General features: G+C 49.6%; 5 protein-coding genes across 6 annotated transcripts; all 5 read left to right on the top strand.

The window, feature by feature from the left end:
* The first annotated feature begins 22,790 nt into the window (after positions 1-22,790).
* Positions 22,791-28,735, top strand: LOC109765262 (O-fucosyltransferase 15). 2 transcript variants are annotated; one of them, XM_020324048.4, is made up of 10 exons: positions 22,791-23,277; positions 24,133-24,222; positions 24,329-24,443; positions 24,588-24,649; positions 25,415-25,503; positions 25,622-25,742; positions 25,833-25,976; positions 26,335-26,663; positions 26,858-27,098; positions 27,655-28,735. In XM_020324048.4, the coding sequence occupies exons 1-10, from the start codon at positions 23,017-23,019 to the stop codon at positions 27,964-27,966; spliced, it is 1,764 nt and encodes a 587-aa protein (XP_020179637.1). In that variant the 5' UTR covers positions 22,791-23,016; the 3' UTR covers positions 27,967-28,735. The 2 variants fall into 2 exon arrangements, with proteins under 2 accessions (XP_020179637.1, XP_020179638.1); XM_020324049.4 differs by having other exon boundaries at positions 22,936-23,277; positions 24,137-24,222.
* Positions 28,736-31,635: 2,900 nt separating this feature from the next.
* Positions 31,636-36,459, top strand: LOC109765261 (glutathione gamma-glutamylcysteinyltransferase 1). Its single transcript, XM_020324046.4, has 6 exons — positions 31,636-32,280; positions 32,388-32,551; positions 33,987-34,038; positions 34,122-34,349; positions 34,436-34,942; positions 36,034-36,459. The coding sequence occupies exons 1-6, from the start codon at positions 31,810-31,812 to the stop codon at positions 36,112-36,114; spliced, it is 1,503 nt and encodes a 500-aa protein (XP_020179635.1). The 5' UTR covers positions 31,636-31,809; the 3' UTR covers positions 36,115-36,459.
* Positions 36,460-38,747: 2,288 nt separating this feature from the next.
* Positions 38,748-42,849, top strand: LOC109765260 (uncharacterized). The gene is made up of 5 exons (XM_020324045.3): positions 38,748-39,215; positions 41,170-41,294; positions 41,371-41,462; positions 42,266-42,352; positions 42,538-42,849. Exons 1-5 carry the CDS (start codon positions 38,881-38,883, stop codon positions 42,652-42,654), a joined length of 756 nt encoding a protein of 251 aa, XP_020179634.1. The 5' UTR covers positions 38,748-38,880; the 3' UTR covers positions 42,655-42,849.
* Positions 42,815-59,286, top strand: LOC109765259 (probable L-type lectin-domain containing receptor kinase S.5). The gene is made up of 4 exons (XM_020324044.4): positions 42,815-43,170; positions 48,690-56,792; positions 56,893-57,752; positions 57,855-59,286. Exons 2-4 carry the CDS (start codon positions 55,646-55,648, stop codon positions 57,897-57,899), a joined length of 2,052 nt encoding a protein of 683 aa, XP_020179633.1. The 5' UTR covers positions 42,815-43,170; positions 48,690-55,645; the 3' UTR covers positions 57,900-59,286.
* A 4,723-nt stretch (positions 59,287-64,009) lies between these two features.
* On the top strand, positions 64,010-64,642 carry LOC141026965 (uncharacterized). The gene is made up of 2 exons (XM_073503874.1): positions 64,010-64,219; positions 64,310-64,642. Exons 1-2 carry the CDS (start codon positions 64,010-64,012, stop codon positions 64,640-64,642), a joined length of 543 nt encoding a protein of 180 aa, XP_073359975.1.
* The last annotated feature ends 5,667 nt before the right edge of the window (positions 64,643-70,309 follow it).

Consider the following 70,309-nt stretch of genomic DNA (forward strand, 5'->3'; position numbering starts at 1 on the left):
AAAAGATAAACATCACATGCAATCAAAATATGTGACATGATATGGCCATCATAATCTTGTGCCTTTGATCTCCATCTCCATAGTACCGTCATGATCTCCATCGTCACCGGCATGACACCATGATCTCCATCATCTTGATCTCTATCAACGTGTCGTCACATGGTCGTCTCGCCAACTATTGCCTTTTGCAACTATTGCTATCGCATAGCGATAAAGTAAAGCAATTACATGGCGCTTGCATCTTTATGCAAATAAAGAGACAACCATAAGGCTCCTGCCAGTTGCCGATAACTTTAACAAAACATGATCATATCATACAACAATTTATATATCATCACGTCTTGACCATATCACATCACAGCAAGCCCTGCAAAAACAAGTTAGACGTCCTCTACTTTGTTGTTGCAAGTTTTACGTGGATGCTACGGGCTTAGCAAGAACCGTTCTTACCTACACATCAAAACCACAACGATTTTTCGTCAAGTGTGATGTTTTAACCTTCAACAAGGACCGGGCATAGTCACACTCGATTCAACTAAAGTTGGAGAAACAAACCCCCACTAGCCACCTGTGTGCGAAGCACGACGGTAGAACCAGTCTCATGAACGCGGTCATGTAATGTCGGTCTGGGCTGCTTCATCCAACAATCACCGAATCAAAGTATGACATGCTGGTAAGCAGTATGACTATTATCACCCAGAACTCTTTGTGTTCTACTCGTGCATATAACATCTACGCATAGACCTGGCTCTGATACCACTACTGCAGGATGCTGCTAACGCTACACTACGATCAGAGACCCTTCGAGAAACTGTGTGCGATGCAATAATCGCAAATGATGTTGTATGAAAACCGTCAGAAATGTATAAAACGTTTGCGATGACGGATGCATCAAACACGGTTTAGGTTTTATTTGCGTGTGCGATGAAGGGCATACGTTTCAGTTCAATGAACTGTTTGCGATGAGGAGGAACAAAATAAACGGGCAGCCAGATGAAGGCGTGTGCGATACACATCATACGGTTCACTCGGATGAACTGTTTGTGATTAGGCAACAAAAAAAAGGTGAGCCAGATCAAAGGTGTGTGCGATATACGGCATGCGGTTCACTCGGATGAACTGTTTGCGTTGAGACATGAGAACAGAAACGGTTCAAATGAACAAGATATGTGTGATACGAGGCAAACAGGTTTGTAATCGGAGACGTGTGCGAAGACCGATAACAACACAGACGATTACTGCTAACAAGCCGTGTGTGTTGTGAGCAAACGATTGCTGGTATACAATTGTGAGTGATTGATGAAGACATCACCGACGGGTTCCATTGTTTAGTCCGTGTGCGATGTGATTTTCTTTGTCCGCACAACATCTACGCTCTGTCTACAGCATCAACATATATACTTAAAAAGACAGGATTACATAACCAAATTAAGCATACAATTACACAAGTGACTACACACATAACATTTCCACACACCAAAGAAAGCAATAATAAGCATACTAAAGTAGGAGAAACGAGGATCTAATCATCTACTTATTGTTGCGATGACGCTTGCCATTGCTCTGCTTTCGGCTGGATCCCTGGCCGTTTTGGGGAAGGAGGAACTTCCTCATGTCAACGATCCGCCTGTACATGTCGTAGCTCGTGTACGCCTCCTTGGCCGCGTACACGACGTGAGCTTTGTCGAGTTTCTCCATCCAGGCCGAGTGCCAGGCACGCTTGTCCTTGTTGCACGAATCCTTCATGTCTCTGTAGTAGGGGTCGATGATGGCCTCGGCGAGGTGAACCAGTGAGTCCTTCTCATGCTCCTTGCTGCCCCTGATCTTGTATTGGCCCTGGATGTTGACAAGATTCTGGCAGGCGATGCCCGAATTCTTGAGAGCCTTTACATTGTTGGTGATGTCCACCGTAGCGAACATGTAGTGGGGGCTGTTGACAAACCTGGCGAAACACTCGCAAGGCCTTGTGGCCAGGCAGTAGTGGTAGACGAGGACGTGGTGGCACATGCACATCTGGGCGACGGCGACCTTGGGACGAGACCCGGCACGAGCGCGGGTGTACTCGAGGTTGAACCCGACCACCTTGTACTTCTCCTCGGCAAGCAACAGCTCCATGATGTGGATGGAGTGCTCCACCCAGACCGGGTCGTTGGTGTACACCACCGAGAGGTCCATGAACCTTCTGTGGGTGTCCACCACGGCACGCATGGTGAACTGCTGCTCATCGTCGGCAGCCGCTCGGAGTGCCATTGGAGCCGCGCAGGATACCCTCTAAGAATTTCTCGTGGTGGGTGTGCTTCTTGCAATGGTGGGGCGCGATCGAAAGGTTGAAGAGACACAAGGGTAGGTTAAATGGCCGCTGTAATAAATGGGGGTCGGCCGGCCTGTAATCGTCACGTCTTGTCACGGTGTTCATAGCGGAGGATTCCAGAATCCAGTGCACGCTTGACAACACCGCACCCCAGGCGTGGGCTCGAAGAGCATGTTCCCGTGCTACCGCGCTGTTTACCGCGCAAGCTTCCCGCCCGGCTAGTTTGGCCACGCGTCGGCTAGAAGAGGGACAAATCGTGGGCGTTTATTGGCAAAAAGCTTTGTAAAAACGAAGTGTGTGGAATGACTTTGGTCATAAGTTTACCCTTGGGTGATGAGGTCAAAGTTACACAGAAGGGTGATGATGGACACTCGAGTGCAATAATTAATTATGTGCTCTACAGTGCACACGGTGGAAGAAACCAACTGTGTGCAATATTGTCGAAGATCGCAGTCGAGTTAGCTATACAGATCGTGTGCTGCGAGATCGACAAGGTAAATTGATTCGAGAATGGTTAATAAAATCTAAGACCATTGCATATTAAGGTCAAAATAGTGCTAGCAATATACGAGTCTCATACGATGCCATTTCAACGATTGTACCACAAAAGCTCGAAATGTTACAAGGTTCAAATTCCAGAGTTATATGGCTCAAATTCAAAGATTACAAGGTTCAAACTGATATTAGAAATGAAATTCAGCTCATCAGCTGCAAACGCTCGCGCTGATGCACTGAACATGGATATCAGAGAGGTTCAACAAATATCACCGCTTCTAAGTCTAGCTTCGAAACCTCACAATTTTTGCAAAGGGCTCAGCCACTGAGAAGTCATGTATGGGGTTGACCCGATGACTTCCGATTACTCTGTCATCTGAAGTTCCAAAATGAAATTCAGCATTTTTGGAGTCTACTCCATTCTGCCGCAGGCGCCGGCGCTGATCAACAGACCATTCATTTTTGCGAAATAAATGTAGGGCAAACCTCATTTCCTTCAGCACCCTTGCTCTAAGAACAAAGAACCTGGCGAATATAATCTCCGGTAAGGTCCCTCGGTAGGAGTTCAAAGTAATTTCTGAGAGATGCAGATCTAGGCATTCGATGTGATTGTTATATTGTATCACATTATCCACCACTGGGCCTAATCTTATCTGCAAAAGAAGAAAACGTGTTAGTGCCTACATGCAGTTTTGAACATTACTACAGGCCTAGCTATTTGGTTTGCAGGATTTGTAAAATGCACTAACATGCCATCTTCGATCTGACATGATTAACATGGGCATTTGATTACATTCTAGAAAAATGTAGCCTTCTTCACAAGAGGTTGGAGTGGATGAAAAGTTCCCTAAGAAAACTAGTACAGATGAATCCAAAGGAGAAATACTTATTGAATGTAACCATATGGATCAAGCAACCAATATGGGGGGCATGTATGTACTGAAATCCTCCAAAAGAACCTTCAGAAATCGTAGTACATTGTCATTGTAAACTTGGGAAAAGGTGTCACAAATTGAACTCCCTTATGGTTAACATTTAACAGGAAAGGAACATCACCTCGATATATAGCTTCTCCAGGCACGGAAAGCATCTCAGGAAACTGACAACTTGCTCCAAGTCGGGCCCGATAGATTCTAGTGCCAAGACCTTCACTGTGCGCAGTTTCGGGTCAAGCTTGTTGGAATCAATTTCTGAATGACAGGCGAACAAACATCTTCAAAAATAGAAATAATGTTAATTTGTAGAAGGAGAGGTAGAAGGCGGCTGTTGTACCTGAACGGGTGTGGATCCAATAACAAGTTTGGAGTATTTGTCAGATGAGTAGCCCACTAGTGTCAATTTCGGCGCAGAAATGACATTGATTCTTGTTGGACCTTCTTGATCAACTATAAGTAATCTCTCAAGTGCAGGTGTGTCCTGGATGACCATACCGTGGTCCACCTTTTGTGATGTCTTCCTGCCGCACCAGCAACACACATAAATAGTTCGGAGAGTCATGGAGGTGATGTGGAAGGTACTCAACCCATTGATCGCCTGAAGATGAAGGTACTCGAGTGCAGTACAGCCACGGAGCAGGTGCTCCATGTCACCCTTTGAGAGGCAGACGGCGACGAGCTCGAGGTGCTTCAGTCGTGGTAGAATAAGAGCGGGTGCGTCATTAAGGGGCGGGAAATGGCAGTTCCTGAACTTGGCGACGCGCAGCGTGGGCGCGAGGCGGAGTGCGGACGTTGGCAGCGACCGCATATGCCCATCATCAAAAGTGAGCTCCTCGAGCTGATCTAGGGCGGGGGATCGGAACCAGTCGTCAAGCTTGGCTCGGTCCTTGCCGTTGGAACGGAACTTGCCCATTCTAAGGCCTTTGGTTGGGCCAAGGTGACTGCCAAGGATCTTGGAGAATGCATCCAAGCTTTTGCGATAGCCATGGCAGAGCTCGTGGGTGTCGATGAGGTCGAGAGGGCTGGAGTTCCATAGGGGGCTCCACTGCCGGGAAAGGAGGGTTGTCCGCGCCCCATATTTGATTAGGAGGAGGGAGATGATGACTCTCAACATATTATCGGGGAGGCTGCTGATTAACTCTAGGCCTGCTGGAGTCGCTTGCGGTTCTAGCTCGCCCCGCCTCCGCTTGTTGGCAGCCCTGTTCTCCACCTCCGGAGTCTCCTTGTCAGCGGCGCTTTCTGATAGAAATGGGAGTACAAGGAATATTTAGTTAAAATAGGGCAATAGAAAAGTGTATTGGTAACTAGAAGTTATTAGATAAGGATATAGTAAGAAAAGGGAATAACAATTGGTTGCTTAAACACTACACAATTCATTTGACATTGCTGGGTAAGTCAACATATGCAGATAGTTGAAAAGAAAACTTACTTCGAACAAAGTCTAGACGGATGATTTTGTCGGGGAAGTTAGCATATATCTCATGACCAGGCCCTTCTATGTGCAGTGCAATTTTAGTGCCAGCTTTCAGTACATAAAACTTTGCAATTTCATTCCAAAAGCCAGTGCCAAAATAGGAGTCACCATGTTCATCAAGTCTTACAATAGCAATGATTGTAAATCCATGGTTTGTGTGCAGTATGACATTCGTGGAGCCTTGATGTATGTAAAGGGAAAAATTGTGCACTACATAATCTGTTGCATAGCGAGGGATGTCCTGCAAAAAATGGTAGGATTGTTAAAGAAAATATGGTAACATGCAAATATGGGCCCAAATTGAAAGAACTGTACAGCAGTTGAAATCGAAGGACAAAGGTCTATAATTAAACAGATAGGGTAAACATGATGTCATGGAAATATGAGAGTAACCGAAAGAACAATACATCATTAATTTGCCTAATATAGAAAGAAGAGGGGAAAATCCCCTTTGACGTATATGGTGCATGTGACACCTTTTATCCAAATGTTGCAATATTTAGAATATGTTCAGGAAAGTAGGCCATGCCAACCGATTTAGGGTGAGATTGAACATACCGCGCGCGTCCTCAAGTTATCTGGTACGATGAGATGGAATCTCTAGCGGCGGTCGCCAAGTCCTGAAGTGTCGGCGCACTGTACATTCTATGAATGAAAGAAAACCCTCGAATCAGCTCGAATAAAAATGAATTCACGGTGATTTCCGCCAGGTGATTAAAGGAGGCAGATGAACTGGGATAAGAGATGAGATAATATCTCGTTAAATTAGTTACCTTGTCGTCCATGAGAAAGAACCCTCAGTACGGCAGATTCCCCAACCGAGCGGAGCTGGGTCGACTGCGAGCAGCGTCGAGAAAGTTGATGGCGATAGGTGGCGGCAAGCGGAAGTGGCGAAATGCGGTGGGCTTTGCCAGCAGCCTGGCGGCGGCAGGCATCGAGCTAAGTGTTTACCGCCGCGATAGGCGGTGCCATGGCATAGACATGGAGGAGCTTATGCAGGTGTGAATGGGGAACGTACCGGAGGGGCCGAGAGGGTGGCGGGCGGGGTGAGGGTTGTTGTGACGTGGGGATGGTGAGGGTTTTCTTTTTTCTTTTTTGAACTGGGTGGTGAGGGTTTTCTGTCCCACAGAGAATTTTGGGGGCGACGGTTTGCTAGAGCGAACCGTGTGTGATTGACGTAGCAGGCAAAATAAAAGTCATTGCACACGGTTCCAATTTTGGGAACCGTGTGTGATTGACGTACTACCTCCGTCCTGGTTTATTGGTCCCCCGTTGTAATTTTTACCAAAATTTGGCGAAATATTTAACATACTGAGACATAGATAATAAGCGTACACGTACATAAGCATAGTTCAACCATAAGTACATAGTTCAACCGTCATGAAGCATAGTCAAGCGTACATAGTTCGATCCATCCCACATCTCATCTCACATGCGGCCGGCACGATCCTGAAGCTTCTCCAGGTACTCGGTGTACGCTCGTGCACCACCCTGCGAGAATACTTCTGCTTGAAGGAGCCAACGACCCGTCCTCTTGCATGCGCCAGAACACTTAGATACGCGTCATGAATATTGTGGTTGCAAAATGGGCATCCATAGCCGTCGTTCCAGGTCCTAATACGCCTGTTATGCATTCCCGCATAAAGCTCCCTCAGGATTCACCTCTTGTACCTCCTCTGGGCATCTTCATCCTCGCTGTCCACATCGTCAGACAGCACCTATACAAATAGTAAAACAAATTTGGCATCAAATCACTGATTACATGCCGTGAAGTAGGATTAGGAATTTATGGCTATTTATTTATACATATCTAGAGATTATGGTTCGATTTTTAAGCACAGTCGTCTATGTACAAACCAATCTTGAAGAAAATAATGGCACAAACATAGGTAGGTCATTCAAAATCAATTGTCAAGTCCTGGCTAGGAATTATTAGCACGAACACTAACCCTAGTCGGATTACTAGCAGAAATCATTTGCACAGATGAAACAACTAACCACTTATCACCTGTACCATTCAAACAATCAATACACTACACGGATCTAACGAAACTTACTCAGATTTCATGGATTGGGAGAGCATAACCACAGGATTTCTATTCCAAAAAGGGGGAGGCAGGAGTAACCAGAGAAACCCTATGATCTATTTGACACATAAATGGGTATAGATGACTAACCAGCTATCCGTCGTCGTCGGAGTGGTCGTCGGAGTCATCGTCGGAGTGGTCATCGGAGTTGTCGCCGGAGTGGTCGTCGGAGTCGGTGTGGAACTCTGCCTCCGGCTGTGGAAACTCGACGCCGTCGACGACGTCAGGGTGCAGCGATAACTCGCCGGCGGTGACGGCAACCTCTGTCTCCATCTCCACGCCGTGCTCCGGTGCTTTAGCAGCCCCGACGTCGCCACTCCCTCTGATGGGGCGCTTTGGCAGCATCCTCATACACTGACGGCTTTGAGGACTGAGAGCGGCGTCGAGGATGCAAGAGGAGAGAGAGGATTGTGTGTGCGTAGCGAGGATGGGGGTGCGGCCGCTCGGGCGCACCATTAATATGGAGTAGTGGGAGTTGTGGGAGAGAGACGGGCGGCGGTCAACCGATGGCTCGCCTCCCGGTGAGCCTGCGCACCGGACTGCTGGCATGCCTACCAAAGTTTCACACAGCTACTCGCACGCCTCCCGATGACACTAAGCAGCGAGCACGCCTCCGTCAATTCACACACCTGCACGCCTCCCCGTCTGCCTACGCGGCGGACTGCTCGCATGCGTCCCATCAACTCACGCCTGCTCGCACGCCACACGGGTCGCGCGGCGGGACGTATATTTTTTCTATTTTGATGATTAATGTTGCCGCTGTATTGCTTAACCGAAGCATGGAACGTACCCATTGTTGGTCTAACGCTCACGGTTCGAATAAATAATCCGTTTGGGATATTGGTTCCCAATTATTAATAATCTCCTGTCTATAATTAGATAAATATTACATCAAAACTGGTCTCAAATTTGACAAAAAAAGTACAATGCCACTTTGTATTGGTGTCCATATGACAACACGGTAAGTTCCATGAACTTCAAATAAGTTTTGGATGTACTAGAATTTAAAAATCAAGATTCTCAATGTTTGAAATTTGTTGCACACGGAGTAAACATGCACCCAGTGAGACACATGTGTTTTTGCAATCCATTTAGGTGCACTGTCACGTGTGCATGTAGCTCAAATTTGATTTTTGCACATTATACCCATAGAAAATCAATCAATCAATGTACTAAAACGTCTTAATGATCTCTGTGGTTTTTTTGAAATTAAAACGTTCCTCCTTTGGTAACATGTATGTTCACCGCGGGATAATTAATTTAACATGCATCGTAGTTGCAATGGATTCGCGGTGTGTGTGTGGGTGTGGGCGTCTGGGGGTGGCGGGTGGCTCGCAGTACACTACAAGTTGTGAGCCACCGTGTGGGTTGGCCATTTTGTTAGGCAGGCTGGTGCCACATCAGAGTCGTGAAATCGTTATTTAAAACATTACACAACCCTTTCATACATAAATGTTTTGGCCACATGCAGTCGATGGTTGTCCTACACGACACTCGATACTCGCGTGTGACGCTTTCTGTGGGCCCGCGAGGTCGTCGTCCATCACTTTGACGAACAGCCGGCAGTGAGGTTAATTTGACCAGCAAGGTATAATCTTTTTTGTTTGTGTTATGGTGGTATATAGTACGCGTCGAAGAGGTGGGAGGGGACTAGCATATATACTATACGTATGCGTCCGTGAACAAGTACACCTCACTCAGTGTCGGGACTTTTTGGTTACCGAGGCACGTGCCACATCAAAATTGTGAAATTGGTTATTCAAACATCACACAACACCTTTTTGGGCCACATGCATATATATCCTAGCTAGGACACTCACGTGTGACGCTTCCATCTGTGGGCCCACGAGGCCATTGTCGATGCATGCATGCATGCATCACTTTGACCTACATCGGGAGAGGTTAATTAATTTCACCTTCGTGAGGATTCTTTTGGGTTGTACATATATTACGGTAGGAGCATATAGTATGCGGTGAAGAGGGGGGAAGGGGACCATCATATGTAGTATGCTTGATATGAACCTCGCTCTGTGTGGGTGCATGGTTTACGGTTTTTGAGGCATGTGGCACATCAAAGTTGTGCATTTTGGGTATTCAACATATATATGTTTGGCCCACATGCAAAGCGGTGGTGGTTGTCCTCTCGCACCCACTTAAGCGGTTATCAGCGATATCGATGCTTTCCATCTGTGGGCCCGCTTGGTCCATCGCTTCTTTTTGCCTGACAACAAGAAAGGTTAATTTGACTTAGGAGGGGATTATTATTTTTGCTCTGGGATGACATGCATGATACACTTTGAGCACACATACATGCATGTGTACGCATGAATCCCTCCCATCGAGTCAAAGTGGCTAGTACAACGACATCATCATGAACCGATCTCGCTCTGTGTGGGGAGCTAGTGTACGATTTTTGACACATGTCCCAGATCAATGTTGTGTATTCAAACATGCATGCACGCATCACCTCCATACATATGCATGTAGTGGTTGCCTTCGAACGATACACTCCCTCGCGTGGTTATCGGCGACAAGCCTATATATTCGTGGTCCCGCGTGTGGAGATCCATGATCACCTTGACCAACAACAAGATAGGTTACCATGGCGGATTCTTCATTTGGTTCGTGTTATCGTAGTATAGGTCATGGTGAGATTCAGACCTAATTAAGTTTGAGCCATATACTATGCACGCATGCATGCATATATGAATCCCCGTCGTTGGCTTGAAGTGTGGTGTAACATATATATGCATCGTCAACCTAACCCTCACTCAGTGTGGGGATTTCTAGTTCGAAATCACGGTGCCACATCAAAGTTGTTCCATTGTTACTCAAAAACACACCTCTCCATACATATGTTTGGGCCACACGTATGCAGTGGTTGTCTTCGGGGACTAGCTACTTGCGTCATTATTGGCGAGCTAGCCCATCTCCAGGGTCGCATGGACGGCCATCACTTTGACCAACAACAAGAGAGAGGTTGTACGACCTAGGTGGATTATTCTTGGTCCGTTTTACGATCCATCTTGGTGAGATATATGCCTCTCTGGCCCGCCGACTGAAAGTGTGTGTGTGGGGGGGGTTGCTACATCGCACTTTGCTAGGTGAACCTCGGTTGGAGGGGGGCATGCATTCATAGTTTAATTAGGATTCCCTTCGTGGCGACACGAGGGGGTGGGGGCTGCTAGCTACTTCGCACTTTGCTAGGTGAACCTCGGTCGGGGGGAGGGGGGCATGCTCATAGCTTAGGATTCCATTCGTGCCGACACGAGGGAGGCTGCTAGCTACTTCGCACTTTGCTAGGTGAACCTCGGTTGGGGGGGCATGTGCATTCATAGCTTAGGACTCCCTTCGTGCCGACACGAGGGAGGGGTGGCTGCTAGCTACTTTGCACTTTGCTAGGGTGAACCTCGGTTGGGGGGAGGGCATGCATTCATAGCTTAGGATTCCCTTCGTGCCGACATGAGGGAGGGGGTCTGCTAGCTACTTCGCACTTTGCTAGGTGAACCTCGGTTGGGGGGCATGTGCATTCATAGCTTAGGATTCCCTTCGCGCCGACACGACGGAGGGGTGGCTGCTAGCTACTTCGCACTTTGCTAGGGTGAACCTCGGTTGGGGGGGAGGGCATGCATTCATAGCTTAGCTAGGATTCCCTTCGTGTCGACACGAGGGAGGGGCTGCTAGCTACTTCGCACTTTGCTAGGTGAACCTCGGTTGGGGGGGCATGCATTGATAGCTTAGGAATCCCTTCGTGCCGACAAGAGGGAGGGGGGCTGCTAGCTCTACTTCACACTTTGCTAGGTGAACCTCGGTTGGGGGGCATGCATTCATAGCTTAGGATTCCCTTCGTGCCGACACGAGGGAGGGGGCTGCTAGCTACTTCGCACTTTGCTACGGTGAACCTCGGTTGGGGGGGCATGCATTGATAGCTTAGGATTCCCTTCGTGCCGACACGAGGGAGGAGGGGGGCTGCTAGCTACTTCGCACTTTGATAGGTGAACCTCGGTTGAGGGGGAGGGGGCATGCATTCATAGCTTAGGATTCCCTTCGTGCCGACACGAGGGGGGGTGGGGGCAAGCAATACCGTGCGCTTTGCGAGAGAGGTGCCACATCGAAGTTGCATTTGGTATTTGAAAATCAAACCACCCTTTTGATACATAAATTTGGTCCACATGCAAGTGTGTTCGTGTTCTGACCCTCTCCCGCGTCATTTTTCGCCAAATTTATGAATATTAGACAAGTCGGATGACGCAACAGACACGGTTCACTCAAACTAACCGTGTGCCACGCCGGTGCACCTGTCACGCACACATCCGCACAGTACATTGGGCTCCATGAGGCTCCCCCTCTCAAAAATATCTGCCCGCCTCGAGGGTTTTTCTGTTTCATAACACACGGTTGTTATCTCCGGACCATGTGCGATGTTTCTTGTTCCCAATCCCGCCTGCATCCCTAGAAAATATATGCCCGCCTCGAGGGTTTTTCTGTTTCATAACACACGGTTGTTATCTCCGGACTGTGTGCGATGCACTATCATCAAAATTTGCAATAGCCCGGCATTTCACTCCCGCCTTTGACTCCGCGTAGTAAAATTTTCAGTACCCGCGTAATTTCCTCAAACACCCCGCGCCCCCCAACCACACACACATACACACACCAAAACCTCCTCGGGCGTGCGCGCGCGCACACACACACACACTCCCTCGCTCGAAACCCTAGCAAAGTCCCCGCCGCCACCGCCGCAAGGCCTCCATTGTCAACATCTGCCGGTTTGCCCGTGCAGCTTACCCACCGATCTCCATACCCAGGCCGCCCTGAGTTTCTTAGATGACGCCTGCCAAACACCCCTTTCCCACATATCCCCACCCCCACTCCAGAGCATCGCAGCCTAAGCCCGGCTACGCTTCCCGTGGAGCTCGAGGAGCGACTGGCCCAAAAGAGGTGTATAGCCGTCTCTTCGCCCGACGTCGCCGAGGAAGCTGACGACCATTACTGGCGGCAGGCACTCAAGCAGTGGGCTAGAGTATGCGGGCATGTCTCGTCTGCCGGCTACGACATCAAGGTCATCGACAGCGACGCCCTGAGGCAGGCTGTGTCACAGGTTAAGTGGCCCACCCCCAACCCCTCGGGTTCAACCGCCGTCGATCTCATCCATGGCCCCGCCGCTGATCTCCTCTGGCTCGCTGTCAACAATTTGCCATTCTACATCGCCATCGAGCCCCTTTTGTCATTTTTGAGGGACACGTTCTGCGACGCTGGCTTGGGATCCACAGCTTCCAAGTCAGACCTCATCGACGACGACCACGAGGAGGGCACCCTCTCCGGCTCTTCCAAGGGGAAAGAGCCCATCTGCTCTTCCAAGGGGAAAGCGCCCGTCTGCGACATCAGGGAGGGCACCCTACAGCCGTGCTCTTCCAAGGGGAAGGAGCCCATCTGCGACAACATGGAGCGCATCCAGGGTCCGTGCTCTTCCCACGGGAACGAGCCCATCCGTGACAAGTGAGGAAACCCATGATTTGTTTTGCCATGCCTCTTCATAGGGGGAAACCCATGATTTGTTTTGTCGAGTCCCTTTTGTAGTGTAGTGAGAATATGTCCAGTTTTAATTGCTATATTCGGTTGTTTGCAGTATGCCTTGTTTATTTCAGTTGTTCACAATATGATGCTCTATATGTGCAATTATTTACTATGCAGTACATTTCATCAATCCAGTTTTAAACATACCGATAGGAATGCATATATTTGCTTGCTGTTAAGCCTGTTATAGCTAGCATATGCCTCTTTTAAATTTTTTGATTGTTCAGTTGTTTGTAGTTAGCATATGTTCAGTTTCAAATGATATCTTTGGTTGTTCGTAGTATGCCTTGTTTATTCCAGTTATTCACAGTGTGATGTTCTATATGTGCAAGTATGAACTGTGCAGTTCAATTTCATCAGTACCAGTTTCAACAATACCACTATGAATGACTACATTTGGTTGCTGCATCTTGTAGTTAACACGCCTTTCCATTTTTATTTAACCATAACCAGTGTACTTAGACCGGCACAATACTAGTTTGAATGATCATGTTTGCTTGTTGTTAAATGTTTGGCCTGTTGCAGTTAGCACACCTTTCCACTTGTTTTGCTTCACTAGCGTGCTTAAACCTGCACACTGAAGCTATCTTTTGGAGATTATTTTGTCTGCCATGTGTAATTTTGGTTGATGTTTAGCCTGTTGTGCTTAACATGCTTCTTGATGTACCTACACAGGACAATTTTGGGAACGACTGTTGTTTTCCATCGAGGTTAGTTTCATCCGATGGCTTATATCTGCTCACTGTTCAGGATATCGGTAGCTGGTACCATATAGGCCGGCGGCTGATAAGGGACTAATCGGTGAATCGGACTTTTAACTGAATATATCTGCAACCCATTTTTCCTTAGGTTAACTAGGGCCATATGTAATATATCTAAGGCTACATAGCAACATGCACTCTACTTAATGTCTAAATATGCAATCCTAGGCTACATAGCAACAAGGAAGAGTGTTACATTAATGTTCTAATGATGTCTAGATATACGTAGAAGAGCAGCACCAGCAACAGCAACAACAGAGCCCTGTTTGGATACTCAACTTACCTAGAGGTTAGAGTTAGTTTCTAGATCATTACTAACCCTGAACTAACTCCATCAAAGAGTTGTTTGGATGGCAGGGTTAGATTGACAATAAATGCACTAGGAGAACTAGCTCCAATTAGCACCTCTTGGGTTGGATACTAGTTTTTTGGGGTGGGTTGTAGATGCAACTAGCTCAAACTAGCCCTCATGTTTAGATATACTTTAGGGCTATTTGAGCCCAAACTAGCTCAAACTAACTGTAACCCATGGATACAGCAGCGGATAATTTGTAAGAATGAACTAAACTCCTTCCGGCCCATAATATAAGATGTTAATTCATCTAATATGTGAGTATATTGGATGTTATAAGATACTCCCTCTGTTCCTAAATATTTGTCTTTTTAGAGATTTCAAATGGACTACCACATACAGATGTATATAGACATATTATAAAAGAGTGTTGTACTACATCATTGTGCAATTGTTGTTTAGCTTCTAATATTAACTTGGTGCTTTTAGGTACATATGTCATTGGCAAAGATCCGTGTTTCGACCCTTTCTGCGTATGGGGCAATGAGATATCGATGAACCAGCATCAAGTGAGGAAGCTGATAAAGATTGTTAGTAAAATGGGTCCAAAGATGGCAATTAAACTATTTGTTCACACTTTATCCAAGACAATAGCGAACTGCAGGATGGTAAGTAAGACTCTGCAGCCTTCTTTTTACTGCCCATAATGAGTTGTGTTAGATGACAATGTCTGAATCTTTTTCCTTTGCAGTGGTTGCCAAAGCAGTTTACTCAAGATTACCTCTCAAAATACATGATTGGTGGGCATGCAAAGGTTAAAGTATTTCTACCAGAACACGATGATTATCTAGATGTTTTCATGAAGACCGTGAAGGATGGGCGGTCGGCCATCACAAGGGGTTGGACTAGAGTCGTGCGTGCCTTCTGCATGGAGGAGGGCACAATATGGGCATTCCGCCTCACCTTGCTCAACAACCAGAATATATTTCGCCTCTTTCTTTACCGTCTTTAATAGTACAAGTACACAACTGTGGTTCATCATTCCTTATTTGGTTCTTATGTAATTCTTGAACATATGTACCTATGAATCGAATAATGCATTGGTTTTTTGAACCTGATGGATATGAATGAAGCTGTAGCATACATTCAAATTCAAATCCAAATCCGGTACAATTTGGAAAAGCAGCAATTAAATTACGGTGAAATTACGCTCTTCATGTTGTTACGGCATACACGGTTGGTAAAACACAAACGTTTGCGATATGCACCATAATCGGAGACGGTTCACAGAGAGGAAACGTGTGCAAGCATGCACACGGTTGCCGTTTGCAAAGCGTGTGTGATGTCAGACAATATCACAAACGGTGCGGGCAAACTAAACGTTTGTGTTAGTTGCCTTATCATACACGATTCACAACCATGAATTGTTTCTGATGAAGTATGCATCGTAAACGTTGCACCATAGAATAGCGTGTGTGATAGTTGTCGTGTACGACGATGTTACGACGGTCCGACGTTTCGTAATCCTGTCCGACACTCGTACGACGATTAGCTAATCTTCTTAACGGTAAACCGTTTGTGATGGGCCGCGCATCATACACGTTCTATAATAGTGAACCGTTTGTGATGGGCCGCTCATCGTAAACGTAGCACCACAGAATACCGACTGCGATGGCAATGCGAGCAGAAACGAGTAGGACTATTGTAGGGTCCCTATCCCCGACGGTTTCTGGGTCGTGTGGGAAGGACCCCCCCTATCGCCCACACTAACTTGGTGACGGTTCCAAATGTCGTCGCGGAAAGGGGCTTTAAACCGTTTGTTTAGGACAGACGCGCACCAGTGTACCACTGTTGGGGAACGCAGTAATTTCAAAAAAATTCCTACGATCACGCAAGATCTATCTACGAGATACATAGCAACGAGAGGGGAGAGTGTGTCCACATACCCTCATAGACCGAAAGCGGAAGCGTTTTATCAACGCGGTTGATGTAGTCGTACGTCTTCACGATCTGACCGATCCTAGCACCGAACGTACGACACCTCCGTGTTCAGCACACGTTCAGCTCGATGACGTCCCTCGTACTCTTGATCCAGTTGAGACCGAGGGAGAGTTTCGTCAGCACGAAGGCGTGGTGAGGGTGATGATGATGTTACCGGCACAGGGCTTCACCTAAGCACTACGACGATATGATCGAGGTGTGTAACTGTGGAGGGCGCCACCGCACACGGCTAAAAGATCAACTTGTGTGTCTTTGGGGTGCCCCCTCCCACGTATATAAAGGAGGGGGGAAGAGGAGGCCAACCCTAGAGGGGGCGCTCCAAAAGGGGGAGTCCTACTTGGACTCCCGGTCCAGGTAGCATTCGCCCCCCCCCCCTTTCCTATTCCAACTAGGAGAAGGGAAGGGAAGGAGGAAGAGGGGAGAAGGAAGGAGGGGGGCGCCGCCCCCTCCTAGTCCAATTCAGACTAGCCCATGGGGGGCGCGCGGCCACCCCTTGAGGCCCTTCTCTCCTTTCCCGTATGGCCCATTAAGGCCCACTACTTCCCCCGGCGAATTCCCGTAACTCTCCGGTACTCCGAAAAATACCCGAATCACTCGGAACCTTTCCGATGTCCGAATATAGCTTTCCAATATATCGATCTTTACCTCTCGACCATTTCGAGACCGCTCGTCATGTCCGTGATCTCATCCGGGACTCCGAACAAACTTCGGTCATCAAATCACATAACTCATAATACAAATCGTCATCGAACGTTAAGCATGCGGACCCTACGGGTTCGAGAACTATGTAGACATGACCGAGACACATCTCCGGTCAATAACCAATAGCGGAACCTGGATGCTCATATTGGCTCCTACATATTCTATGAAGATCTTTATCGGTCAAACCGCATAACAACATATGTTGTTCCCTTTGTCATCGGTATGTTACTTGCCCGAGATTCGATCGTCGGTATCATCATACCTAGTTCAATCTCGTTTCTAGAAAGTCTCTTTACTCGTTCCGTAATGCATCATCCCGCAACTAACTCATTAGTCACATTGCTTGCAAGGCTTATAGTGATGTGCATTACCGAGAGGGCCCAGAGATACCTCTCCGATACACGGAGTGACAAATCCTAATCTGGATCTATGCCAACTCAACAAACACCTTCGGAGACACTTGTAGAGCATATTTATAATCACCTAGTTATGTTGTGACGTTTGATAGCACACAAGGTGTTCCTCCGGTATTTGGGAGTTGCATAATCTCATAGTCAGAGGAACATGTATAAGTCACGAAGAAGCAATAGCAGTAAAACTGAACGATCATTATGCCAAGCTAACGGATGGGTCTTGTCTATCACATCATTCTCCTAATGATGTGATCCCGTTCATCAAATGACAACCCATGTCTATGGTCAGGAAACATGACCATCTTTGATAAACAAGCATGTTTTGTCTATGTACACTCTGTTTTGATAAACAGTGATGTGATAAACAATGATGTGATACTACGGACACTCTGTTTTGTCTATGTATTCACACATGTACTAAGTTTCCGGTTAATACAATTCTAGCATGGATAATAAACATTTATCATGATATAAGGAAATATAAATAACAACTTTATTATTGCCTCTAGGGCATATTTCCTTCAAACTTTACTATCAACGACCACAACTACGACAAAGGATACTACCTGGGTGACGGTATCTATCCTCAGTGGACCACTATTGTGAAGACAATCCCCAACCCTATCGGAGAGAAGAGAAAAAGATTTGCCCAAGAGCAAGAGAGTTCTAGGAAGGACGTCGAGTGTGCCTTTGGTGTTTTGCAATCTCGATGGGGCACCATTCGGGATCCTGCTAATACTTGGAGCACGCAGAAACTGTGGGAGGTGATGACTGCTTGTGTGATCATGCACAATATGATTGTAGAAGATGAGCGCCCGGAACGTTTGTACGATCAAGGGTTTCAGTTTCAGGGTGAGAATGTTGTGTCTGAGCATGGAGGAGCGGCAACGTTTGAACAGTTCACCCAATTTCATCATGACTTGCGTGATTGGGAAACTCACATGCAACTGCAAAATGATTTGGTTGAGCATATGTGGGCTCATGTTGGCAACCAATAGATGTATCTTTTTTATTCGGTCTACAAAATGCCCCAACATTTTTTACTTTTATTCGGCTTGTAGTACTATGCTATTTTATTCGGTTCAAACTATGCTATTTATTTGGTTGTGGACTATATGTTTGCTTGTGAAATAATGAAAAAGTTGTGTGTGAAATAATAATAAATTGTTCTATTTGTTGAAAAAGGGCGGCCAGCCGGCCACGCCAACACATATGGGTCGACGCGTTGGGCGCACTGCCGGCCCAAAACTCAAACAGGGCGGACACCAGGCGAGCGGCCGACCCAAACAGACAAAAAATAGACAAAAATGCCGTCCATTTGGGTCGGCACATTGGAGTTGCTCTAAGAGACTGTGGTAGAGCATGAAGAATAGCAAGTTATGACCAAGATGATGTTCGTGGTGAAACTCAATGTGGTCATGAGATAATTAAGTCATTGATGATCAAGTATTGAAGTAATGAAGTGAAGTGAATAGTCCTTTGTGGCTTTCAAGAAATCAACATGGAGCATGAAGTAAGATAAATGTTGACCAATATGAAGTGTGAAAATTGCATTTTAGATGGTCAACTCACAAGCGTAAATGATATACCAAATGTGATCAAGTGATTTCGTGGTGTGGTAAGAAGTTGTGATTGCGCTCTATGATTTGACCCATATACTATGTGTTTTGCATGCCTATGTTGGTAGGTGATACTCATGGGCATGCATAAAAAAGGGCGATTTCAAATAGCCCATGTGAGGATGCCATCAAATGGCTATGATCAACAATCTTGAGAAGGACATATTATAAGCATCATTGATTAAATAGAATTTATGGCTACACAAACCATTGAAGATAGTTCTAAACCTAGTCCAAAAAGAACTATTGTAGGTAGTTTGCTAAAACCCTTGAATTCGGAATAAGGGAATAAAATGGGGCGAAGGAAAAAGATGTGTTGCTGAGGGGAGGAGAGAAACTCAATGGTTATATGCTTGAAGCTTGTCGTCCATCGGTGGTAAATGGACATGTGAATATGTGTTTAAGTGAAGGCTTCGCATATTGGCACATGGAGGAGAAAATTGAGAGTCTTCGTTGACAAGTAAAAGGTTCGGACTAGAGGCAAACATGAATGTTTTCATCAAGCTCAAGAGAAATGCGCAAGAAAAATGTACGTCTAATCTAGATTTATTAGTTTGCCGGTCTCAAGGTGTTTGGCAGGAAACTTGACCATAGGTTTAGTCGACATTATTGCTATGAAGGATGCTAGAGTACTCGCCGCGCGAGGTACCCTCTATGCTGGCCTCGCGCAGCTGGCTCCCAGGCGTGTTGTGCGCCTTCTGATCTGCGTGACTGCCTCACACCCAACCGGTTTGCCTTGGGGGTCCATGACGTGTGGGCCACGGCGCAGTCGGGGGGGGGGGGGGCTTCCTATGGTTTTTCAGCGTCGATGTGCGCTACGCTGCCCCGCGCCCTTTGGGCGAGGCTAGGTCGGCCTATCAGCACGCTCGCCTCTTGCCGAGCCGTTTCACTCGCCCGACCTGGGGCCTCTCGCCATTGGCTTCCTGGCATGCTCTGCAGTCTGCACCATCCCATCTACGTGGCCTCCCCACTCCCGGCTGGTTTCGCTCGGGGGTCCATGACGCGTGGGTCGTGGACACGTGGGGGAACCTTCATATGGTGTTTTTCGCAGCGCTGACGTGCATTGTCTTGCGCTCTGCCCCGCACACACTGGGCGAGGCTAGGTCATCATGTTAGCATCCTTTGCCCGCGGAGGCGGCAATGACAATGCGGCAGAACGAGTGGCCGATGCTGAAGCATCGCGAGCATTGGGAGCAGGCTTCGTGGGCTTTATGACAACGACAAAGAGGTGTTGAGAGGGGGCAAGCGTGATTAGAAGATTTTTGCAACTAAAAGGTCAGTTCATTTCGAGGCACTCCCCAAATGGTATACATTTCTTGTTTTCACTCACCTCATGGGGGCATATCAAGACTTTGTGACCAAAAACATAGCCTTCACAACAAACTCTACGAACTGTGTTATTATTATAGCCACATGCGTCACTCATGTCATTGCCATTGAAACCACCCTCGTATTTAGACTGGGGTATCCCCCATTCAAATTTAGGGAGGGTTTTTGTCCCCTACAGTTTCATAGTTCATCATTGCCCAAATCCCAAATCGATGGATCAAACAACTTCTAGGAATCAACATCCATGTAACGTGCCTCGCTAGTGATCTTCGCCCATGGCTCATCGTCCTTTGCCCTATCAACGCTGCCGAGGTCACAACCGACAAGTGGGCGAACCTGGCTTGAAGAGGACGCTATCCCTACAACATGCCTTTCTTCCTGCTTCTAGCTCGTCGTGGAGCCCTTCATGTCTATGACACGGTACAACGGCTTGCTGCCAACTATGAGGGCATACAGGGTTGACAGTGTCGACATCGTCACCCACGGCTAAAGATTTTGAAAGGGGGGGGTGGGGAATCTGATACGGCGGGCCAGAGATTTGGATAGTGCTGCCCAGGAACCTTCTAAAGTAAAACTGGTACACTATGGGGAGGTTTTCTCAGATTTTATCGAGAGGGGGGTGCATGATGCAAGCCAGTGTGGCGTGCCGTGTCATCGTGGGAGCAATTTGCAGGAAAATAATTCTGCATTAGTGTTAAAGGGCCACTTTTCTGCGTTTTTGGTTCTTGTATGATTTTGTCCCACGAGCACAAGTTTATGTACTAAATGTGCTAGTATTAACTCTGATTTTTTGAGGAAAAATTAAGGGCCAACTCTTTTGGGGCTTATGGTCGGCTATGAAAATAAATTGTCCCCTTCCTAGATTATTATAAAAACCCAACATAAAATTTTATTTTTAGAAGCTTGCTAGTTCTTTTGGGGCTTATGACCAGCTGTGGAAAATAAGCTACCCCTTCTCTAGATTATTCTAGAAGCCCAAGATAAAAATTTACTTTTAAAAGCTTGCTCTTTTGGGGCTTATGACCGACTGTGAAAATAAGCTGCCCCTCCACAGCTTATTCTAGAAGTCCAACATAATTTTTTATTTTAGAAGCCTGCCAGTTCTTTTGAGGCTTATGGTTGGCTGTGAAAATAAGCTGTCCCTCGTCAACATATTCTAAGCCTAACCTAAAATTTTATTTCAGAAGCCTAGCCCCAAAAGAACCGTCCTTAACTCTGCATTCATATAGCCAAAAGAAACAGGAAAACGTTTGTGGCCGGCGAACCGGCTAAAACTTCGACCGGTCGCGCACAACGCGTACTATATAGGAAAATCGAACGTTTCCTATTTCTTCTCCACGGGAACACACTAGTGTGTGGGCCTCGTGCGACAGCTGGCCCACCTGCTCGCCCAACCCCTCCCGATCCTCTTCTCTTGCTCAGCCGCTCATCTTCTTCCTCTCGATCACCTTCTCTCTCTCAGCCGCTCCTCGTCTTCCTCCTTTAGATCCCGTCGCCAGCTAGCCCCAATCCCACGTAGGTCCCCATCCCCAACACCAGCGCCCACAAACACTTCTTCCACTGCCCCAGGCTAGCAAATTTCTTCCGCCCCGGCGAGCCGGAGTTGGGAAGCCGCCATGGACATGCCGTCCACGAGCTACTACTCACAGTTTCCTATGCTGGAACTGCCCACTAGAGATGCTACAACATTCTTTTGGGAAGTTTCAACCGTTGAATTGAAAAGCTTCAACCCGCTTTTGCAGAAAGCTTCAACCCCCGCAGAAAAGTTGCAACCCCTTGGTGAAGGTGCTGGAACCGTGGTGTAGAAAAGTTGCAACCCCCAAGTCAACAACGGCGATGGAGAAGCAAAATAAATGAGGCAACTGACGACAAGAACTTTTGCTGGAAACGATCGAGTGTTTTGCTGCAACCGTCGCCATTTTTTGCTACTACCGGTGACGGATTTACTACAACCGCTTCACCAAAAAAGCTACAACCATGTTCATCACAGTTGCAACCCGAGTTCACCGGAGTTGTAGCCGGGCGACGCCGTGCTACAACCGTGTGTCACAATGACGTAAATTGCTACAACCATCAACGCGAAATGCTATGACCGGTGGCATTTTTTGCTGGAAACAGAGAAAGCAAGGGCTTCGATGGACGTGCATCAGAGCTGCAACCAGTACTGAAAAATACTACGTTTGGCAACCAAGAAAGCTATAACCAGCTTTGAAAAAAGCTTCAACTGAATATGGGGTAGCTCAAGGTCGGCCACCGTGCGAGCCGCAAAAAGCGGCAAACGGTGTCGAGAAAAGCTACAACCCGAGAAAAGCTTCAAACACAGAACGCTAGCTAACAATGGTGAGCAGCGACGATGGAGCTGCATGGCGATACAGTGACGGACGTGTGCCGAGCTATGACGGCGGCTGGTGGCGATGCTGCAACCAGGGGGCGGGAGACACGTCGAGATGTAAAAGGCATGTGGCGCTAGGGATGTCTTTCTTTCGACCGGGCCGCAGAAGCTGCATCCGGCGAGCAGCCCCGACGAGCTGCGACGGGGCGGCCAAGGGCGAGCACGAGGAGGCTGACCTGCAAAGATCTTTTTTTTTTGTTCTCGCGTGCGTTCGGAAGGAAGATGACCTGATCGCGGCAATCTCGTCCCTTGATGCGTGAAAAATCAGACGCTTGGCAGTCAACCGGCCCAAACCAAATTTGGGCCGGCGCCTATCAGGGCTCAAAGAAAAAGAGGAAGAAGCACGCTCCCCTCACGTGACCGTCCGCACAGCTTCTTTCCTTCCGTGCCACGCCTACAGCTAACCAACTTTTAACCCATCCCTCCTACGATCTACACACAACTCCAGCGCGCAACACACTTTCCATCAATCAATTAAACAAAGCTCGCAATCAATCGCAGCCGCACTCCGCTAAACCCACGCCGATCATCCCACGCCCACGCAGCTCGCTCGATTCCCACTCCCTCCCACCAAATCCCCTGCCTCCCCGCGCGCGCGCCCGAGATCCAAATCCGGCCGCCGCCCGCGATGCCGGAGGCGGCGTCGCCGCCGCCGCTGCTCCCGCCGCCGGCCTCGGCGAGCTCCCCGGCCGCCTCCGTGCTGCGGACTCGGCGGCGGCGCAGGGCGTGGCGCCGCCCGCGCGGGCTGCTCTGCTGGGGCGCCCTGGTCGCCTTCTTCTTCCTCATGAACTGGTGGATGTTCTCCCGCCTCCAGGACCCCGCCACGCGCCCGCGCTTCCGCCTCCGCCGCCACCCGCCCCGCGCGACCAACTCCTCGCTCTCCACCCTGGTAATGCCGCTGCTTCTCTTTGAGTGCTTCCTGGCTTTGATCCGGCTTAGGTCCTCGGGTTATGCTTGCTTCTAGGGGACTGAGAACATGGCTCGTTGCTACATTCCGCAATCTGGCTTTTGGTTAAGAGAGTTTTTAGCCGGCGGACTTGAAAGAGTGCAAAATAGCAAAATGCAGTGTGTCGCGATGTTGAGCTACTATTTCATAAGCTTCAAAATTAATGTTCTTTTCTTCGACAAAAAACTTCGTAGTTGTGCATCTACTATCCATCAACTTGCTTTAGTACTACTGAGCTCAGAAACCCACTCTCTTGAGGTCATGGAAATTTATGGACAAAAAGGACAGCATTTTCATCATATGCGCCTACCATGTCAGAAATTTCAAATCTAAATTCGAACTACACATCGAGAAAGAAAAAACAATCCTGCTGTCAGTATTGTCTGACTCTGTGGGCTATTACTCACCCGATTTGGATCAGACATTATTCACAGCAGAATTCGTCCTTTCCGTTTATCAATGTGTAGGCCGAATTTGGGTTTGAATTTTTATGTTATTGCAGGTGCATGCTGTGTTAATGTTGATATCTCGTTATTTTCAGAAATTTTCATGACCGTTAGAGAATTTCTCTGGGAGGTACTATAATCCTGGGACTAGTCAATACACCCTCCTTATTTCCATTACTGGCATACATTATTGTTTTTTCGGACAATGTCATTATGGGATGCCATGTAATGTGCATCCTGCTTGAGGGAATGAAAGCTACCTTTTTTTTCTTTGTATAAAGATAAACACGTATGCTGTTGGATATAATATAACATTAGTGAGGGATGATTTTGTGTTTTCAAATGTTTCAAGGAAGAGGTGAATGCTACTGAAAAGGGGAAGAGGCCTCACCCGGTCATGCTCACACGCCTGCTCGCTTTGGCGGCCCATGCTTTGGCAGAGGTAGCAAAACATTCATAAATGCAACTATGTGTTCATCCCAAGTTCAAAGTTGGTCCGCATGTTCATGAAAACTTTTCTTTTGTAACGTGTACTGTTAATCACCTAGGTAGATAATAGGCCAGAACCCAAAGACCTATGGAAAGAGCCAATAAATGCTACTTTGTGGAAACCTTGCTCTGACCAAAGGGATTGGGAAGCATCAGGCAATATCAGTTCATCAGGTAAGCATTACTGTTGCTGTTTTGCACTTACCCACACACAACGATTTTTTGTCTCCACCCCCTCCCCCCCCCCCCCCCCCCCCCCTCTGTGTTATGATTTATCACTCTGTTGTTTTAATTAGGCTCCTGTTTGGTTAACTACAGAGGGAACCAATGGTTACATCATCATCAGTGCAAATGGTGGAATAAACCAGCAAAGGGTAGCGGTGAGTAATCCTAACTTGTGTAACATCAGATGCGCTCTATTTAGTCCTCAAGGTTTTAGTGTGGAAGAGGTCTGCAGTTGTTACATGCAAATAGAGACTATGAGAAGAAGACTCTGTTTTCTTCGTTCCTTGATGGATTGGAGGATGGTGGTTTACTTGAGTTCTACTCCCTCCGTTCCCAAATATAAGTCTTTCTAGAGATTTCAACAGGTGACTACATACGGAGCAGAATGAGTGAGTGTACACTCTAAAATATGTCTACATGCATCCGTATGTTATAGTCCATTTGAAATGTCTACAAAGACTTATATTTAGGAACGGAGTCACATCATAAGAGACTCTGGGTTGTTCATTACCTGAATAATTGTAATCAATATCACACTTTACTTCATTTTAGGGGGTCATAAATTTAATGCATTTCATTTTTTTAAAGCAAGTTACGACTTATCCAGACTATGTAGTATGTTCTGTGTTGAATCCATATCCTCTTTATAAAAAGGTTTGCCATAAATATGATGTCAAAGCTTGGCCAAGGATGACAAGCATCATTAGCATGAATCCCACAAGACTCTCATTTCACAGCAAGTTGGAGCAAGAGGATTGTAAACATTTTTTTTGTCTTATGTAATTTGAAACATCTTTCAGTTTTTCTGGTCTAATTAAAAAAAATCTTCAAGGAAACTACAGTTCAAGCTCTAGATTTCTTAACTGCTATTCAAACTTATTTCGTTAATTTTAACTGCATTCTGGTTTATCTTCTAACAGATATGTAATGCCGTTACCATATCCCGGTTGCTCAATGCAACTCTTGTCATTCCAAAGTTCTTGTACAGTAATGTCTGGCTGGACAAAAGGTATATTTCAACATTTCCTTACAAAATAAGTTCATCTTAGTCTTATGTGTTGATAGCTTGTGTCAGTGGTTGAATAATTCTATTATGTTCTAAAGTTCAATTAAATTCAATATCGTAGCCAGTTTCGAGATATATATCAGGAGGATTATTTTATCAAATATTTGAAACCTGATATTCGGATTGTGAAGGAGCTTCCTTTGGAGTTGCAATCGTTAGATTTGGAGGCAATTGGTAGCCTTGTAAGTAATCTTTGATTTGCAGAAAGCTGTAGAGGTGGAAAAATGGTTTTGATGCTCATACTGTATTGCCCAATTCTTATTCTTCTGTAGGTTAATGATACAGATGTCATGAAAGAGGCAAAACCAAGTATATATGTAAAAAAGATACTACCAATTTTACTGAAGAACAGAGTTGTCCACTTTGTAGGATTTGGCAACCGCTTATCTTTTGACCCGATACCATTTCAACTTCAGGTATTGCCATTTTCTATTGATTGTTTCCATTTACCTGCAAACCCATATGCATGTTAAATTCCATGAGTTCTCTTCAGACATTGTTAATCTAGGTTGCATAAATACTGGTGATGGGCAGTGTATTTTTACAAAACGCATACCAGAGCTATGACATGAGTTTCAATCCATACATGAAGTGAGATACAATAAAGAAGCTATAACTATGTTTGCTAGGTTTCTTATTCCTCTGTTCCTGATTTAGCCACATATTAAAATTACATACATGAAACATGGATAAAGCATTAGAATTTCACTGTGTTAGTGAGAAATAATAATTTGAAAGCATGTTCTAACTATATATATGCTAACTGTTCTACAGAGATTGCGATGCAGATGTAACTTTCATGCTCTTCGTTTTGTACACAAAATACAAGAAACTGGTGCATTACTCGTAGAGAGATTGCATGGCCACATGCCCCATCTGTCTCCTTTGCAAGATAATCTTTTAGGTCATTTTGCTGGGAAATCCGTCCCCGGTGGGAACAGGAACGGGTCGTCCAAATATCTAGCAGTTCATCTCAGATTTGAGATTGATATGGTTGCATACTCAATGTGTTACTTTGGTGGTGGGAAAGATGAGGAAGAGGAATTAGAGATGTATCGTCAAATTCATTTTCCTGCTCTGACAGAAATCAAGAGGACAACAAAGTATGTATGCCATCCTATGTTTTCCATTTCCAGTTACTTTTTGATGCCCTGTTTGTGCATTCATGACAATGAAATGATCTTCTTTGTATGTCTAATGTTGAAAAATGTTCCATCCAAATCAAATGCTGTCCAATCAAATATATTTTGCTTTCAGAAAAAAATATATGTTTCTGAAAGTCCAACTATTGTTTCAGATTGCCCTCTGCTGCTTTCTTGCGATCTGAAGGCAAATGCCCCCTTGCACCTGAAGAAGCTGTGCTTATGCTCGCTGCTATTGGTTTCAAGCGCAGGACTAGTATATACATTGCAGGTGCTGAAATTTATGGAGGGGGGCGTAGGATGGCTGCCATAAGTCGCCTTTATCCTGCTTTAGTAACTAAAGAAACACTTCTGTCCCCATCGGAGCTTGAACCATTCAGAAACTTCTCATCGCAGGTAACTTGATAAGATGTTTTATTTGATTCCGTATATAGGTAGAAAATTGTGCAAACAAAGTGTTGTTAGACATGGATGTAAACCATTCATAAGCAAATATGCTTCTTGAAGGCTTTAAGCCTCGGATGGGTATGGACCTTAGATATGGCCTGCAATTTGATTGAAATGTATACAAGTTTGCACGTGCAACACCAGGAATGCTCTAATTTTATGTGCTCCACTCTAAAGGTGGCTCATGTGGGCAGCTTAAGTATTTCTTTCGCCAGTTCCGTACTAAAGGTGACTCATGTGTGAAATTCAAATTCGAACCACTAGAGTGGCATACATGATAAAGAATATTAGCAATATCAGAATTTTGAATGAAAATCTGCACCTGCATGATAAAGAAGTGGAACCTTTCGTTTTCGAGGGTCAGCACGAACAACTGTGTTATCAGTTTCATTTTGAATGAAATGAAATTGGGAGCTCTGCTCCTTAATTTGAAAAAGAAAGAAGCACCTTATGCGTTCTAATTATACTTGATGAAATAATTTATTTTTTCTCTTGCCATTTGCAGTTGGCAGCTCTGGACTTTATTGCATGTGCATCAGCTGATGCATTTGCTATGACTGACCCAGGCAGCCAGTTCTCTTCTCTTGTTCAAGGATACCGCATGTACTATGGTGGTGGGGACCTTCCCACATTAAGACCAAATAAGCGTCGCCTAGCCAGCATACTTGTGAAGAATGCCACAATAGAGTGGAAGGAATTTGAAACTAGAGTAAACAAACTCATACAACAAACTAAGCAAGTCCATGAGAGGCCAATTGCAAGGAGCATATTCAGACATCCGCGTTGTCCAGAGTGTATGTGCAGAACAGATAATTGAGACATTTTGGAAGTTTCTTGTGCCTGTAACGGTATTATGCTGCCAGAGGCCCAGAGCTTGTTTTGGCTCTTTGGCTGATACCTCAATATGAAGCACAACTGGAATCAACTTTGAGATTGGGTGACAAAGTTCTCACTTTAGCTGAACAACAACTGTGCATTCTAAATATGGTTCCAGCACAGCTGATTGGGATCAAATTCAATTTACTGACTGCTCTGATCAGCTTGACATTGCGTTGCATTTGGATTATGGTAGATCAGGAACTATTTTTTTTGCATCTGAGCTACGATGTTGCTGCTGCCGTATTTTTGATAAAGTCAGGCTGGGAACGGCATTGTTACCGCGAGTGTATCAGGAACTTTTTTTTTGCATCTGAGCTACGATGTTGCTGCTGCCGTATTTTTGATAAGTCAGGCTGGGAACGGCATTGTTACCGCGAGTGTATTATCTGTATATCTGACAGATGGAAAAACAACTAAATTATTTCTGTTCAGAGTTCAGAAGATCTATCATTTGTCAACACAGGCTTCTGGCTTTCTGCGATTGGAGCATGCCATATCAATTGTGGTTCGTCCATCATTTGTTTAGTCAAGTTCTCAAACTTGCTGTACATTTTGTTCCCATTCCTTTTCAGTGGATAATGTTGTACTATACGAGCCGTACATATTGTAAGTTTATACCAAAGGGCAAAGTTAGCAATGCTGCCATTTTGTGTATCTATACATTGTGTATCATCAAAGTGCAGACTTGCAGCGTCATGCTGCTGCTATGAGGACGATCTCCATTCTCTTTTTGAATTTCCTCAACCGGTGATTTTGGCAGGAATACTATTGAAATTTCTTACTAGGTCCTGTTCTTCTGCTTCCAACTTGTACAAGTAGTACCTCTGCAGCTCCCTCTTGGTATGTCATATGGCTGTCTGAATCCTTGATGGCTAGGGCCTATCAATTGAACAGTTGCTTGAGATCACTGAAATTTCAGTCACTTTTTTGTTAGCTGTGTGATTTGCATCTAATGAAGGTAGTACATCTTATGGAAAGTGGATGTTTACCTTTTTAAAGGAAGGTTGGCTGTTTACTTGACTGGTCAAAGTTCTTTCTTAATGGACCAGCTCATAATATGTGCGACTATAAATCTATCAGCAACCCAGATGGGTTCACTAGGATGGCCTACAAATGATCAAATAAAAATATAAGAAAGAAGGATTAAAAATGTTGGCACAAAACCCTGACAGAAGTTTAAAATTTAAAATCAAGAGACATAAATTATCACAACTTGAATAGAATAACATGTTCTATATACATGGCATGAATCATGCCCTTTTCTGAAACGTGCAAGCACAAGTGAAATATGGTGCGACTTTGGGTTAGAAAGTCAACTTAGATTGCAAAAAAATCTGCTGCCTAGGAATTAGCGAAAGTGTAATAGTTTTTCTTTTTGAATTGTGCAAGAGAGCTACATGTAATCAAATACTCCCTCCGTCTAGGTGTATGTCACCTTACGAAAACCAAATAATTCTAAAACACTTAGGCACGGTACATTGACTTCCACCTTGTTTCTTGTTTCGTGACATACTCCCTCCTTTCCGGTTTATAGGGCTTAATTCAAAAATCTCACCAACCAAGGTACATGGTGAGTGATGGAATACTTTTCGTAATTTGCAAAAGCACCCAATTAATGCTCTTGTTTTCCTCCAAAAATTATGTCTACCAATGTAAATTGCAATGCATGCATGCATAAAGTACATGCATTGGTCAATTTTCTCTTAATACTTGCATGCAATGATTAATGCACCTTGGAATCTGAACTTGTGATGGGGAACAACCAAGTTGAGCCTTATAAAATGGAAAAACTAAGATTTTGAGAAAAGCCCTATAAACCGGAAAGGAGGGAGTATCAACTAATAAGAGATGTGAGCCGTGCATGCTTTCAATGACTTAAGATTACCAAACACGACATGTCGTGGTTAGTTCATTGCATGCAATGCTATTAATTAGAAAACAACATTAAGTTATCTCGTTTTCCCCTCCGCCTTGGTCGCGGTGCACAACCTAAGATAATTTATACACCTAGACAGAGGGAGTAGGAGTAGATAGAAAGACAACGCTCCAGTTGATCAGTGCAACGTCTCAAGAAAGAAAGCTCCCTTAATGTCCGCAATCCTTTCTTCTTTCTTCCCTCCAACTTCCTGCCACTCCTCCCCCTTCCATTTCGTTTTCATGTTCGAGCTTGTTCCTATTACCACCTTCCCAAGAAGATTGGAGGAGATCAAAAGCGATTTTGACCTGCAAGAGATTTATATTAGTCCCCCTCAATCATCTTCAATCCCATCAAACCCAACAAGCCCTTAAGGTGTTGACGAAAGAGCCAACCAAAGTCATTAGTCGTAAGGTTTTTTTTGGCATGGTTAGGATATTTTTAGACGTATAGCCAAATGTGGTAGTTGTCATATTGTTAAATTTCATCGGTCGTCTTTGTTGTAAAAAATGTAAGATGTAATTAATTATGGCCTTGTTATTTTCCCCCTCAAAAAATAATCAAGCCATAATTATTGCGAAAGACTAAGGGATGAATGGCGAACCAACCTGTGATTAGATGATTAGAGGGACAGTGGTATGCCGGCTCAGTCTTTCGGAGGTGCTCATAGGGGTAGGATGTATGTTCATAGGGGTGAGTGTATACGTGTACGTATGAGCGCTTGCGTCTGTACTGTGTTAAAAAAAAGGACCAAGGGATGAATGTGACATATACTACGAGTAATAATAATGATTTTTTAGACGGTGTAATAAAAATGAATTTAGCGTGTAACAGATGTCCAATTAAAGGCCATGACCCATTTCGTTTCACACAGTTAGGGAAAAAAGATTCTTCATCCGAACAATTTGGTTTTGGCTACTATTCATGGTTATATTTGTCAAAAAAAGATTAGAAATGATAAATTCTGAACGTTCAGATTTTAAGCATGGCAAGCCGAACATTTTTCATGGCAACTTCAGTTCACACGAGGTTGGAAAACATGGCAATGTTCTAAAAAAACAAAGCGGGACAAAGTTGTCATGTCTTAACAACGGAAAAAGTCCATTTTAAACCCTGAACTCGTAGAGGTCGGGTGAAAAAAAAGTTCGTTTTATTTTTCAAATTCACGAACCTTTTTACAGAACTCATAGATTTTTTCAAATCCGTGTCAAATCCACAAACTCCTTTTCAATTTATAATTTTTCCCGAAGAAAGTGAATTTTTTCCCAAATCCATTGAATTTTCTTTTGAAAATCCGTGAGCTTCTTTTCAAAATCATTGTACTCTTTCCAAATCTGTGAACATTTTTTTCAAAAATTGTAAACTTTTTTGTTTGCTATTTCCTACTAAGATGGCCACCGGTTTTTTTCATGACATGTGTATCACATTTGTGTTTGAAATTTGGTGCCACGGCAGACACACGTTCAGTCAACGTCGCGTGCAGAATTTTGTATTTTACGAATATTGGAGGTGATCACCATTCCTTTCTTTATTTCGGCATAGCATAAACCCATTTGCCGGCAACCGCAATCCAGAATCGGCCGCAGGATATGTACGAATTCCGAAGAATTGACAGCTACCAGAAGAAAATACGGAAAGAATGTCAACTTTGGGCGAAATTTAAGCATCGAAAAGCGGAAGTGGAGGAGCACAACTGGCGGTCGACAGCGAGGCGCCGACGACGACTCCCAGGTTGAAATCCTATTGAATTTCAGGGACGGGGGAGAGGAATAAAAACGAGGAGAGTCGACACTCGACAGACAGGTGGCGAGATCCCCCGAAGCCGTCCGTACTCTCGCAGCAGATCGGCCGGCGGAAGCCAGCAGGATGGAGGTGGCGTCGCTGTACCGGCGGGTGCTGCCGTCGCCGCCGGCGGTGGAGTTCGCGTCGGCGGAGGGGAAGCGGCTGTTCGCGGAGGCGCTGCAGGGCGGGACCATGGAGGGCTTCTTCAACCTCATCTCCTACTTCCAGACGCAGTCGGAGCCGGCCTTCTGCGGCCTCGCCTCCCTCTCCGTCGTGCTCAACGCGCTCGCCATCGACCCCGGCCGGCCGTGGAAGGGGCCCTGGCGCTGGTTCGACGAGTCCATGCTCGACTGCTGCGAGCCCCTCCACAAGGTCAAGGCCGAGGGCATCACCTTCGGCAAGGTCGTCTGCCTCGCGCACTGCGCCGGCGCCCGGGTCCAGTCCTTCCGCGCCGACCAGACCACCATCCACGACTTCCGCGCCCACCTCACGCGCTGCGCCTCCTCCCAGGACTGCCATCTCATCTCCTCCTACCACAGGAGCCCCTTCAAGCAGGTTCGTTGGTTGGTTGGTAGTGCTACACCTTCTCTTTGTTCCTCAATTCCCCAAAATTCCCCCTGTTAGATCACACACAATGTCTGATGCGGCGTGCGGGGGTGCAGACTGGGACTGGCCATTTCTCACCGATCGGCGGGTATCATGCCGAGAAAGACATGGCGCTCATCTTGGATGTTGCGCGCTTCAAATACCCTCCTCATTGGGTTCCATTGACGCTTCTCTGGGATGCCATGAACACGACTGATGAAGCAACTGGGCTTCTCAGGGGGTATATTCTCTTATCCATCTTTCTGTCTATTATTATCACCATTTCCTTAGTCAACATTTGTACTCCTGTATATAAGATGATGTTGAATGTAGTTCAGTTTGCTGTCCTGTTACCTTGTAGTCAAACAGGAGATTTGGGCTTAAGCAGCTGCATTTAGGCTGCACTACTGTTCATTGATTATCTGGATACACGCCGCTGCTTTGATCTTGTATTGACACGCGGTTTACTAATAGCTCTAAAATTCATATTTGGTTCAGGAAAACCTGCTTTGTGTGGTTGGTATTTTTATGTACTTCGGTGTCATAGTAAACTTTGCAACCTGCCCTATGGACTGCAGTTCCATTTTCATTAGGTTCTTTAGATATGTTATTTTCAGGGAGCATCTTGATTTCTTCAGTTGCAACTGTTTAGTCATTTCCTTTTTGCCTTCTTGATTGGCTCAACATGCTCATTGGGAGAGGCTGAGTGTTTATCCATCTTTCTGTCTCTTTCCACTGTTTCCTTAGTCAACATTGTACTCCTGTAGTCCTGTATAAGATGCTGTTGAATGTAATTTAGTTTGCTGTCTTGTTACCTTGTAACCAAATCGGACAGTTTTGATTTAATCAACCGCATTTGGGCTACACTACTATCAGTGATTATCAGGATACGCGTTGCTTCTTTGATCTTGTATTGACACGCAGTTTACTAATAGCTCTAAAATTAATATTTGGTTTAAGAAAACCTGCTCTGTATGGTTAGTATTTTTATGTACTTTGGTATCATAGATAGTAAACTTTGCAACCTGCCCTATGGGCTGCAGTTCATTTTTATTAGGTTCTTGAGACATGTTATTGCAGGGAGCATCTTGATTTCTTCAGTTGCAATTGTTTAGTTCATTTCCTTTTTGCCTTCTTGATTAGCTCGACATGCTTCATTGGGAAAGCCTGGGTGTTTGCTCTAACTCAATGCTACTTGAGGTGCCTGATTGTTTTGGTTCTGATGTAATGCTACTCCAGTTGTAGTTTAGTACTCCCTCCGTTCCTAAATATAAGTCTTTTTAGAGATTTCAACATGGACTACATACGGATGTATATAGACATAGTTTAGAGTGTAGATTCACTCATTTTGCTTCATATGTAGCCCATACTGGAATCTCTAAAAAGACTTATATTTAGGAACAGAGTGAGTAGTTCTTACAACTAGCTGGCTAGCTGCATTGTATCATGTGTCTGTGTAGAGTCATAGACCTTGACATCACATTACACATGTTTTATCTCCTGTACATTCAGATCTTTCCAGGTAGCCGACCGTAGACCTGCCTCTTCATTTAGAGAAAACATAGACTGCAAAATTGAACTGTTGTTCTAGTTCTTCCTATGGGAATTCATAAATAAATTATGAAACTGCAGTGTTGCATGCCACCTTATGATGGTGTTGTCTTCGTATTTGATAGGTTCATGCTTGTATCAAGGCGCAGTTCAGCTCCTTCATTGCTCTACACAGTGGTAAACATGCCATTGCTATGCTGTATCAAATGCAAATTGACATCTTCGGCTCTCCTTTTCTCATTGCTTCCAATTTTTTGAAGAGTTGCGGCCATGGAAGTTGGAAAAGCATGGCAAAGTATTGTGTGGAAGATGTGCCCAATCTACTGAAGGATGAGAGTCTAGACAATGTTACAACACTTCTGTCCCGCCTAGTGGAATCTCTCCCAGCCAATGCTGGAGATTTGATCAAATGTGTCATTGAAGTTAGGAGAAAAGAGGAAGGTGAATCAAGCTTGAGTAAAGAGGAGAAAGAAAGGCTTTTTTTGAAGGTCAGTTTCCATTTGCTTTGCTGATGCTGATTTACCGTTACTGTTTCTCCCTTGCATAACACACCATATACTCTGTTAATTTTCAGGAAAAAGTATTACAGCAAATCCGTGATACTGATCTTTTCAGAGTAGTCCACGAACTGCAATATCCCAAGGGGCTATGTGGTAGTTGCTCGTCTTCAAGTGATGAAGATTCGCTTGCCGAGATTGCAGCCACTGTGTGCTGTCAAGGAGCTGCATTCCTATCTGGTAACCTTGTATCTAGAGATGGGTTCTGCTGCCGAGAAACATGTATCAAATGTATAGAAGCAAATGGTGATGGACTAAAGACTGTTATCTCAGGAACCGTGGTATCTAAAGGGAATGAACAGGCTGTTGATTTGCTTTTACCAACATCCTCGTCAAAAACAAGCTTATGCAATTCAAACTTGAGGAGCAAGATTGTCAAGTATCCATCAAGCACAGATGTTCTAACTGTCCTACTGCTGGTTTTACAGCCTAACACATGGCTTGGCATAAAAGACGAGAACGTGAAAGCTGAATTTCAGAGTCTTGTTTCAACAGACAATCTTCCTGATCTTCTTAAACAGGAGGTGCGTTGATTCAGCCCAAGTATCTCACGTATCTATTTACCTTGCTCCTTAGCAACATGTTTTAAATTTATGTTTCTTATGCAAATTATATCAAGCTTTGTGCTAAATGGATCAGTAATCCAGTATCCTATTAATACTCAGTAGGAAATCTGAGATAGGTATCCGAAACCAGCACCACTAACGACAGACAAATAGAAAGCGCAACTGAATCTTTCTTTATCCTCTTTACACTAACGAAGTTAATCTTATGTACTTCCTGTATTGAGTGTGGTAGTCTGGGACTCTGGGATATATTGCAAGTTTTGACTTTCTGTTGTATTTGGGGTGCGGCAGTGGTAATCTGCTACATGAGTCCATGAATTGCTCACAGCTTGCACAGCCTATTCCAACTTCTTTTTGTTTACCTGAAATGGATTTTGTTATGGGTGCATCTTTTTTATGTCTTTTTATTTAAATTTATCTTGCCACATTGCGCTTTGAGCCGGCTAACTCCTATAGATGCAGACATTGGTCTACATGCCATCGTATAAGATGGATATTCTAAGTTATAGCAACTTTTCGTATGAATTCAAGAGCTGACTTGTGTATCAAACTGTTATGGGCACACATGTGAGTAAAAAACATAAGCGAATAGATGAGATTAAGGGTAAGGATACAAAAAACGGATCTATTATCGCATCAAGTCAGTACTCGGAACCAGGTGGTTATCAGCCGGTTACTGTCTTACTGGTCTTTATGTATTTTCGTCCTCAATGTCTGTGCTCCTTTGGTGATTCATGAGCATTTACGACAAGGTTTTCATTTAGTTTAGTGTTAGAACACCTCTTTGCAGATGGGTATCTACTTTACCAGCCCAGTTCATGCTGTCAATTTTCCTGACTGATATCTCTCTCTGACAGCAGACTGCTACTTTTAATCATCATTGTACCCACATGTTTTTCTTCCTGAATAAGCCTTCATTCCATGGGACAGTCCCATTCATATTCCCATGAGAGGAAAAAATAGTTCATTTATTCCTAAATGAACTCCCAAAACCTATTATGCATGAAGTATTATATGTACTGTAACTGGATTCTCTTTCCTGTTAACAGATACTGCATCTAAGGCGGCAGCTCCATTATTTGGCTGGTTGTAAAGGACAGGAGGCATGTCAAGAGCCTCCATCCCCTTAGGGACGCTGCTGCGACAATCTGCTCACTTGGTTAGGAGATAAGGCCCTTGGAGATCCCACGAGCATACTATCGAGGCAAAAATATATGATTCAATAAACAGACTTACTTCGTGAGGTAGGAGGACATACTAAGGATCAAAGTAATAGGATTTTGAGAGAGTATTGGAGCCAAGATAGCTGGTAACATCCTGGTTACCGGTCTCTTTTGGTTCACTATATATGTAAATTCTTTTGCGTTTATATAATTTTCTTCGACTATGTATCCATTTGGTTCCATTAACCATGAACACCAAGATTTCACTTAACTAGTAAAACACCTGTCAGCCAATGTGGTGACACGGAATAACCTGCTTCTGCATGGAACTGGTAGATTCATAAGAGACGCCAGAGCCAGATCGCAATGAAATTTAAATTGGTATTCACAACAGATATGCTACTCGGTATCCAATTGTCAAACTAAGCCTGCATAATAATAGCCGGCCACCTGACTGTGAGTGTTGGTAAAAGTGTTACTCCCTCTATTTTTGTATACAAGGTCACTTCAATTTTTTTATCTAACTTTGACTTATAATTTTGGTGTTCATAATATGGGTTATATGTCATAAAAAATATATCAGCAGAAAGTTCTTTGAAATGTGCATCCAAAGACATACTTTTTGTGGCACATAGCTCACATTTTGTTGGTAAATTAATAATCAAAATTAAGCATAAATATATGATGTGGTCTTGTATACAAAAACAGAGGGAGTACTGAAATTTGTAGCTACTCAATCCTGACTACTTGGAGTGCAAGCCGCTTGTTCCTCTGCGCTGACCTGACAGTAGCTCAGCATTTGATATGTTTTGTGTCTATTCCCTCCATCCCAAAAAATAAGTGTCTTAATTTTAGTACTCCCTCCGTCCCATAATCTAAGACGTTTTTTAACACTGCAGTAGTGTCAAAAAACATCTTACATTATGGGACGGAGTAGTACAACTTTATACTAATACTAAAATTAGTACAAAGTTGAGACACTTATTTTATACTTTATACTAATACTAAAATTAGTACAAAGTTGAGACACTTATTTTATGACAGAAGAAGTACTATCAAAAGAGACGGCCTTTATAGAAGCTTGTTTTGCATATAGAAGTGTTTAAAAGCAACCGCTATAAACAGATGTTGGCGGCTCTAATCCTTGTGATAATAAATGTTGGAGTGCAGCTATCGCTGACTGATGTGGCGAAATGAACTTGTTGACCAAGGCAGAGAAAGGGAACTGCTGCCTTGTGGAAGGGGGTGTCAAGATGAAACGACTTCTTTTACTTGCTTTCCAAGAAGTTTTTTTTTTGGGGGGGGGGGGGGGGGGGGGGGCTCTGATCTATTCATTTATTTCTTAAAATAGAGATTTTGAGTTAGAGAACATGAAATTGAGCTGGTTTGATTGCTACAAATAGGATGCACTGTATGCTCTTATCCTATGAATTTTCTTTGGTTTCATAGAGCTATGCCATTATATTCTTCTAGTATTGTTTGAATTATTCTTACCAATGAAACGATCTATTTGTGACAATCACTTACTATTTCTAAAGTTCCATTTTGGGCGGTTGTTTAAACCAAGAAGGATCCAATTTTAGGCGATTATGTTGTTTTGCAAAGAAAGGTGTGGCAAGTCATCAAATTCCCCCTTAAATGACTACATCAAATGAATATTTGTTATTGTGTTTTTTTACTTGGTCTATATTTTAGCAATCGAAATTATATCTCTAGTGTTATATTTGAAGATGCATAATTTCTTTTACTATCTTTTTGAGCAATGCTACACACACGGATATATTATTACGGGATCAACGGGGTTGCTCACGTGTGCTAGTTTGATTGGATAAAAATCAGCGTGGGGGGCTCACCCCCCACTGATAATAGGGGGGGGGGGGGGGGGGGGATTTTGTTATGTAAAGGTCCGTAAACACCCCGTATTAGCCCGTTGATGTAAAATTATCGATTTTTTTTGTGGGTTCAATATTTCATATTTCCAATACTTAGATCTTTCTTAAATTTTCAATTCTGATCTTTTGTGTTTCAAAATTTCACATTCAGACATCGAAAATACAGACAGTTTTTCTGACGAGATTTAGAATAATTAATAAATATAAATACGAAAAATTGTATCTCAACTTCAATATTGAAATTTTAGTTCACAATATGTAAATAAAATATTGTTTCAATCGTTGAAAGTCCAAACTACTATACCCTGAATTACTTCATATTCCCTCCGTTCCATAATGTAGTGCGTATATATTTTTTGAAAAGTCAAACTTTACAATCTTTGATCAAGTTTATAGAGAAAACTAATTCGTAAAAAGAGTTTATAGAGAAAACTATTTATATCAAATTTAAAGATATATATTTGGCATTCTAGATGTTAATAGTTTTCTCCACAGACTTACTCAAATTTATGAGGTTTGACTTAAAAAAAATCTACATTTACTAGATTATGAAATGGATGGAGTATTTCCTTCGAACCAACCAAGATAAAACAGAGATGATGCAACAGCCGAGGGTTTCATAATCTCTGTTTATGAACGTTCACTACATTGTAAAATCACATAGTAGTATAGCTCAAGTAGCTACGCTGCCATCCACGTCACTGCTTATGAACGGCCGTCTACATAAGAACTCGCCGCCTCCGACCTTTCCGCACACCACTGCACCGCACACCACCTGCTCGATCAAATTACCCAGCGCCCGAACAACGCCGCTAGCCTCCGGCCGCCTCCGCCCCCGCCGATGAGCTTTCTCGCCGGGCGCCTCGCCGCCCAGGAGGGCGCCTACTTCCTGCAGGAGTCCAAGCTCGCCGCCGGGCGCCTCGCGGCGAAGCTCCCCGCGTCCGCGCGTGGGCCCAGGCCGGCGTCCCCGCCTCCGTCGCCCGACGTGCTCCCGGAGATCCTCCGCCACTCCGTGCCCATCAGGCCGACGCCGCCTCCTGCCGACCCCACCCTCTACGGCTCCACCCGCTGGGCCCTCCCACAGGGCGGCGCCGAGGCCGCTGGGGTGTCCCCCGACGTGCTCAACCCGCTTCGCTCGTACGTCGCCCTGCCGCAGGCCACCTTCGGCCCCAAAAGGTGCGGCTCTGCTGCCTTCAGTTCTGCTCCAATTTTTTCGCTCACAGTAGCTTTGAAATCGGGTGCTTGTTCGTATATGTGTACGTTCTGAATTGGGGAAAAGTACACCCGATCATTCATGCTTGGATGATCAGCAAGCGATTACCTGTTGGTGTATATGGGTGATGCATCTTTTGATCTGTGAGAGCAATTGTTGGTTCGTGTGGACGTACCTGGAAAATCATATATACCCCCTCTGTCCCACAATATAAGATTTTTGCAAGCTAAAATAGCTTGCAGAAACGTCTTATATTGTGGGATGGAAGGAGTATATGACTTATACACACATTGAAAGAAAACATGCTTATGAGCTCATGTGAGGCGGTGGGTGTGCTTTCATATGGAAATTGTTCTAAAATTGATTCTATTCACTCAATGCACTGAGCTTATGTAATTTTACACGGATCACTTCAGAATGTACAGCCTGATGAATTTGATATGTTTTCGATATGTGCAACCTAATTACAATGGACTTCCCAACCTTTACTCCAAATAGGTTCGCAATATTTTGACCAAACCCTATTTGGTTTGGCTTCTAGAGTGGCTTTCCACTGAAAAAGGCTGCAGCCCAACCAAACAGTCTTTTCCTACCTTTAGCTTCCTAGCTTTCACCAAGGCACTTTGGTAATGGCTGTGTGCGTCCTAGCTATGCAGAGGCCGGGTGTGCTCATTGTTGTTTTTATCCTCTTGATGCTCCATTTTGAGCAAATAAAATACACCCTTTATATAAAAAATGGGGAGCGAAGCAGCCAAGAGGTGCTTCTAGCAGGAAAACCCAAAGTTGCTTTCAGTGAAGCCACAACCCAACCAAAAGGGTGTTAATTCTAAGTTTCTAACTGAATTTGTATCTATATCTGCTACAAATCTCTAGTGACTTAAAGCATGTTGAGCCGAGCTAGAGCGGTAGGGATGTACATGGAGCAAGTCAATAATACTGAAAAATCAATTATAAATTTCATATGTAATTATCTGTCACTAGATAGTTGTGGTCAAGCAAGAAACCAATCACAAACCTACACTACTAGATCCATGTTATAAATCATGAATTTGAGACAATGTTCTTTTATTTGCAGCCTGCTTTCTATAATGTCATAACAAGAGGTTGCTTGAAGTGGTCATTTTTAGCATGTGCATAAGCACTTGTTATAAGTCATCCAGGAATGCAGTTTCGTACTTGCACATACTGTACCAGATACAGAACCGTTATGGGATAGCTCAACCTTTGTACTAGTTGGTTAGAGAACTCAACTTGATACTAGAGCAAGAGGTTATGTGCTACTTGCTCCATTTATTTATTTTTATAAGATGAACTCATAGTTTAAGATTAAAACTTTGCAACGTTTGATCAACAATTAGTTCTGCATACTAAGAGCTGCAAATGGTACCATGAGATTTGTAGTGGGAGTACTACTTCCGAAATTTTAAATAAAAACTATTTCTTCTGGGTGTAGCATATAGTTGTTCTGCGTGTGAGTGAGTGTGTGTGTGTGTGGGGGGGGGGGGGGGGGGGGGGCAGCGGCTCTTGTTGGCGCGAAGAAATCTGGGAGAATGCTCGTAACTGGAGGATAAAGAGGATCTACTTTCAGATGAAGAATGGGCGCTTGAACCATACTCCCTCCGTCCCAAAATTCTTGTCTTAGATTAGTCTAGATACGGATGTATCTAATACTAAAACGTGACTTGATACATCCGTATTTAGACAAATCTAAGACAAGAATTTTGGGACGGAGGGAGTACCTTGGTAAGTTAGAGTGGTGGAGGGTAGTACGGAATTTATATTTAAAGTTACTTGCAGAGCATTTCCTATGTTCTTAGGCCCTAGCCATTCTATGAGATAATTAAGTTAATGTTGTAAAACATAAGTTGATGATTCATTTTCATATTTTTTCTGTGTTTGGCGTGAATTTGTTTACAGATGGGAACTTCCAACTGAGCAGCCTTACTACTCAGCGGCAACTGCCAATGAGCGGCGGCGTGATATGCACCCTCCTCCCATGGATCCTGAGAAGTTGAAGGCTGTAATTGCTGGATACTCACAGGGTATGTAATTTTGCCAGAAAATTCTGTGTTCTAGTGTTGTTCAAGATCTGCTATTCTCACCTTTTCATTGATGCAGTTGGAAAGGCATTTCTTGCTGGCACTATATTGGTGTTTGGAGGAGCAACAGCTGTGTTGTTGTATACGGCGAATAAACTACAGTTGCATTCAGTAAGTCATGGAACTTGCTTTAGACTGAACTATACAAGAGTAAATATACTTCCTACCTTCAGGAAAAAGGAAAAAAAATGCTATATCAGATTGCAATTAAAATTCTAGGTTCGGTGATCTTCACCTGTCTTGTTTGAGACTTATGTTTTGTATTCAAGTTTTGTAATCTCATTGTTTCCCTGTCTTCAGTTGCTCATTGATTGTTCCCCAAAAATGTGGTCTTCAAATCCTAGCTGTTATGCTGTTAATCTTATTTCAGCGTTCTTTTAGTTAATCACTCAGTTATTTGGCATAGTTGTCCAAGAAAGCCCCCGCTGCCCCCCTATTCCTGACCATTAGCCAAGTTGATTATTCCCGCATATCATTGTTGTTCGCGCTCTGACCAAGTACAGTTCGAATAGTTATATCACTTGCTTGCCAGTTACCATGTTGCAATAAATGGGAAAACATGTTTGAGCGATAATGGGTTTAGATCCAATTTACTGGTGGGGAGAACATTAAGGATGTTAAGGGGTTCTTCTGCGTAATGATATTTAAGAGATCGAAATTTTGAAATAGTAGAGCCCCACTCCAATGATGCAATGACATGTTAAATCTCCCTTTTTCTGTTATAGTACTAGCTTGATGCAATGACCGTATTATAAACCAATTTCGAATATTGTTGGATAAGCTGACGTTAACATATTAAACTGTGAGTAGTTCATATCCTTGATAATAACAATTGAACAAAAAAAAAGAGTTGAAAATCCAGACATCTAATTGGCAAGTATCCTCTCTGAAACAACACTGGTATCCCCTTTCAGGTAGACGACGTCAGAGCTAAAGGAAAAGACGCAGTGCAACCACATGCCGATATGATCAAAGAACAGATAGCTCCACTAAGGAAATGGGTAACAAAACTTCGGAACCCATCCCTTGTTTCTGGTTGTTGTATTGATCCTCTTGTCTTTGATGAGTCAATTGTACTTCAGATTGGTCCTGCTCTGGTTTCTTCTGTTTCCTATAACACATTTTTTTTTGTGGAAAAAGTCCTGTAACACAATTGACATGCCATTTCCACATACTGAAATTATAGGCTGAAGGCACATCCCGAAAATGGCATTACGAAGGCGACAGAGAGTCCGGGGAGAAGTCTGTCCTTGTTAGAGAGCTTTCAAGGGCACTTGGTTCTAAGACGCGTCCTCCGAATTGATCAATACTACTGGCGAGTGGCTGTTGTCGTCGTTGTTGTAACCTGTAAGTCCACCATTATGAAGCTTTCGCTTGTTTTACGTGTCTGCCTTGTCTATATGTGTAAGGCTACAAGGAACGAAATCAATGTACATATGTTACCCCTATGTTAAATAAAGCAGGGTTTGCCACTCTAGTGGGGAGGCAATAGCTGGTATGTCGGGGCTTGTGTTTATCTGGAGCCATTATCTAGTGCTGACGGCCAATTTGCCACTCTAGTGAAGAGAAGCTGTACAGGACGTATCTATCTCCAACAGATTCCGGAAGCCAAGGGCAAGTGTAGCGAGTGTAGCCAAGGCTAGTCTTGCTCTTCCGATTCCGGAAGACAGATTCCGCCAGCACCAACAGCAGGAGGCTTTCGTCCAAGTAAATATTTGCAAGACTGGAACATCCTCGCAAACAACGTCATTGTGACGGAAGTGCCGCGCGACATCCCAGGGCAAACCCTCCTCCCGGGGCTGAATGGGATGCACTACAGGTGTGTTTGGTTATCCGCATAGTTTTTTGGCTATTTGCGTATGTGCTTCGGTTGGGCCCGACTCGGTGAGTATATGTATAAAACTATGTTTTACACATAGTTTGATTGACTGCATTGTATCAATGCATGATTGTCACGGCCCGGCTGATTGCCGCGCAGGTTGTAGTCGTGGTTGGTAGGAGGACGAGGGCGAGGCCCTCGCTTGCCTATGGTTGGAGAAGGGGGTGAGGAGGGGCGCCGTGGCGCAGGAGCAAGGGAGGAGAGGTTGTAGGATATTCTGCTTGCGTTTATTGATCCAAGGGCTGACTATATATAGCCTAATTACAAGACCAGACTAAGACTCCTATTACACTAAGACTCCTATTACAATTGAGTGTTGGCAGGGTAACCTTCTTCGGGACTAAACCTTTCCAATTAATACCCAGACTCCTAATCTAAAAAGACTGTAATTAAACTAGGACATATCTTTAGGCAGGTGCAGGGCCAGCCCGTGCAGGTCCCTTACGCCTATAGGGCTGGCCGCACATGACATCTCCCCCTCCATTCTGAAACAACTCATCCTCGAGCTGGAAGCTTGGATAACGTTCGCGGAAGGTTGTAACATCCTCCCATGAAGCAGTAGACGCCGGCTGGCCCTCCCAGTGAATGAGCACATGCTGGATACCGCGGGCAATACGAGCATGCAATGCTTGGACAGTGGTTGGATGTACTCGACCCTGAAACAGAGGTGGAAGCATCGGCGGAACTTCCGGCGGTGGGCCATGGTACTTCTTCAGGACCCCGACATGGAAAACATTGTGAATGCGGGCGCGTGGGGGCAGCTCCAAACGGTAAGCAACCGTATCGATTTTAGCGAGGACTTTGAAAGGCCCATAATATTTGGGAGCCAATTTCCCTTTGGCGCCTACTCCAAGGAATGCCGCCGGCCGGTGCTGAAGATGGAGCCAAACCCACTCTCCAACATCAAAAGAAAGGGCCCGATGCTTATCATCATAGTAATGCTTGTACTGTTGTGCTGCCTGGAGGAGATGCTCACGAATGTCGTGTAAGAACTGATCGCGGTCAACGATCTGCCGTTCCACCGCCTGATTGCGAATCTCGCCCGGCGTATAGTCCCGGAATGAGGGGGGATCCCGTCCATAAACCACCTTGAAAGGCGTGTCCTTCAACGCTGAGTGGTACGAAGTGTTGTAGCAGTACTCTGCCCAAGGCAACCATTGGAGCCACTGCCGTGGGCGATCCCCAGTTATGCAACGGAGGTACATGGTGATGACGCGATTGACAGCCTCAGATTGCCCATCAGACTGCGGATGGAAGGCCGAACTCATGTGCAAGCGTGTCCCCGCGGCGGCAAACATAGCCTTCCAAAAGCCCGAAGTGAAAACCACATCCCTGTCCGAAACGATGGATGTGGGAAACCCATGAAGTCGGACAATGTTGGAGAAGAAGGCTTGAGCAACAGACTCCGCAGTGTACGGATGCGCCAAGGGGATGAAATGCGCATACTTGGAGAAACGGTCCACAACGGTCAGTATCACACTTTTGCCGCCCACCTTCGGAAGTGCCTCAATGAAATCCATGGAGATGTCTTCCCAGATACGAGAGGGCACTGTCAAGGGCTGCAATAAGCCGGCTGGATGAAGCTGCTCCGTCTTGTTGCGTTGACAAACCTGACAAGCACGAATATACTGCTGAAGTGCGGCCCTTGCTTGCGGCAGATGGAAATCCCGGCGAAGACGATGAAGTGACTTCTGGATACCTTCATGGCCCGCATCATGGGCTGCAGCCAGGACCTCCCCGAGCAGCGGCGACGCGGGTGGTACATAAGCCCGCTGTTGGAAGGTAACAACACCATCAACAAGAGCCCAAGGCTGTCCTAACTCACCAGATTCTAGTTGTTCCCGGAAAGTGACAAGCGCCGGGTCCGTGTGTGCAGCCTGACGGAGAGCTTCAAACAGATCAAAAGAAGGCCCGGATATGGCGAGTGCCTGGCCGGCAGGAGCATCACGGCGAGAAAGAGCATCGGCAACGATGTTTTGGCGACCTGGTTTATATTCCACCGTGAAGTCGAACCCCAACAGTTTGCCCACCCAATGATGTTGTGGAATGGTAGCGAGGCGTTGGTCCAGCGAAAACTTTAGGCTGTAGTGGTCAGTTTTGACGACGAACGCACGTCCCCAAAGATAGGGCCGCCAGTGGCGCACGGCGTGCACCAGACCAATGAGCTCCCGCTCATAAGCGGCGAGAGAAGCATGACGCGGACCGATGGTTTTGCTGAAATAGGCAATGGGGCCGCCACCTTGATGCAGGACTGCCCCAAAACCAAATCCAGATGCATCACACTCCACAATGAATGAAACAGCAAAATCCGGCAGCTGAAGCACAGGGGCTGTGGTAAGAGCTTTCTTGAGGGCTTCAAAGGCAATAGTCGCTGCAGGCGTCCAAAGAAATCCATCTTTCTTGAGGAGTGCCGTGAGGGGAGCTGCAATGGTGCCAAAATCCCGGATGAACTTGCGGTAGTATCCTGCCAGTCCTAAGAAACCACGCACAACGCGGACGGTGCGCGGAACCGGCCAGTCTACCACGGCAAGAACCTTGTCGCTGTCCATGGCAACTCCTGCAGCGGAGATGACATGTACCAGATAAGCCATGATTTCCTCCCCAAAGGAACACTTGGAGTGCTTGAGAAACAGTTGATGTGTGCGCATAGCCTCCAAAACGAGCTTGACATGACGTAGGTGATCCGACCAGGACGAGCTGTAGATCAAGATATCATCGAAGAACACAAGCACAAACCGACGAAGGTAGGGACGGAGGACGTCGTTCATGAGTGCTTGGAACATCGCTGGGGCATTTGTCAAACCAAAGGCCATCACTACAAACTCAAAGAGGCCCTCATGTGTGCGGAAGGCCGTCTTGTGGATATCCTCAGGGGCCATCCGAACCTGGTGGTAACCCGACCGGAGATCCAATTTGGTGAAAAAGCGTGCGCCCTTGAGTTCATCCAGAAGTTCATCGACAACAGGAATTGGAAACTTGTCCTTGATGGTGACAAGGTTGAGACCACGGTAGTCGATACAGAAACGCCAAGTCCCGTCGGCCTTTCTGACGAGTAGAACGGGGGATGAAAATGCAGAAGAACTAGGACGGATCAGACCGCGAGCTAGCATCTCTGAACATTGGTGCTCTAGTTCATCTTTTTGAATCGTTGGGTAGCGGTAGGGACGGACAGCAACCGGCGGTGTCCCAGGAATAAGATGAATATGATGGTCATGTGCGCGCTGCGGCGGCAGGCCCTGTGGATCGGCGAAAACATCGGTGAAAGTGGCCAGCAAGCTGTCCAGAAGTTCCTTGCCTTCGCACACGTGTAGGTGGGCAGGACGTCCGAGGGAGCCGAGGCCCGACCACTCCACACGGTGATCCGAGTGCCAAAACGACATCCACTTCGTAGTGAAATCCCAGAGAATTAGCCCAAGAGTTTTGAGGAATCGTGTACCGAGGACGATGTCGAACCCGCCCAATGGAATGGCATGCAGATCAACAACGAAACGCTCCTTGTCAATGGTGATCGCGGCCTGCTGAAGGAGTCCCCGACAGGTCACCTTATCGCCATTAGTGACCGTGACTCCCAAACGACAATTGGAGGAGAAAGGCAGCCCGACGATGGTGGCCAACTCTTCGTGGATGAAGTTATGAGTGCTGCCTGAATCAAGCAAGGCGACCAAGTCACGGTCCCCGACGCGAAGAGTGACCTGCATTGTGTCGCTGGTGGGAATTCCGGTAACAGCCAAGAGTGAGATTTGTGCTTCCTGGAAATCCTCAAACTGCTCCTCTTCGGCGTCGGCGGATTGAATATAGAACAGCCGTTTGCAGCGATGGCCCCGCGCGAACTTCTCGTCACAATTGAAGCAGAGACCCTTAGCGCGCCGTTCATCCATCTCGACGGGCGTGAGTCGTTTAAAGACGAGTGCGGGCGTGGAGTTGGAGGAGTCCGGCAAGGCCGGAGTAGGTGCAGCCATGGGGCGGAGTGGACGGTTGGGCCGGCCTGGAGTGGTCACGGTGCTGGTGACAGTATTGAGGTGCTCAAAGGAGATTGCTAAGTCCATAGCTGCGTCCAAAGTCACCGGTTTCAGCATCTCGACCTGAGTTTTCATAGGCTCGCCCAAGTTGTTGGTGAAGATATCCCGCTCATCGTCGTCAGCAATGGGGCGCACCCGAGAGAGATTCTCTAGAAAGCGCTTGGAGTATTCTGCCCCGGTGCCGGAGCGGCGGGTGGAGATCAGCTCGCCAAAGGGGTTGGCGCGGGTCGGCGGTCCGAAGTGGTTGGCGATCAGTTTTTAAAACTCGGTCCAGGACGGCCGCTGGCCCAGCTTAGTCTCGAGGTGGCCATACCATAATGCGGCGACATCGGTGAGGTGGTATGAGGCGAGCCAAGTCTTATCCGACTCCGGCGTTCGCTGCCCGAGGAAGAAGAGATTGCAACGTGTCAGCCATAGCCGTGGATCGCTGGCCCCGTCAAAGAGGGGAAAATCAATCTTGTAGAGGTGCGGAGCCCTATCCCCTGGATCGTCCGAGGCCCCGGTATGGGATGGCGCATCTAGGGGCCGCAGGAGCCCGGTACCACCCAATTGAGGCGTGCCCTTGCCTTCCAGCTGAAGGAGGGCCAGGTTCTGCGTGCGCTGCTGCTGTGACGTGTCCGCCAGCTGGTCCTGGAGGGTTTTGAGTGTCGCGGCGATGGACTGGAGGGTGGCGCGGTCCTCGGCGCGCTCTGTCCGAGCAGTGTGGTTCTCCTCCGAGAGGCTGTTCAAAGTGGCGACCACGGCCTCATGATCCTCGTGCTGTTTGGTCGCGAGGTCTGCTAGGGTTTGCGGTAGAGGCGCCGGCGGCGGTGGCGGAGACATGGCCGCTGGGATCGACGAGGAAGCTGATACCAAGTTGTCACGACCCGGCTGATTGCCGCGCAGGTTGTAGTCGTGGTTGGTAGGAGGACGAGGGCGAGGCCCTCGCTTGCCTATGGTTAGAGAAGGGGGTGAGGAGGGGCGCCGTGGCGCAGGAGCAAGGGAGGAGAGGTTGTAGGATATTCTGCTTGCGTTTATTGATCCAAGGGCTGGCTATATATAGCCTAATTACAAGACCAGACTAAGACTCCTATTACAATTGGGTGTTGGCAGGGTAACCTTCTTCGGGACTAAACCTTTCCAACTAATACCCAGACTCCTAATCTAAAAAGACTGTAATTAAATTAGGACATATCTTTAGGCAGGTGCAGGGCCGGCCCGTGCAGGTCCCTTACGCCTATAGGGCTGGCCCCACATGACAATGATGTTTGGTTGGCAGTAGTTCTTGGTTATGGCTGTGAACATGTAAATATTGTGGTTACCCTTTCTTTCTCACTAGCGGTGATCTTACCCATGCATATGCAATATGAACTTAACACCGTTTCAGTCCTAAATAGTGAACAAATGGCAGTTCATCCTAGCATTGCAGTATAAATTGACAATCATCATATGACTCAATAGGGGAAGTTCATTGATGCCAAACTAGGGGGAAGTTATCAATCCTTGTTCTTTCATTGCTCCGCTTCTCCTTCAGATCCTTGTGTTATCTCCATTGGCGTACATTGCTCTGCTTTATTGCCTTCACACCATGACCGGGGTCATGCTCATCATCAGCCATTACATCCTCCTCCTTGGGCACAAGTTCGTCATAACTCCATTCCAAGATCAAGTCATGGAGAATGCAACATCCAAGAACAAGCCTAACTTGGGCGAGAAAAGAGTGAAATGCCTTCTGATTTAGGATCTGAAATTTATTCTTCAAAACATTAAATGCCTCTCAACCGTAACTCTAAAGTAGAGCGTCCGAGATTGAACAATTCGGCAACGGTCCTAGGATAGTTTCTAGAGGAGAACTCGTTCGAGCATCTCCTTGTAGAGCTTACCATCGTGGGATATTGATCCCATTAGGTTGAGGCACGCTGTCAGTGGGAACGTTAGCATTATGGGATGATCCTTCCCAAGCAGCTAACATATATGTGGACTTTAGATCAAAATCAATAACGTCAAGCACATTCTGGCTGTATGTTGTAGCTTGTGACCTCAACACTCTAGCAGTCACATGACTACCATCTATTGCGCCATACAATCCTGTGATGGAATGAGAAAACCGGTATGACTCGCTTACAACAATACAAGCATGTCATGGCATGAACTACGAGTAATGCTCACCTTGAAATAGGATACTATATAGGACTATGCAAATCTTGGTAGAAGTTTGCCCAGTTGGTGTCTTGGTCATCTCTCCTCCGAGCTCTCCAATCGCATATAATACTTGCTTGAAATACCTTGAAAATTGTCTTAGTTGATCTCCGGAATATGTTGTGAATAACTTTGAACCTTTAATTATGACATATAAGGCTATAATATGAAGGAGCATTCCTACTTGCTCTTCCACAAATGTGTGGATGCTATCTTTTAGCAACTCACTGGTCATAAACGTCTCCAGTAACTTGGCAAAAGGTTCTTTTCACATTTGAAGGATGTTCATTTTTTTAATAAAGGGTGGATTTTATTAGCTCAAAGAGGAGCATCAAGAGGATACAAACCCAAAGAGCACACACCCGGCCTCTGCATAGCTAGGATGCACACAGCCAACATCAACACACACACACACTAAAAAACACGCCAGATAGCAAAGTCATATAAGACCAAAGCTATGTGTAGGCGAGTAAAAGAAAAACCCGAAGCGTCCAGATCCACGATCGGCAAACTATATCAACGACCATATCCACACCAACCATCTCATGACATCACACAGACGACGAGGTTCTTCAACAGTAACGCCTTCAAGAAGGGAACAACACTCAAGTGTTGCCGTCACCGGATCCAACCACCAAGGCCTGAATCTTGGTTTTCACCCTGAAGAATCAGTGCAAGCATATCCGAGCAATGCCTTCAACAAGGTAACGACGTAAAAAAACATCGCCATTGCCAGGTATAACCAGCGCAGGTCAACCTAGGCTTTCACCCCGGATCTCGCGACCGGGTGCTCACAGCACCACCTTCGAAGTCACTCAAGTGTTCTCGCCACCACTTTTCCGTAATCCCAGCAGCTACATACAATGACCGCCGCCACTGCACAACCATTCCTCCGCGTCAAGCCGACATCTATAGTTTGCATCTCACCACCGAAGTCAACCATTGGACATAGAGAGATTAACCCTCCCGAAGATCCCTCGGTGACCACCGTCGCCGTGGAGCCGCAAGAGGTCACTGCAACACAGTCTGCAGTCACCCCACTCGACCGATCGAATCTGGATCACCACCACCAAGCCGTCCAGATCTGAATTGAGCAACCACGCCGGGTCGGTCATGAACAGACCATGATCTAGAGTCGCCGGAGCCCGCGACCTCGTTGCCTCCACGCCCTGCAGCAAGCCGGAGCCAAGCCACAAGAAGAGACAAGCCGGCGTCGCACGAAGGCGCCCATCCAGCAGAGGGCAGTCTTGCCGTCGCGGGAGAGCTGTGCCGCCCGACCATCAAGTCACCGCAGCAGGACGCCCATGCAGGAAGTGGAGCTGCATCGTTGCCCCGTGCAGCCATGAACCGAGGAGCTTTCCCCATGCAGCCGCCGCCACACGCAGATCCAGAGCGCTGAGGAGCCGCCGGCCGCCAGAGAGAAATCCCACCGCCGCAGGCACCGCGCGGGCCTTGCCCGGTGGCACGCGCCGGTAGCGGCTGGGGAGGAGAGGAGGTGGTGGGGAGCCGAGGCCTGCTAGGGTTGGGGCGCCCCGGTGCCGCTCGGGAGCGGCACGGGAGCGAGATCCGTTTTTCCCGTAAGAATGTTCATAGCCTCTACGTAGTTCAGATTCTTCGCCATCTTCTCCCTATCTCAGGCTACCAATGGACCATAACAGGTCACATATTTATCACTCCGATGAACCACTCTCTTGTGGACCAACATGACCTAGGCCTGACTCACAACTATAAGTGATGCTACATAAACAACTAGGTTCATCCCAGTGAAACTGATGTGACAGTAAGTAATGGCGAAGCATGGCTGTGTGGTCCTTACCACCATCGAAGCCGATGATCCGCCCATGTTGGAGCGAGGGAAACGAACGGAGACGAAGGCGAATGGGATAAGCAGGTCATGTTGCCGGAGATGAGTGAGTAAATGGGGGTGTGGCCAGATTTTGCGCCATCACGCGTCGGCGGATTTTGGTCTCCTGCCATCTCCATGTTGATTCTCTCCTGCACCACCGCGTACGTCGTGCCCCTTTTTGTGCTGGAGTTAGCCCGGCTCGCTGAAAACGGCCAATTCGAGAGAATCCTGATAGGACGCTTTAAGGTTCGTGCGCGTGTGGAATAACTCTCGTTTATGCAACCAAACTGGTTTTTCTTGCACTCAATAAGTTTGTTTGACCTAATGCAGACTAGCAAGCACAAGACGCCACACATCAGTGGCGGATCCAGGATTGGAGCAAGCCCCGGGCTCAAAAAATAATAATTTCGTCGCGAGAGAAAAACTTAACGTCCATCAAGCTATAGCTACCTCAAAAGAATACCTCAAATATGGCTCAATTGCATCAAAAATTTAGAATTTAAACTCCATGCTTAGAGATACAGCAAAATAGATAAAAAAGATGACAAAAACTATAAACAGTACATGCAGTAAAAAGAATACCAAATCAATGGCTTGCAGCAGCAACATTCACATTTATATACAATTCAAGTGATTAAATGTTTGACAGCAGCAGCAAGCCAACAACCATAAGCAGCAGTAGCAGATCCAAACATTATAGCAGATAAAAAATGTTCAATCTTTAAAGTTTCTATCTACAGCAGGTCGGCACTCAGGTAGCAGCAGCCATTACCAATTTACACCCTGAATCCGAGGCCGCGTGGCGGAGAGCAGGAGAGCCGGAGCCTGGCCGGAGCAGAGTAGGCGAGGCGGCGAGCACCGGAGCAGCAGGGGACCGGGGCCAGGCTGGGCGAGCGGCGGAGGCCGGAGGGTGCGGGCGGGCGAGCGAGCGGCGGACCGGCGGAGCAGGCGAGCGGTGGAGCAGCCGAGCAGGGGAGCGCCGGACCGGAGGGCAGGCGGCGGCGGCTGGCTCGCTGCCTCGCTCCACAGGGCGTGCCGCGTGTGTCTAGGGTGTCAGGGTGGCGTCCTCGCTCCTGGGCCATGCGAATGTGGAGATGGAGTAGGTGGCCTGGGCCTCGGCTGTGTGTTGGGCTAAGCCCCCGGCCCATTCGAAAAAATGGCTATATAATAACTAAAAAAATTGCCATGCCCCGGGCCTGGGCCCAGATCCGCCCCTGCCACACATCATAGCGCACAGAACATGTGGGTGACGCGGTCGCCGAAGCCGGAAGAGCGTGGAGTGAGAGCATCTCCAGCCACGCTCCCAACAGCCCCCCAAACGTTTTTTAGCGCCGGCGGGCGAAAATCGGCCCAACCGCGCTGCCAGGAGCCCGTTTTTCGCCGGGTTGGGCCGAAATAATAGCCGGCGCATCCGAGCCGAACCCGGCGCACTGGGACGCCTGCACAAGCAAAAAGGGGCGTGGGGCCGCTCTGTCGGCGAGAGGAGGGTCTTTTCCCGCCGTTTCTTCCCTCTCATTCTCTCCATTTCTCCTGCTAATCTCCTCCTCCTCCCCTCCCAGCCGACCGCCATGCCGCCGAAGAAGTACGTGCTCCCCCGCGCCGCGACGGCTGCGATCACCGTCGTCGCCCAGCCGAAGCAGAGGAAGCCGAGGGCGCCACCGTCCAAGCCCCCGGGCATGTCCAACGCCGACTGAAGGGCGGAAGTTCAGCGTCGGGAGGCTGTCACCACCGACCGACGGAACAGGGCCAACGCCAAGAAGGCCCGGGACAGCGGGGCGCTCGCGGCTGCGGCGTCGGCGGATCAAGCGGAGCGCTCGGCCGAACAAGCCGAGGCGGCTCGCGTGGGGATGTTGAATCCACCCGGCGGCCACGCCCAATACGCGCCCTGAAGCCAGCAAAGCGTCGGTTCTCCGGCCGGCTTCTCTTCGTCACCGCAACCCTAGGGCTGCACGCCGTCGCCGGGCTACGCCGACGGGGACGCGCACGGCGGGTTCAACCCCAACATCACCTTCCCCCATGGTCACCCGGCCCAGCGCACGCCCTCGCCCGCCTTCGCCGGCGTGCAGTACCCTCCATACACCTACTCACCGCCGGCCTACGCGTCCTCCCCGACGCCCCCTCTCCGCCGTGGCGCGCTGCCCTTCTCATAAGCTTCCACGTTGCATCTCATCGTCATCGACGCGACCGAAGCCGACATGGACGACATCATCACGGCAGGCTCGGCCGCCGCCGCCGCGTCCCCCGGGTTCATTACCCAGGACGACACGATGGACCTCAACGACGACATGGACGGCGAGCCCGAGTACGGCGAGGAGGAGGAGGAGGAACCGGCGCCGGCTCCGGTGAGGAAACGCAAGAAGAAGAAGGGGGCGGCCAGGACCGGCGAGCCACGCAAAGTGGGCGTCCAAGGAGCAGGAGTGTCTCGCCGAAGCGTGGAAAGTCGTCTGGCTCGACCCGATCACCGGCACGAACCAGAGCATCGAGACGTATTGGGAGCGCATCAAGGCCGAGTTCGACGAGCGCACTCGTCGACCCCTACTTCAAAGGCGCCTACATGCAGCGTGGGTCGAAGGCAATGGCGAACCATTGGGGGCTCATCCAGTTGGCGTGCAACAAATGGCATGAGATCGTCGAGGAGATCGCGGCTCGCCCGGAGAGCGGCACCAGCATTGAGGATCAGGTATGGCACACCGGTCTCCCACTTCTTTTCGCCGTGCGCGCCCACCAACTGTTTGTTCCTCGGCGCAGCTGCTGCAGATGTTCGCCATGTATCGCCAGGACAGCAGCGACCAAGAATTCAAATACCTCCACGTCTTCAAGCGGATCGAGAAGTGCGAGAAGTGGGCGGATGTCCGGCGCACCCTCGCCAAGGCCAAGGAGACCTACAAGCCGGACGCGCCGACGCCGGGCGCCCCGAAGGCAACAAAGGGGCCAAGAAGGGGAAACACGCCGACTAGGCTACCGCGCGAGTGCAGGAGTCCACCGAGCATTGCTTCGCCGACGCACAGGCCCGGGCCGCCCTGCGTGAAGAGAAGACTGAGGCGCGGTCGTCGGCGTTGATGGCGAACAGCGCCGTCAAGCTCGACCTACTCCGGACCAACGTCGCCACGAAGAAGAGGAACACCGACCTGGCTTTTTTGATGGGCGGGGTGGACATGCTCCAGAGCAACGACGAGCAGCTCAAGGCGTGGTACCTGGCGGAGCGCGGCCTCATCCTGAACCAGCTGCCGTCGACGGCGTCGCCAACTCCCACGCCCACGCCGACGACGCCACCAAGCCCGAGCGATGATGCCTCCACGACGCCCAGCAGCACAGAAGCCGCGCCGACACCGCCCAGCACAAAAGCAGCTCCGACATCGCCAAGCCCGCGCACGCCGACTCCGCCGACGCCGGAGGCCGATCCCGCCGTTTGATGCGTTGCCCACGCGTCCTTTTTTTTTGTACGCCGAACTTTTCATCCGATCGCCGAACTGTGGCAAGGTGATCGCCGAACTGGGCCGCTGATCGCCGGACTTGTGGCATTTTTTTGTGAGCGGGAATGACCAAATTTGAATTTGCCGCGACTTGGGGGGCGGCGCCTGGGGGCGTGGCTGGGAGCTAGGTCGCCCCAGAAGCCAATCTAGCGCCGGTTTGCCCCCAGGCGGCTCTTTTTCGATGCCTTGGGGGCCCGAACGGCTGGAGATGCTCTGAAGATCCGGAATGCCATTGTTGACGCCCGCCGGGTGCGGCCATCCCGAGTCCTGCTGAGCTTGGGGAGCGCCGGCGAGAAGGAGACTCGCTCGGTGCCGACCTCCCACGTGAAAGACTTTGGCGCTTCGTGCCCTGCGCACCTCCCACGTGAAAGACTCGGAGCTTTGCTACACGTACAGGGTGTTACAGGGATGAGGGGTTTACAGGGTGTTGTGGCGGTTTTTAATTGGTCATTAGTAGAGGCACGGGTCCACCCCCAGTGAAATCAGGAGGGTGTGTTTAGAAAGTTTGAAAGGAGGCCGTAGAAACCTGTAAAAGCCTGTACGTCTAGCATTTTTGCAAATAGGCAGTAGTACTACTCGATGCAATAGTTATTTTCTAATCTAAGGGTCATGTGGGAGACTCGACCGAGGACCAAGCACGACGACCACGAGTCCACGACCAATGAATCTGGCCGGGTTTTCTCTTTTCCCCACGGAAGAGCAAGTGCGCCGCTGGTAGATAAAGGGAAGAGGAAACCACGGGGAAAGAGACTGCTGCTTGGCCGCACATGCATGTAGGATGATTAAAAGCTTTGGACGTAACGAAACCGTCTGTATAAATTATCCTCCCTGCAAGCAAAGCTTGTGCGTACTACTACTAGCCACAGATTCAGCCAACTTTCCATTTCCCCACCCCAAGAATGCTCTCCGGCGTGTTTCTCATAGCAGCGCTGCTGCTGCTCTTCTGCCCCACACCGACAGCCGGCGATGGTGGGTTTTCAATGTCCTCTCTCGGCTTCAACAGCTCCCAACTGATGGTTTTCACCAGAAATATGCAAAGGTCAGCCCATGAGCTGTTCCTCGACAAAAGTCTCTCTGCGTTGAACAACTCAATGGGGCTCATCGTCTTACCGGTGATGTTCTCCTTCTCCCTAGAATCCACTTCCGTCTACGCAAACTTCACCATGCAAGGCTCTTCCCCTGCCTCCTTCACCGTAGTATTCGCCATGCTTCCGGCAGATGTCCTTAGGAACGTCGGCACGAGGTACATCATCAACGGCGTTGACCAAACTAACAACAATGAGAAGACGATCGGCAGCAACGAGTTTGCTGCCGTCGAGATTGGCACGCTGAGGTCGAGCTTGAGCTTCCCAGGCCAGCCGGGTGTTGGCCTCAATGTCACCGTCACGCCCATCAAGATCCAGAGCCTCGCCGTGAGGGTCGACTACTTCTACTCCAAATCCAGGGCGGCGGTGTACGTTGGCCCCGTCGGCTCCGAACAAGGGCCCGACTTGGTTGCCAGTGGGCCGGTCAATATAAAGAAGATGGAAGAAGTCGATTTCGCCTTCATCGGCTTCTTCAGCGACCGTGTGAGCAACATCTTGAGCAATATCAAACCTTGGGGGCTGAGTGTGCAAAGTGTTCGTCCGAAGCACAAAGGGCCGTCATGGCTGGTCATACTGCTCTCGGTTGTCGGATCAGCGGCTGCCACGGCCATTACTGCTGCTGCTTTCGCGGTCTACTACAGGTCCAAGTACAGGAGGTGGAACAAGGACCTGCAGCGGCTGGCCAGGTCCATGCAGCACCTCCCGGGGATGCCAAGGCACGTCGACTTCGCCGACATCAAGAAGGCCACCAAAAACTTCCATAGCAGCATGCAGCTGGGAGCAGGCGGATTCGGGGCCGTCTACAGATGCAAGCTTCCGGCGGCGCCCGAAGTTGGGGGGCCGGAGGTGGAGGCGGCCGTCAAGAAGTTCACCCGCAACCACAACGGGTGCTACGATGACTTCATGGAGGAGGTCAGCGTCGTCAACCGTTTGCGCCACCGGAACATCGCTCCTCTTGTCGGTACGCGCAACTCACTCCATCTTCCAAGTTCCATTTTTGAAACCAGTTTAGGTACTTGTAAAAGTCGCCTGAATGTACAATTTTGTTCATATCCCTTCAGGCTGGTCTTACCACTCAGGCGTGCCCCTCCTCATATTCGAGCTCATACCAAACGGCAGCTTGGACCAACATCTGTTCCATCCAACAAGGGCACGCTTCCTCCAGTGGGAGACGAGATATGACATCGTCAAGGACATAGCCACCGGCCTGCACTACGTCCACCACGAGTACGAGCCAGCGGTGCTCCACCGCGACATCAAGGCGAGCAATGTCCTGCTCGACTCCGCGTTCCGCGCCCGCCTGGGCGACTTCGGCATTGCCCGCGCGGTGGGCCTCGACCGGAACTCGGTCACCGGCTTCGCCGGGACACGGGGTTACATAGCGCCGGACTACGCGTGCAGCTACAAGGCCACGAGGGAGACGGACGTCTACGCGTTCGGGGTGGTCGTCCTCGAGATCGTCACCGGCAAGCCGGCGCTCCATAGGGACGTCCCGTCTGACAACATCATGTCCGACTGGGTCTGGCAGCTTCACCGGGAGGGGGAACTGATCAACGCCGTGGACGGTGTGCTCGCGGCTGCCGGGTTCGACGCCGACGACGCCAGGCGGCTGCTGCTGCTTGGCTTGGCGTGCACCAACCCAAACCCGGCCGACCGGCCGAGCATGGCGACAGTGGTGAGGGTGGTCACCAAGCTGGCGCCGTCGCCGGACGTCCCTCTGGAGAGGCCGACGTTCGTCTGGCCGCCTCAGGGGCTGTGCACATCAACGCCGGGATCAACCTGTGGAACAGGAACAAGTATTTTTCGTACGGTGGGCTCATCCGCCATGGTGGAGCTCGAGCAGCTGAGTGAAGAGCTGCCTATTGTTGTATTCCAGGCATCAGCTGGCACAACAAGTGGGCAGGCAAGGACATCGATCGAAGTAAGTCCTGCTGCTTTTCTCGTGGCCTCAGTTTTCTGGTTCACTTAACTATGAAGAAGTCTTATTGATTATGCAGTTACTTACAACAATTTTATATGCCAGACAGCACCAGCTCAGCCATCTCGTGGCACCACCAGGTCTTCCTGAGCTGCCAGAACAATTTCATTTTCTTTCGTATAGAAAACAGACAGAGAAAAAAAAGGAGAGATTTTCGCTTCCCTGCCTCCGCACCAACTAGGAATGTATAGTCATTTTAGTATGAGTAAAATATAAACAAGGTCCTCAATTTTTTTTAAATAAGTATCAAGATATTTCTTCTGGGTTTTTATCAGTTTTGTCATCGGTTGTACTACACTACTCAATTCTGCCACTAAATTTTTTCACTGCTCAGAAATGTCACTGTTCCGTTAGGCGCGTGCTTAAAAAAGCCATTTTTTCACCCCTGTGCATCACCTATCAATTCTAGGAATTGAACTCGGGTTGTTAGGCTGCACAACTACATGCCTAACCACTGAGCCAAAGCTCTCTCTGCACGGCATTATCCGGAGATCGACGACCAAACAGAAACTGCCCCAGTGTCGTCCGCTCGGGCGACACTGGAGGGCGAATCCTAGCCAATCAATGGCCTTCTCTCCGTCGATCTCTCCCTCGCCGCTGCTGGTGGCCCGCATGGGCAAAGCCACTGCGGCGGTAGGCGGCGACGAGGCCTCCTCTCGCGCCCTCCTTGGTTGGTGGGAGGCTCCGTTGCACCCTGGCCGCTAGATCTGTTCGTCTTCGGGGCGGCGGCGGCTCCTTAAGGAGTTCGTCGGGCGGGATCGGCTGCTCGCCGGGCGCGTGGTAGTGAGGCGAGGTGGAGGAAGCGACGGACGTGGTGCTGGAGGCCAGAGGAAGAGGCGCGGCCAAGCCCTGCGGCGCCGGTGCTGAAACCGGTGTGTCTTGCGGCACTCGCGCCTGAACTGTTCAACCTTGGGCTCGTCTGGGCCGGAGGTTGACCCACTCCTTTCGATCGCCGGGAGTCGGCCGACGGTGTGTGGACTGCTGGATCGACCAAAATAATGGTGGTTTTGGCCCTGTTATTCTTCTAACGCCAACTCGTCGATCGACCAAATCTGCCTCCTCGATTGGACCGCCGTCGAGTTCCGTTCTTCCTCTCAGAGATATTCGTAGTTTGTCACAAGATGCTACGGATATCTAGAGCGGAATCGATGCGGTCATGCACACCTTTTTTAGGTGAGGCGCGAAGGTTCGTCTTTTCGTCGTCATCATGGGACATGTCTTCATATAGATTTCCATGGAACTGACAGAGATGAAGAAAGACATGGCGGCTGCAATTGGAGGTTTGTTTTTTGGCAAAGAGAGTGTTGTGTTGAAGACGATGCGGCACAAGTTCTTCCTGTGTGTCGTGCGTTCTAGTAGCAGCCTTGGCAAGCGGGGGTGGCAACACAGGTTGTCGGGGGATGAACCCCGGGCAGGCAACGGAACCCGGATCCTTTTCAAAAACGACGGGGCCAGCATTGCCCCTCATCCCGGCACATGCTTGACCGGGTTGCTCAACCCGGCCAAGCCCCTCAACCCGGCCCAACTCTCCAACCCGGCCGAACTCCTCAACCCGGCCCCAACGACCAGCTCAAGACAGCCGAACCCGGCACATCAAGACTTCCCCAACAAGCCAGCTTCACCCTTGGCACGTTCCTCAACCCGGCCACGGGTCAGCTCCCGTCCCATCCCAGCCGTACGATGGGACGAGTCTCCATCTACTAAAGACCGAGGCAATAGTGCCCCGCCCATGCCTCTGGTCAGCCGGGGCGTGGCAACAGTGCCCCACCTACCCGCTGACCAGGGCCGGCGTGGCAACAATGCAACCATCGTCACTGCTGACGCCAGCAAGCGGCGACCTAACGGAGCGCCACTGTAGCGGACTCGACTGGGCCACTCCCTGACGATCGACAAGACGGCGAACAGTGTCCCTATACCCGACGGGCCCGCGCCCGGAGAACCCGGCGAGCCCTGACACCCGGCGGGTCCCAGCACCGGCTTCCCGGACGATGACAATCCGGCCCCACGGCTTTGTAACATTACCATTATACCCCTGGTGGGTTGGCCTATAAAACCCCCTAAGAGCCCTCATGCATACGGGCAACTAAGCAACTCACGCACTACGAGAACCACAACACACTCCAGATCAACTAGACTAGCCACACCAGGAGAAGGAGCAGCCTAAGCCCTGGCCAGCTTCCCTTCTTCCTCAATACAGCTCTAGGAGCAACCCTGTACTGATTCATATCAACTACACTCGGCAGGACTAGGGGTGTTATCTCTCCAGAGAGCCCCGAACCTGGGTATGTCTTGCGTCCCACGCTCGGTCATGCTGACCTCGCCTCTGGAGCCCATCAGTGCCCTCGAGCCTCCTCCTATCTTTAGCCATCCCTTGGCATCTGCCGTGTGCCCACCACGACAGTTGGCGCCCACCGTGGGGCAGCTCGAGGTCCTGGCCGGGAGCATGCTTCAGACGGGGCTCCTCTCTGACTCCGACGAGCCTGTCACGCTGGAGGACTACGTCATCGACGCACTCGCCACCTCCTTCGCCACGCTGCACATCTCCGATGCGCCTACGGCCAACGAGTACCCCAGCGAGGTACTTGACTTTTCCGACTCCCCCCTCTCCCTCGGCGGCAGCACTCCAGCCGGGGCAATGGACCTCTACGTGGAGGTCTTCATCACCGACACCGTCGCCTCTTCCTCGTCTAGCGCGGCGAGGAAGGCCGCCAAAGCCAAGGCCGCGGCGAAGCGGGCCAACTCGCCCAACCCGCTCCGTGCCACGATGTAGAGCCTTCGCGTCCCCATTGGCACCAACATCGACGCCTCCAACATCGCCGAGGCCTGGACCCATCTCGACAAGGACCGCCAGCGCATGCTGGACCTCACCGAGACGCTCGCCACCACGCAGCGTCGCCTCGACTCCGCTCAGCTGGAGCGCAACGCCGCCTACGGCTTCACGCCTACCGCGGCTGAGCCAAGCCGGGTTGCCGACGTACGAGCCCGGGGTGGCGCGATCGGCCGCGCCTTCGGCGCCCTCCCTCCCGTCTACGAGACTCCCGTGAAGAACATGCGTGCCGCCCAGGCGGCCGCGGTCGTCCTGGATCAGCTCGAGGGCGATGAGCTGAAGGACCGCCTGAAGCGGGTGCATGACCTCCTCGACGCGGCCAACACGCAGCAGGACCGCCTCAACCAGCTCGCCAGACCGGCCGGACCCGGCGATCAGCAGAACACGGCGTCCTCTCCACCCGGCGAGGCGCACTCCGGCCGCATCTGGACCCGGCGCAACCCCGCCCCGACGACTGCCGGCGGCTTGGGCGACGAGCCGCCCTGGAAGACCGGCACAGACTCGACGCTCCCCTGCAACCCGGCCGGCGTCCGGCCTCAGTCGACCCGGCCCCCCGCAGCGCTGTCGCCAGCCGGCTGGGCCCGCGTGCCATCGACGACACCAACGCCCGCCACCGCTTCGACCGACTCGCTCTCTCCCTAGAGGTGGAGGAGAGCGGCACCGGCGGACCGGCGTGCTTTGGCCCACGCATCCGGGACGAGCCCTTCCCCAAAGGGTTTACGCTCCCCCGCGACACCCCCAAGTACAACGGCACCGTGAAGCCGGAGGACTGGCTCACCGACTACACCACAGCCATCGGCATCGCCAGCGGCAACCATCGCCTCGCCGTGCGCTACGCGCCGCTCACGCTCCAAGGGTCGGCCCGCACTTGGTTGAACAGCCTGCTAGTGGGCAGCATCAACACATGGGTCGATTTCGAGCAAGCCTTTGTGCGCAACTTCACCGGGACCTACCGGCGACCCGGGCACCCAAGCCAGCTCGCCATGTGCATGCAGGGGCCGGCGAAAACCGGCCGAGAATACCTCGCGCGCTGGACCGAGCTCCGGGACAGCTGCGAGGACGTCCACGAAGTCCAAGCAATCCAGTACTTCGTCAACGGGTGCCGGGATGGCACCCTCCTCAAGCACAAGCTCCTACGCTCCAAGCCGGCCACTATGGTCGCGCTCATGGTGATGGCGGACAAGTACGCCAACGCCGACTCCGCCATGAAGATCCAGGTGGCGCTGGATGAAACCGGCAAAGCAAAGCCGGTTCCCCCTCTGAAGCCAGCCGGCGAAGGAAGCCGGCAGTAGCATAACCAGCAGAACAACAAGCGCAAGGCCTACCAGCCGGCCCAGCGCTACGACAACCGGCTCGTCGCGGTTGCCGAGCAGGCGCCCGTGACCGACCCGACCGCCAAGCGCCGGCAGATCGGCAAGACGACGTGGCAACCCGCCATGAGTTTCAAGGAGATGCTCGACGCTCCCTGTAAGCACCACAGCGGCGCAAGGCCGTCCACGCACACGCTTCGGTAGTGCGCCATCACCAAGCGCATCATGAGGGGCGACATCCCGCCTCCCCCAGCGCCGACTCCGGGAGTGGGGCAGCCGCCTCCGCCGCCCCCGGCTGGCGGCGCGATGCGCGACGACGTCTACCCGGCCCAGAATGCGACTTACGTCATCTTCACCAGCCTCGGCGACGACAAACGCAGCGAGCGCCTCCTTCGGCAGGAGGTGAACACCATCATCCTGGCCAAGCCGGAATACATGCACTAGTCGGAGCGCCCGGTCACCTGGACTCGGGAGGACCACCCGGCCGTCATGCCGAACCCGGGTGGTTACTACCTCATCCTCACCCCACCATCATCGCGCCTCGGCGCACGTGCAAGTTCTCCCGGGTTCTCATCGACGGCGGCAGTAGCATCAACATCCTCTACCGCGACACCATGACCAAGCTCGGCCTCGAGGCCAAAGACCTGGAGCCGACCCAGACAATCTTCCACGGCATCGTTCCCGGCCTCTCCTGCTCTCCGATCGGCCGGATCCGGCTTGACGTCCTGTTCGGCGACAGCAACCACTTCCGACACAAGCCGATCTGGTTTGAGGTGGTGGATCTGTCCAGCGCGTACCACGCGCTGCTGCGCCGACCCGTACTCGCCAAGTTCATGGCGGTCCCCCACTACGCCTACCTGAAGATGAAGTTGCCGGGTCCGAAGGGCCTCATCACCATCACCGGCGACTACCGCAAGTCCCTGGAGTGCACTCGAGACGGCGCCAAGCTGGTCGAGTCGCTGGTCATAGCCGAGGAGCGGCGCCAGCTCGACCGGATCGTCGCCCTGGCCAACGAGACGTCGGCCGTGCCTATCTCGGTCGAGGAGTAGGTCGACGAGGCCTCGTTCAAGCCCTCCAAGGAGACCAAGAAAGTGAAGCTGAACTCAGAAGACCCCGGCTGCAGCAAGAACGTGGTCGTAGGCAGCCGCCTTAACAGCAAATAGGAAGGCGAGCTCGTCGACTTCCTCCGTGAGAATCGGGATATTTTTGCATGGACCCCAAAGGACATGCCGGGTATCCCGAGGAAGTACGCCGAGCACAAACTCCACGTCCGCAAGGACGCCAAGCCTGTCCGCCAACCCCTACGACGTTTCTCCGAAGAGAAGAGAAGAACCATCGGTGAAGAGGTCGCCAAGCTTTTGGCGGCCGGCTTCATCATGAAAGTGTTCCATCCCGAGTGGCTGGCCAATCCAATCCTCGTCCTAAAGAAGAACAAGACATGGCACATGTGTATCGACTACACCAGCCTGAACAAGGCCTGCCCCAAGGATCCGTTCGCCATCCCACGGATCGACCAAGTCATCGACTCCACTGCCGGGTGTGAGCTCCTGTCCTTCCTGGATGCTTACTCCGGCTATCATCAGATCAAGCTGTACCCGGCCGATGCCCTGAAGACGTCCTTCATCACGCCCTTTGGGGCGTATTGCTACATCACCATGTCGTTCGGCCTGAAGAACGTCGGCGCCACCTTCCAGCGCTGCATGCAGAAATGCTTGCTGCCGCAACTCGGCCGCAACATCCACGTCTATGTGGACGACATCGTGGTGAAGACCAAGCAGCACCTCACGCTCCTCGATGGCCTGAAGGAAACCTTCGCCAACCTGCGCGAATACAAAGTCAAGCTCAACCCGGAGAAGTGCGTTTTCGGCGTCCCGGCCGGAAAGCTACTCGGCTTCCTCGTCTCGGAGCGCGGCATTGAGGAAAACCCGGAGAAGATCAAGGCCATCGAGCGCATGCGCAAGCCGGCTCGGCTGCGCGATGTCCAGAAATTCACCGGCTGCTTGGCCTCGGTCAGCCGGTTTCTCAGCTGGCTGGGCAAGTGGGCCTTGCCCCTATATCAGCTAATGAAGAAGACGACGCCGTTCGAATGGAACGACCAGGCGGACGAGGCTTTCCGGGACGTCAAGCGCATGCTCTCCACCGCACTAGTCCTGGCCGCACCAGCCGAAAAGGAGCCGCTGCTGCTCTACATAGCTGCGACCTCGCGGTCGGTCAGCACGGTGATGGTGGCCGAGCGACCAGAAAAGGGCAAGATCCAAGCCGTCCAGCATCCTGTCTAGTATCTGAGCGAGGTGCTCTCTGCCTCCAAGCAGAACTACCCGCACTACCAGAAGATGTGTTACGGCGTGTACTTCACCGCCAAGAAATTGAAGCAGTACTTCCAAGAGCACGTTGTCACCGTGGTCAACACGACCCCTCTTGGCGAGATTATCGGGTGCCGGGATGCCTCTGGCCGGGTCGCCAAGTGGGCGCTCGAGCTAGCCGGCCACACCATCCTCTACGAGTCCTGCACTATGATCAAGTCCCAAGCTCTGGCCGACTTCCTCGTCGACTTGACCGAGACCCAGTACCTGCCACCGCCGCCGGACTCAACGCACTGGACCATGCACTTCGACGGCTCGAAGATGCGTCTCGGCCTAGGGGCCGGCATTGTGCTGTCCTCCCCGAAGGGTGACCGGCTCAAGTACACGCTCTAGATCCACTTCGCCACCTCCAACAACGTTGCCGAGTACGAAGCCCTTGTGCATGGCCTCCGGCTTGCCAAGGAACTCGGCATCCGGCGCATCCTGTGCTACGGTGACTCGGATTTGGTGGTACAGCAGTGCTCCGGCGAGTGGAACGCCCGCGACCCCAACATGGCGACCTACCACTTCCTCGTTCAGAAGCTGTCCGGATTCTTCACAGGCTATGAGTTCCTCCATGTCCCGCGCGTGGAAAATGAGGCCCCGACATGCTCGCCAAGATCGCCTCGTCCCGGCAGTCCATCCCGTCCGGCGTCTCACTCGAGCACCTGCACAAGCCATCCGTCAAGCCGTCTCTGGACTCCGAGTCCATCTACGTCCTGGACGACCCGGCCGTGCCTCAACCCGGCCCGGGGGCTGCCGAACCCAGCCCAGAGGCTGCCGAACCCGACCCGAGGACTGCCGAACCCGGCCCAGGGACTGCTCAACCCGGCCTAGGGGCCGCAACCGTCGACCCGGCCGCCGCCATTCTCGACCCGGGGGCCGCTGAACCCGGCTCGGGGGCTGCCGCCTCAGAACCCGCCATGGTAGCCGTCTTCGCCGTGGTGACGGCGCCATCGTGGGCCCTGCCCATCTCAGAGTTTCTGGAGAACGGGGTCCTCCACATGGACGAGACCAAGGCCCGGCAAGTGCAGCGCCGGGCGTCCGCCTACAGCATCATCAACAACGAGCTCGTCAAGCGCAGCTCCACCAGCGTGTTCCAGCGCTACGTCGAGCAAGACAAGGGCATTGAGATCCTCCTCGACATACACCAGGGCGAGTGCGGGCACCACGCCGCCTCGCGGTCCCTGGTGGCCAAGGCTTTCCGCCATGGTTTCTACTGGCCCACGACCCTCCAAGACGCCGAGCCGCTCGTCCTCAAGTGCGAGGGATGCCAGCGCTTCAGCAAGCACAGCCACCAGCCGGCTTTAGCACTCCGAACCATCCCGATCGCCTGGCCTTTCGCGGTCTGGGGACTCGACATGGTGGGGCCCTTCAAAACCGCTCGAGGCGGCATGACGCATTTGCTGGTGGCGGTGGACAAGTTCACCAAATGGATCGAAGCAAGGCTAATCAAGAAACTGGACGGGCCAACGGGCGTCCGATTCGTCAAGGACATCGCGGTGCGCTACGACATGCCAAACAGCATCATCACAGACAACGGCACCAACTTCGCCAAGGGCGCGCTCGCGCAATACTGCTCCGTCTCTGGCATCCGCCTCGACCTGGCTTCCGTTGCACACCCGCAGTCCAACGGCCAGGTCGAGCAGGCCAACGGCCTCATCCTATTCGGCATCAAGCCGCGGCTCGTCGAGCCACTCATCCGTTCACCCGACAGCTAGCTCGACGAGCTGCCGGCCGTTCTCCGGAGTCTCCGAACAACGCCAAACCGATCGACCGGGTTCACCCCATTCATCCTCATCTACGGAGCAGAAGCCGTCATTCTGACCGACGTCGAGCTCGACTCGCCGCGCGTCACGATGTACACTGAAGCCGAAGCCAAAGAAGCCCGCGAAGACGGCGTCGACCTGCTCGAAGAAGCATGTCTCCTAGCGCACAGCCGCTCAGCCATCTACCAGCAAGGCCTGAGGCACTACCACAGCAAGAAGATCAAGCCCCTCACTTTCCGGGAGGGAGACCTCGTCTTCCGACTCTTCCAAGTCCAGACCGGCCAACACAAGCTGTCCTCCCCATCGGAGGGCCCCTTCATCGTCAGCAAAGCCTTGTGCGATTGCAACGCTTACTACCTCATCGACGCCCGCAAGTCAAACAAGCGCAAGAGAGACACCGCCGGCGAAGAAACAACTCGGCCGTGGAATGCGAAACTCCTCCGCCCGTTTTACAGTTAGCCGTGTTCATGTATGTATCACTGCCTTTTGTAATCATCCGAAAACTACGGAGTCCCCGAACGATTCTCGGGGGCTGCCCTTTCTGACCAAGCTATTATGTCTCCTACATTTTTGCATTATTTACCTCTTTGTAAAACCCGTCCACCGGACCGACTCACTCGACCCGGGGGCTCGGGGGCTGGCCGGCTCGGTCACTGCCTGCCGCCTTCCTTAGCAGTTCCTGACGTATTGGGATCGCCGTGGCCTTCTGCTTCGCCCTAAGCCATAGAACCGGCTTCGGTTGTCGGCCGGCAAGCGCGCGAGGCCAGAGCACCAACACGCCACGAACACTAAGTCAAGGACCGCCGGGTTACCCGACCCGGCCCCGCCACTTTAAGTTGCTGCACGATCGGCTGCTCGCCAACCGGCTTCGCCGGATTGCCTCCAACCAGCCCAATGGGTGTTTCACTCGCGCTCAGCGTTTCGAACGCCTAAGCACTGCGCGCTCCTCTCGAAGGTCAAACCCCTTGTCACGTACCGGAGCCTCGGCCGTCAGACTCGTGGGGGGGGGGGAAGCCCAAGAGGGGAAAGTCGCAAGAAAACGGCTCAAAAGACGAAAAGCAAAAGCGCAGGCATCCACGAGATTCATACATACCGCCGGATCGATCGACCCGCCCCCCACTTTAAGTTGTCGTACGACCGGCTGCTCGCCAGCCGGCTTCGCCGAATTTCCGCCAGCCGGCCCAGTGGGTGTTTCGCTCGCGCTCAACATTTTGAACGCCTAAGTACTGCGCGCTCTTCTCAAAGACCAAACCCCTTGTCACGGACCGGTGCCTAGGCCGTCAGACTCGCGGGGGGAGGCCCAAGAGGGGAAAGTCACAAGAAAACGACTCAGAAAACGAAAAGCAAAAGCGCGAACATTCACAGAACTTATACATCATAAATTCGAAGGACAGGCCCAAGGCCAGAGTTCATTACACCCAGATACCCCCAGTGGGTGGGTGGACCTACTACCAAACAGAAATTTTTACTAAGTTAAAAACAGGCAGCCTCAGGCATCTCCCTCGGTGGCCTCCGGGTTCGCCGAGGTGCCGGTGTCTCCCTCCTCGGTGTCCGTGTCACGGTAGATGTCCGTCTCCTCGGAGCTGCCCTCCGGGTCGTCCAGAAGCAGGCCGTAGTCGTCGGCAGGCACGACTCCGCCATCCTCCGCCCGCTCCGGCCGGGACTCGTCATGGAAGGCGAACCCGGCGATGTAGCTAGCCCGAGCAGCAATCCGTCCGGCCTCCGCCTGCAGCTGGTTCTCCGAGCCGACTCGCTGGCCCATCAACGCATCTAGCGACAGGACCGGATGCCAAGACATCGCAAACCTGAGCGCCATCTCGGCGCCAGCACGCGGGCGGAAACACACCAGTCGTGGAGCCGATCCGGCCCCGCCTCCAACCACCACGCCAGCCATGTGAAGTTGCTCGACGCAACAGATCCCGGCCAGAGATCCGCCGTCATCGCCGCGCCGGCCTGAGAGAGCCGCCCCATTTGGTCGCCCAAGGCGTGCAAGCGAGCCTCGGCGGTGGTCACGATCTCCGGGAAGGTCCAAGCCACCTGCGGGTGGGTCTGGAGCCGACGATTCCTTGCGGGTCCCGCTGAAAGAGGACGGCCTCCTCTGCCAGCTAGCACGACTCCGGGAAGGCCCCTATCAAGAAAAAGAGCAAGTCAGAACAATCACCAAGGGAAAGAAGTCGGGACCCCAACCCGGCGGAACCCAAAGGAAAGTACTTACTGGAGAAGGACTCTTCCAGGTGCTGCGCTTCGAGCAACGTACCGCGCCGCTCTAGGGCAAGGGTGCGGTCACGCTCCTGCAGTGTCTTCTCCAGGTCAGCGACGTTGGCGAGAGCCGTTTTCAGCTTGGCATCCTTGGCCTCGGTCGTCTTCTCAGCCTCCTCGCGGCGACGGGTTTCCCCCCGAAGGGTCTCCTCCGCCGCAGCCACCAAGCGCCTTCAAGCGCTCCACCTCTCCCTGGTGCTGACCCTTGTCGTCGGCCAGCTTGCCGCGTTGCTAGTCGACCTCGGCAAGGGCCTGCTGCGCCTCCACAACCTTGGCGGCTTCCGCCTTGAGGCATTCCTCCTCGGCCTCGAGACGGCTCCTATCGCCCGCAAGCTGCTCCCGCAGCCGGCTGGCTTCGTCGAGCGCCTGCCGGGCTCCCGTCGCCTCCGCCTTCGCTACCTTGGCCTCAAGCCGGCCGACGTCGGCAACAAGCCGGTCATAATGGAGGTCGGCTCGAAATAGCCGGGTCCTCCAAGACAGCACCTCGGCTGCAGAAGAAAGATTCAGAAACAAGGTACTAGTTTAAGATTCAACCCAACTGCTACGCAGTTGGCCCGAATCTTGGGGGCTACACCCAGTGGGTGCGCTAGCGCCCCCACTAAAAAAGAGCACGCAAGAAAAATACCTGCCATGGCGCCAAGCTCCTCCTCCTTGGCGGCGAGCTGCTCCTTGAGCCGCCGGTGCGCCTCCAGAAGCCGGTTGAAGACGCCGACCCGGTAGGAGTCTGAAGGAAATATGCCCTAGAGGCAATAATAAAGTTATTATTTATTTCCTCATATCATGATAAATGTTTATTATTTATGCTAGAATTGTATTAACCGGAAACATAATACATGTGTGAATACATACACAAACATAGTGTCACTAGTATGCCTCTACTTGACTAGCTCGTTCATCAAAGATGGTTGAGTTTCCTAGCCATAGACATGAGTTGTCATTTGATTAACGGGATCACATCATTAGGAGAATGACGTGATTGACTTGACCCATTCCGTTAGCTTAGCACTTGATCGTTTAGTTTACTGCTATTGCTTTCTTCATGACTTATACATGTTCCTATGACTATGAGATTATGCAACTCCCAATTAGCGGAGGAACACTTTGTGTGCTACCAAACGTCACAACGTAACTGGGTGATTATAAAGGTGCTCTACAGGTGTCTCCGATGGTACTTGTTGAGTTGGCATAGATCAAGATTAGGATTTGTCACTCCGATTATCGGAGAGGTATCTCTGGGCCCTCTCGGTAATGCACATTACTATAAGCCTTGCAAGCAATGTGAATAATGAGTTAGTTGCGGGATGATGCATTACGGAACGAGTAAAGAGACTTACCGGTAACGAGATTGAGCTAGGTATTGAGATACCGACGATCGAATCTCGGGCAAGTAACATACCAATGACAAAGGGAACAACGTATGTTGTTATGCGGTTTAACCGATAAAGATCTTCATAGAATATGTAGGAACCAATATGAGCATCCAAGTTCCGCTATTGGTTATTGATCGGCGACGTGTCTCGGTCATGTCTACATAGTTCTCGAACCCGTAGGGTCCGCACGCTTAAAGTTCTGTGACAATTGGTATTATGAGTTTATATGTTTTGATGTACCGAAGGTAGTTGGAGTCCCGGATATGATCACGGACATGACGAGGAGTCTAAAAATGGTCGAGACATAAAGATTGATATATTGGAAGCCTATATTTGGACGTCGGAAGAGTTCCGGGTGAAATCGGAATTTTACTGGAGTGCGGGAGGGGTTACCGGAACCCCCCGGGGGTTAATGGACCTTGTTGGGCCCTAGTGGAGAGAGAGAGAGGGGCCGGCCAGGGCAGGCCGCGCGCCCCCTCCCCCTCTAGTCCGAATTGGACTAGGAAGGGGGGCGGTGCCCCCATTTCCTTCTCCTTCTCCCCCTTCCTTTCCCCCTCCTAGTAGGAGTAGGAAAGAGTGGAGTCCTACTCCTACTAGGAGGAGGACTCCTCCTCCTGGCGCGC

Source organism: Aegilops tauschii, chromosome 7 (assembly GCF_002575655.3).
Source record: "Aegilops tauschii subsp. strangulata cultivar AL8/78 chromosome 7, Aet v6.0, whole genome shotgun sequence".
Taxonomy (NCBI): domain Eukaryota; kingdom Viridiplantae; phylum Streptophyta; class Magnoliopsida; order Poales; family Poaceae; genus Aegilops; species Aegilops tauschii.

Coding starts and splice junctions, on each gene's coding strand:
- LOC109765262 (XM_020324048.4), top strand. CDS start 23,017: ATGCCGGAGGCGGCGTCGCCGCCGCCGCTGCTCCCGCCGCCGGCCTCG. Junction 24,223..24,328: donor CGGCCCATGCTTTGGCAGAG/GTAGCAAAACAT, acceptor TTAATCACCTAG/GTAGATAATAGGCCAGAACC. Junction 25,977..26,334: donor CGATACCATTTCAACTTCAG/GTATTGCCATTT, acceptor ACTGTTCTACAG/AGATTGCGATGCAGATGTAA.
- LOC141026965 (XM_073503874.1), top strand. CDS start 64,010: ATGAAGAAGACGACGCCGTTCGAATGGAACGACCAGGCGGACGAGGCT. Junction 64,220..64,309: donor TCCAAGCCGTCCAGCATCCT/GTCTAGTATCTG, acceptor TTCACCGCCAAG/AAATTGAAGCAGTACTTCCA.
- LOC109765260 (XM_020324045.3), top strand. CDS start 38,881: ATGAGCTTTCTCGCCGGGCGCCTCGCCGCCCAGGAGGGCGCCTACTTC. Junction 41,295..41,370: donor AATTGCTGGATACTCACAGG/GTATGTAATTTT, acceptor TCATTGATGCAG/TTGGAAAGGCATTTCTTGCT. Junction 42,353..42,537: donor TAGCTCCACTAAGGAAATGG/GTAACAAAACTT, acceptor CTGAAATTATAG/GCTGAAGGCACATCCCGAAA.
- LOC109765261 (XM_020324046.4), top strand. CDS start 31,810: ATGGAGGTGGCGTCGCTGTACCGGCGGGTGCTGCCGTCGCCGCCGGCG. Junction 34,039..34,121: donor CTTCATTGCTCTACACAGTG/GTAAACATGCCA, acceptor AATTTTTTGAAG/AGTTGCGGCCATGGAAGTTG. Junction 34,943..36,033: donor CTGATCTTCTTAAACAGGAG/GTGCGTTGATTC, acceptor TCCTGTTAACAG/ATACTGCATCTAAGGCGGCA.
- LOC109765259 (XM_020324044.4), top strand. CDS start 55,646: ATGCTCTCCGGCGTGTTTCTCATAGCAGCGCTGCTGCTGCTCTTCTGC. Junction 56,793..56,892: donor GAACATCGCTCCTCTTGTCG/GTACGCGCAACT, acceptor ATATCCCTTCAG/GCTGGTCTTACCACTCAGGC. Junction 57,753..57,854: donor AGGCAAGGACATCGATCGAA/GTAAGTCCTGCT, acceptor TTTATATGCCAG/ACAGCACCAGCTCAGCCATC.